Here is a 72,089-nt window from a genome sequence, read left to right on the forward strand (position 1 = left end):
CTAGCCTTGTATGTTGGTTACCAATAGATATATGCAGTTAACATTACATCTAGTATTATAATCTGGTTCAATAACAGAGAGTGAGAGGGAGAGGAAGTATGTTCAGAAGATGAAAAAGTTTAATGTTTTAGCCTTGATTGGGAAGGCTAATAGATCATGCTAATGCTGAAGAAAAGGGAAAGTATACAGGTGCTGAGAGGGAGTGACTTTAACTATTGCAAATCAACCTAGTTAAGTTCTAAAACGGAAATATCAAAATAGATCTTGAATGTTCGACAGTTTGAGATTTGGCAGTTTGGAGTATATGGTTGGTTTATTGCTTGCTTTGATATTTATTGTTTGGTGATGCATTTTATGTTTTCTATCAGGCAACTTTTATCGGTGCGCTTGCAATAGTAGACTTAATCAAAACAACTTTGGGACCAAAGGGAATGGTATTTTTCTCATTTAGAATACAACTTCCGTATTTCGAGCATCCTTGATCTCTTTCATGTTCGAAGTTCTGCTCCGACATTGGTTTGTTTTGCTTTTTCTACTTGTTTTTTGCAGGACAAGATTTTGCAGTCAACTGGACGGGGTCATAATGTTACAGTGACAAATGATGGGGCAACCATCATGAAGTCCCTTCATATCGATAATCCTGCTGCCAAAGTTCTTATTGGTATTGTTGAAATGTTGTTTGTTATATTGTTTAGACATAGCTTTTATTCATTGGGATGTTCTCCCTCTGTTCTCTTTTAATTTACTCAATTCACTTTGGGGGAAAACCAAGTAGGAAGTTCAAAAGTGAGAAAGAGAAACCGAAAAGGTTGAGAGAGAAACTAAATAGGTGGATAGAGAATATTAAAGGGGGGTATTAATCAAAAAGTGGACCATATGGGTCGGAAAAGAGGACAAAGTAGATGAGACATGTTACCGAAGATAGAAAAAGTGTGGAGATTATAAAAAAAATGGACTAAAAAGGAAAGCTTGTAGATTAAATAGGAACAGAGGTAATATCAAATTATTTTGTTGGTTTATAAACATACTGTGAAGATTGTACTTTATTGATGCTAGTTGTCCCTTAATGAAATCAGATATTTCAAAGACACAAGATGATGAAGTTGGTGATGGGACAACGTCAGTTGTTGTTCTAGCTGGAGAGCTATTAAGAGAGGCTGAAAAGCTGGTTGCAATGAAAATTCATCCCATGACCATCATATCAGGTTAATGAAAAAACAGCTATCTTTTTAATGTTTGTTCATGTATGTGCAAGTTCAAATGTTAATCCTGCTTCTTAATTTTTGTAGCTTTACATTTATATTACTCTAGAGTATGCCACTACATATTGGTCTGACTTTATATTCTACGATCTTATGCTAGATTCTTTTTGTTAATTGCGTTGTTTTCCCAGAATGAGATTGACTTAAACCTGTGTTCATGAGAGCTATGTATGTAATAGCCTAGATGTAGGGATAGAAGCATGTAGGAATCCTATCATGAAGGTAACCTCAAGCTTACTTGGACGAATGTTGTGTAAAGGATGCACAAACATTTCTAGTCATGATATTAAGAGGATATGTGGTTATACTGCACACCTGCTAACGTATAGCCACAGAAAAGCTATGATAATGTTCAGAGTGAATGACTCACCATTAATGTAATGTGTATTGGTGCTCATGGGTGGAAAGTTGAGGCATCTTTATCAGTGTTTTCATTTTCCATTTGATGGATTTGCTAATTGCGATTCTCTTTCACGGGCGACTTGACATTATTGGTAATCTGTGGCCAGCTGGTTCTGAACCATCATCTAGACACAACATCATTAGAATTTTAACTTGATATTTGAGTGACTGCTTGGTTTAGCATGATAAATTACCAAATCTATTGCCAATTAACCTGGCAACATTTTATGTGTATGTAACTTCTATTTTTCTAGTTCTCAGGATTTGATTAAGAAAATTCAGTATGACATTCATGACTCGAGAGTATATGGCATTTTTGTTTTGTTCTCTTTCTAGACAGTCAGGCCTACTAAACAAGCTTAATATATATATTCTTATTGTGATTTTTTTTGTGAGATAATGTGTCTCTTCACTTGTCCCTCCCATAAAATTTGACTTCTGGACATTATTGGATCTGCATTTGTTAATGGAAGCATGGTATCCTACTGTCTTTATCTGGGTGAAGTAAAGAGGGAGCTAATCTTGGTGGAGCCCATGCATAGTGGTTATGTTTCTTGCAACAGTTCCTATAATTTGGTTAAGCTGAAAATTCCTTTACTACTACCAATCTACCATGGATGCATAGAAAGCAAACTGTAGAAATGGGGAAACTTGTTCTTTGAGGAAGCATGGGAACTTTTTCTGAGATCATGTCTCACACTCTCAATTTGCTTAACCCCCCTCCCCTTCCTCCTTTTTCGTAGTTATATTTGCCTCTTGGATTGACACAGAGATTAAGAAGTATAGTTAACTGCGAGAGAGAGAAAAGTAAGAAAAATTGGGTAAATAGTGTTTAAGAGAAAGGAGGTAGAGAGATTAATAGGAAAACGGTAAGTTTATTTTGGGTATTCACAATAAGGATAGTGTGAAAATTATTAAAGAATAGAGGGCAGTATTATTTTGTATAGCAGATTAAAAGATGGACATATGACATCTGGTTGAATCATAGCGGCTTACTTTCAATCTTTAATATTCAAGAATGAAACCCTGAATTTGGCTTAGAAGTAGTGAATTGAGGAAGTAAGGTGAATGGGACTTACTTATATGTAGTATAGAACATTCACCTTCATTTATGATCTGTACGGAAGGGGATATCTTTAAGGTGGACATGGGAGCATTGATCGGGAGGCGCGAAGATGTGAAGAGTTCTGCAAGTGCTAGTCCCGCCGCAAACTCTATGTTGTTCTTGCTGGTGATCGTTTTGGATGTTTTGAGATTAATATTTGACGTCCCATGATTCTGTCTCTTTTTTGGTTGGTTATTGAACATCTTTTTGTCATAGCTTCCTGATGAGTCTTTTAGCTAGTCCTTTTAGGTTTGGATCACAAGTGAAGATCTAAGGTCATTTCTTAACTTCTTTTTGGTCTCTTATAAAATTTTTCTTACCGGGAATATTTTTCCTTCCAGAATTTTCTTCTGTCTTAATGAAATTTCTTGTGCCAGAACTCACCCATAGGTGTTGTTCTTTTAATGAAGTCAAGCAAGCTGTTCATTATACTTATACTGATCAGATCATCATTCACTCACTATGGTCTAGCAAGTGTCTGTAATATGCTTTGCAAATCACTCAACCTATTCTCTCATGTTTGTTGTGCTTTAACGTTTTTAGTTGGTTTCATGCTATTTCTAGCAGAAGTTTAGTGTCATTGATTGTCTGAGCCTCTGATATCTTGTGGTTGAGGTTAAAGTGTGGCGTATTATGCTGTTCTAACGACTGTGTTTATGATATCTAATCATTCAGGTTACAGGATGGCCGCTGAATATGCTCATAGTGTATTGTTGAAAAAGGTTTTTGATAATAAACAGGATGCAGGTACTGGCTATTAGTCATCCACTTTTAACATGCATTTAGTGATTGTCTTTCATAATTATTCTTTGATTATGACAACCTGTACGTTACAGATAAATTCAGGGCAGACTTGATGAACATTGCAAGGACTACTCTGAGTTCAAAGATATTATCCCAGGACAAGGAACACTTTGCCAATATGGCAGTAGATGCTGTAATGAGACTGAAGGTGATTTACCCAAAGCCTCCTATGTTTTAAAGTACAGATCAATTTTTATGATGCTTGTGTTTTACTCATTTGCCCTCTCCGTGGGTGTACAATATTTACTAGGTTATGATGGCATTATAATAATCTTTCTAGCTCCTGTTGTTTATGAGATGGTCTTTGAGTTTTGCAGGGCAGCACAAACCTGGAGTCCATTCAGATGATCAAGAAACCCGGAGGTTCCTTGATAGATTCATTTCTAGATGAAGGGTACGTCTATTTTCGGAAAGTGTTGCTTATACATTATTATTGGCCTTTTATTTCCATGACATTCGTGCTTTCATGTTGACTACTCTAGATTTATTTTGGACAAGAAGATTGGAGTTGGCCAGCCAAAGCGTATAGAAAATGCAAATATCTTGGTGGCAAACACAGCGATGGACACAGATAAAGTTAAGATCTATGGGGCACGTGTACGTGTTGATTCAATGGCTAAGGTTGCAGAGATTGAGGGAGCAGAAAAGGACAAGATGAGGGAGAAAGTGAAGAAGATTATATCTCATGGAATTAATTGTTTTGTGAACCGGCAGTTAATCTACAATTTTCCAGAAGAACTATTTGCTGATGCTGGAATCCTTGCTATTGAGCATGCTGATTTTGATGGTATTGAACGCCTTGCTTTGGTGACTGGTGGTGAGATTGCATCAACATTTGATAATCCTGAATCAGTAAAACTTGGACATTGTAAGCTGATTGAGGAGATTATGATTGGAGAAGACAAGTTAATCCATTTTTCTGGTGTTGAGATGGGACAGGCATGCACAATAGTATTGAGAGGAGCAAGGTAATTACATATTACCCATTTTGTTTCTTCTTACTTGCCCTACTTCCTCCATCTATTGACGTTACAATTATTTATAGTGAACCCATAATTTTGCTTTCTAATAATTTCACTTGAGGATAACTTCTTTTTGGCTCTTCCAACAAGAATAAGTTTTGATCCTGGGCTTACCACGGGAATAGAGTATAAGTTGTGTGAAGTTTAAGTTCCTAATACTTTAGTGAAGAAAAGATTACATTTTAGTAATTAGCTGATGAGTTGCAACTAAAGGAAGTGATAGAGAACTACTTAAAGTTTTGAGATGATATCTTTAGTAGGTGTCTATTCATTACTGGTAGTTGTGATGAAAGTGTTCCTTTTTGATGTTTGCCAGTGGAAAGCTTATGCATAAAGTTGTTAATCAATCTCTTCTGACAGCTTTTTCTGTTTTGAACTTCCCTAATGTAGTTTAGGTAATTGAATGGATCTTTTAAGCTCTCTTTCACTTTGACTAGAAACTGATAATTGTTATCATCTGACTCTTAGGTTCATTGGTTGCAATTCCATAGTTCTGAGTTACATACCTGTCCATGTTATGAGCCTCATGAAGACATTAGCATTGTAGTATTGACGTCAGAAACAACAATGTTTAGCATTTTTTCCCTTTGTATGTAATTTTTTTTTCTTGGAGAGTGGTTGGTTAGGAGAACATTTTCCAGCAGGAGCACTTTTCCTATTTTCCTTTGTTTGGTTTGTAAAGGTCAACATTTTTTATTTTTCAAGAATACTAATAGTTCTTGGAAGGATGGAAAATGTCTTCCTTTTTATGGGAAGGAATAACTAATATTTTTACTATTCTTTACTTTTGTCTTTCTATAATTTGTAATCTTCTCTTCGTTTCCATTTTTCCCTTTAACTATTTTGCGATGTTCTGAACAAAGAAAAACATATCTACAATTGTGCTTCTGTGAATTATTGTCCAACAAAAAAGAGCCTTGATGTTGGTTGTTCCAGCAGCAAAGATTTACCTTTTGCTTATTCTGCTGATGATTTGCTAATAATTCCTGGAGCCTACTGGCGCACTTAAAAGTCTTCTTTTGGTAGATTTGTTTGAAAGATTAACAGACAATTCTTCTTCTATAACTAGTGTGTTTGCCTTTTGAACGTATCTTGTCATCTTTTTGCAGTGAGCATGTGCTTGATGAGGCTGAGCGATCTTTACATGATGCCCTGTGCGTGCTGTCTCAGACAGTGAATGATAGCAGGGTTTTGCTTGGGGGTGGTTGGCCTGAGATGGTGATGGCTAAAGAGATAGATGAACTGGCTAGAAGAACTCCTGGAAAGAAGTCCCACGCCATTGAAGCTTTCTCACGGGCACTCCAGGCCATACCTACAATCATTGCTGACAATGCTGGATTAGACAGTGCTGAGTTGATTTCAAAGCTTCGTGCTGAGCACCACAAGGAAGATAGTACTGCAGGAATAGACGTGATCACTGGAGCTGTAAGTGGCTTTTTTATAGTTATCGTAAATCATAATAAAGTAGGCTATAATCGTTGGCTGGTATAAGTTAATGCATTGATGTACTGCTGCTCAAATAGCCAGGTTCTTGGTCTCCTCCTAATGAAATAGCTGTGTCTTCTACCTATCTAATTTAGGATAGACAGTTCCGACAGAGTGCAATTTTTCATTCCATGGATTCAACATCCGCAACAGAATTTAGGATTTGAAATAGATATCTAAGTAATCTAATCTTTGGCATGGTAGTATGCAGACTAGCATTTTGATACTGGAACTCAGATCTTTCCTGCATCAATGTGCATTATGCAATCCTTGTCCCTGAGTGCAACATAGCTAATGTGAGAGCTTCTAGTGAAGATTTCCATAAAGTTTTGGTATAAGACCCAATTTTCTATTAGTTTCACGAGTATTAATAGTTATATGTTGGGTCATTGGTCACACGGGTAACTGTTCTACGTGGTTGACTTTTGAACTATGCTGAGCCTCTTCCCTATGTGCTCATGAAGTCTTGACGACCTGTGTCAGGAACTTTGCCTATGTTTTGGAATTTTTTTTTGTTTTGGGGGGGGGGGGGGTGGTGGTGGTGGTGGTGGTGGTGGTGGTGGTGTTGGGGTTTGAGCCTTGTGCTATTAAAGTTGCTTCTCATGATCATGTTATTGATGTGTAAGGAATTGGATTCTGCAGGTTGGAGATATGGCTGCCCTGGGTATATCAGAGTCATTTAAAGTAAAGCAGGCTATTTTATTATCTGCTACAGAGGCAGCTGAAGGGCTCCTTAGGGTTGATCAGATCATAAGATGTGCACCAAGGAGGAGAGAAGATAGAATGTAGAGCTGAAATTTGCTTTGTATTATTGAACCTTAGGTTTTGTACTAGTGTTTTTCTTTTGTTTCTGATTTAGAAGGCAGTATGGGATTTTGGTTTTATTTCCCTGTGCATATGCTGTTGTTTTGTAGCAGCATATGAATTTGTTACTGTAATGGTCTTGGATGTTGCATACTTGCTTGTCGCTGAGTTCCGCTTATGGAGCCGATATATGTAACATTGCAACCGTAAGTTTTGGTGGAAGAGTGGCAAATTGTGAATTGGTATGATAGTAGGATGATGCTGGAATTCCTGAACTTGGTAAGTTACCACATTTTAAATCAAATCGATTTCTGAATTTATTGATGGCATACACTTATCTTTAACCTGTACCTCGTGGATAGTTGCTGCTTGCCATGCTGAAGAGTACAGAATGGTTGCCTGACACTTCTGGAGTTCTGATCCTTGATTCATTTTGTCAGATGCAAGCCCATTGGTGGTTCTTTGTGCATTGTAATTGAATTCTTGAATTGTCCAAGACATCTTTGCTTCTAACCCTTCGTTTGCAACTGCATATGATAAACCGATTTCCATCTCAACAACCTCTTGTCCTCTTGTTGGTAGTTCCATTCCCAACGCTAGCCCACTGCACTATTAAATAGCCAAGTAAGCAAGTACTTCGTGAAATTTCATTGTGATGCATAAGCGGCTTATGCATCACATTAGCAATTATTAGGATGATTTTAAAATGGTCTTTTTGAACCGAATGAACGTGAGCTATATATTCTTGCTTGTGGGTTTTTTATTTCTTTTCTTTTACCCTTTCTTTTAATTGTAAAAATTAATTAATTTTTTATTTTGTTCATTTACCAAAAATTTATGTAAATAATTTCTGAAAATAGAAGAAATAATTAAATATTTTTTTCACTAGCCAAACAGTGAATTATGCTGGGAAAAAGCTTTTGGAGCTAATTCTTTTTTTACCCGTTTTCTCTCTATTTTTTCTTCATGTTATTGGTTTTTTTTTTTTTTGCAATTCAAAGTTATTATTGAAAACAAAAAAAAAAAAAACCAAGACAAACCACCAACATCTATTGGTGTTTTTTACCAAAAACTCATAAACACTTCCTCTTCCACCATTCTCAATTGAATTTCTCCCAAATTCAACCCATTCTTCCACTTTCTCTTTCAATTTCGACCCCATCTTCCATGTTCTTTCTCCCTTTTGCCTCAATTTTCACACCTCCGTTGTTCAACTTAAAATCCATGTAAATCAACCTAAACTCTTCACTCGTAGATGAAATGGATGTATTTTTACTTGAATATTTCGCATATAGTAACAAATTAATGATTTTCTATCTTTATTTGTACGTTTGAGTAAGATTAAGCTTACACTTTATGAAAATGTTCCCAAACAAACCTAAGGTTTTAGGAAAAATAAAATAAAGGTGTTGGTGATTAAATTGCTCCAAATCAATACAATTCACACTTTTATGCGACAATTTGTGGTTACATTTGCGTAGTTTATACGTTAATTTAGCTACTAGATGCAAAAAAGTTTCAGATTTTCGAGACCTAACCCATTTTAGGACATTAACTAAAATAATAATTATATTGGCAATGGCTTTAAATTATTTGACTATAACATATATGATGAGAGAATTGTATGTTTAATATGTGAGTTATTGATAACCTAATACATGAGGTTTTATCTGGTTTATATTATAAGATTACAACGTAGTAAAGCATTGCGTTTTTTCCTTTTTCTTTTGCTTCAAATGATTATATTGAATGACTTCGGTGATATAAAAGCTTCGCCGATAGAATGTTTATGTGAACAACATATTGGGATGGTCGAACAATCTCTCAAAAGAATTGTAGTGGAATTTCACTGGTTGGGCAAGTTACTGCAAGATTTAGGTAATCACTAAGTTGAGGATGTTCTCCCAATCACAATTCTTAATCATTACTAATCAAAACAATCATACGTGGATCGGACAATCATGTCACTTGATCCATTATGCCCAATACCTCACCAGACCCCATTCAATTGAGTTTTAGGCCCCCTTTGTCCCTTCTTGTACTAAAAAGCCCAAATTAATCCAAAATCATATGCTTTAAGGTAATTACCAAACATCCTTTGTGCATTATCAAACATATCCAATCATAATCCATTCTCATTATTCATCAAAGCAATCATATGGGGATTGAACAATCATGCCATTGGGTCCATTAGGCTAAATACCTCACCAAACCACATTGACTTGAGTTTTGGGGACCATTGTCTCTACTTATATTAAAAACCTAAATTTAACTCCAGATCATATGCTTTTAGGTAATTACCAAACATGCTTTGGACATTACCAAACCTATCCAATCACAATTTATTCCAATTACCCATCAAAACGATCCTATGGTGATTTGACAATCATGTCACTGGATCCATTAGATCCAATACCTCACCAAACCCCATTGAATTGAGTTTTTGGGCTTTCTTTGTCCCTCTTTGTACTAAAAATCCCAAATTAATCCCAAATCATATGTTTTAAAGTAATTACCAAACATGTTATGGGGATTACCAAATCTACTAAGTAAAGGATATTCTCTCAATCACAATCTTTTATCATTACTCATCAAAATAATATTATGTGGGTTGGACAATCATGTTACTGGATCCATTAAACCCAATACCTTACAAAACCCAAATTAACCCAAGATCATATGATTTTCGATAATTACAAAACATGTTTTGGTAATTACCAAATCTATCCAATCACAATTCATTCTTCTTACTCATCAAAGCAATCTTATGGGGATTGCACAATCATGCGACTAGATTCATTAGACCCAATACCTTCTCAAACTCCATTTACTTGAGTTTGGGCCCCTATTGTTCATCCTTGTACTTAAAAGCCTGAATTAACCGTGTATTATCTGCATTTAGGTAATTACCAAACATGTTTTGGTCATTACCAAACCTATTCAATCACAATTCATTCCTTTTACTCATCAAAGCACTTATTTGAGGATTAGACAATCATGCCGCTTGGTCCATTAGACCCAATAGCTCACCAAACCCCCCATTAACTTGAGTTTAGCGCCCCCTTGTCTCTCCTAATACTAAAAAACCCAAATTAACCCTACATCATATCCTTTTAAATAGTTACCAAACATGTTTTGGACATTACCAAACATATCCCATCACAATCCATTATTGAATATATTATCTCCATAATTTGTCCATATACATTTATTTTGTTACACTTGATCGAGTACAAAATCCTTCATTACCACCCCTAATAATATCATTATCTCATTGCAGTGGGCCATAAATGTGTCAGGTTAATTTTGTAGTTGAGTCGATAGTAAATGGGTCATCAATTCCACGACCGAAACATAATCTAATAAACAAATGAGATGGAATATCCTAACCAACCCGACCTATTTATTGACAGAGTCCATATGATCTGTTTACTCATTCAATCATCATATTTAGCTATAATCTAAATTAATCTAATAAAATTGAAAATGACACATGAACAAATTTACTTGGAAATGTTGTATTATTTGTTACATTGATTTTGTTGATGTTTCTTTTGATCAAATTTTACATCAATCAATAGAGTTTTTGAATTTTTGGAATTTTTTATATAATTGAGTTAGATAGGTCAAATTATATTATCTTCGTATTAGGTTTAATCGATAACAGGCCTGTGAATCCCAACCTTAATTCAATAAGTGATGTGTGTATGTCTTTTTAAAAAAAGAAGCGATATTAAGGTTCAAATCATATTTTTAAATCATGCAGTATTCACTATGACTACTAATTACGACATACAAAGCATGGTGATAGTGAAATGAGGTGACTTTTTTTTTTAATAAGAAAATTAAGATAACATTTTTTCTTTTAAAGAAAATTAAGGTGGTTTTTTTTTTTTTAATAAGAAATACCAAGGTGACTTTTCTTTTTACTTTTTTGATAAGAAAATGAAGGTGACTATTTTGAGTTTTTTGACGGGAAATTTTGCCATTGCATAGACTTGTCTGATAGATAAACTTGGTTTAATTTAGAAAAATAAAAAGGTAAACCGAATATCAGTTCCTCAGGTTTCCCAATTTTTGGTTCAATTTTGCTTCTCCATTTCTCAGATTACTTGAGTTAATTTTTTTTTATCAAAACACTTGCAACACCCGAAGATCACAGTATTTCCAAAATTTCACCATAATTGCAATACAATCACGAATTGCTTCGACTCAAAAACCCAATTAGAGCTGAGATTGCTTCCTCAATCAAATCAAATAAGAGATTAAGGGTCTGATCTGCGCAAATGTTGGGTTTTCTAACAATTTCTTGAAAATCCCAGGTGATAATTTTTGCTAATTGTGTTTATCTTTGTTCATTGAATCGGTATAATTTCTTTATTTGGGTCATTTCGATTTGTTTGATAAATTATGTTCTTGTTTTTGTAGATTTAACTATTTAAGTGGTATAATCTTGATGGTATAATCTATTTTCTCGGATTTCAACGAGTGAGCCAGTGTAGTCGGAGCACATGGCATCATCAGGTGTGTATTTATCATTGGTTGATTATTTATATAATTTGAATTGTTGCATTGATAGTGGTATTGGTGATGTTATGTTTTCTAATTTCTGTTTTGTTTTAATTTCTGGAATGAATTGTACTACAATAAGAATGCTGAAGTGCTTTCTTGCTTGAACAATGATAATACCCTACAAACTTGATTCCCTGAGTTTTAATATGTTTATAACGAACGTTTCTTGCTCACGAGTCATGAACCACCTCTCCCGCATAATGCTTAGGTAGTTGGTGTTTGAGCCTTTGCATGCTGAACTCCAGTTTAGAGGGTTGATATATGTAGGTAACAATTTCAAGATCAGATGAGTTCGGTTGGAAATGTATATGCCTTAAGCTATCTTCATAGTTCATGCGAATAAGAAAATGTCTCTACTATTCTGTTTTAGATTTTCGTTTTTTGGACTTCAGAAGGAATCTACCATTTTAGACGTGTAAGGGTAAAGTTCAACTCAACTCGTGACCAGTAGCGAGATTTGTATTGAGTAGTTGTTGAATTAGACCTATGCTGCAAATGCTTCCAATAATGATTCTAACTAACAGATTGCAGTTAGAATTGAATGGTGCAGTTCCTTTGGTATTGTTCTGCTTGCTCTTTATCTTTCCATCCTTTTACACATTCAACTGACCATTTTGTTGCATCTTGCTTTGACCTTATGAATTGTTTTCTGCTTAATTCGTCAATATTCATTACAAATGTGCAAGGAATATTTTCTTCATGTTGACTTGTCATACATATGTGCTAGAAATTTTGATTCATGTTTCTTACTCCCTAACAGCTGATTTAGATTATTGCCGTTTGGCTGTTTTCTTGGAGCTTTAATTATTATATTTTTATTGTTCCTGTTTTTGTTTTGTTATGTTATGTGCATCCTTTTTCTCTTCTTTATCCATGCATTATACTCAATGTGCTTATGAAAGTTATCTCAAGTTGAGGCAGGAGAGCAGCTTATACTCTGGATTTACAGCATATATTCTTTCTCCTTGTTACTGTCAGCTGCACTGTGACACTGGCTCGAGTGCAGAATATTTGAAATTATGTTGGCTTGTTACACGCATATGGGTTTTTCTTTGAGTACTTATATTAGAACTGTTGTTTTTTGTTTGACCTGCCTGATTGGCCATACTTTATATGGCTTTGCGACTGTAGAAAAGTTGCATGTTGGCCTTGTTCGATTTTCTCCTGCACAAACAAGATTATTTTCACCTTGGATATAACATGTGTTGAGGGGAATTTTAGGGTTTTTTGTACCTTATGTATGCCTCTATGAGGGTTATGGGTCTTATATACCGGTCTGTCACTTATACTATGTTTGACATGGCATTTCTCTTATCTTTTTGTGTTGCAGGTGGTTTGAGGAATACATCTGTGGTTGTTCTTGTCTTGGAATCTGGTGAGGTATATATTGTTGTGAGCTTGTACTCGAGGAGTGACACTCAAGTAATATATGTTGATCCCACGACTGGAGGACTTTGTTATTTTGGAAAGCACGGGGTTGACATTTTCAAGTCTGAACGTGAAGCTGTAGATTTTGTCACAAATGGTTCAAAATGGCTGTGCAAAAGTCAAACATATGCCAAGGCAATTTTAGGTTATGCTGCCCTTGGAAATTTTGGTTTGCTGCTTGTTGCGACGAAGTTAGCTGCTAGCATTCCAGATTTACCTGGTGGAGGTTGTGTTTATACAGTGATGGAGAGTCAGTGGATCAAAATCTCGTTGCAACATCCTCAAGCTATTGGGAAAGGAGAAGCTAAGAACATACTGGAACTGACAGAGCTAGATATTGATGGGAAACATTACTTTTGTGAGACAAGGGACATGAGTCGGCCATACCCTAGTCGGTTTCCCTTGGATCAGCCTGATGATGAGTTTGTTTGGAATGGATGGTTGTCCTCCCCTTTCAAGATTGTAGGGCTTCCTCAACACTGTGTCATTCTTTTGCAGGTATGAATAGTTTTGCTGTTAGTCCAATTTTACACTTTACACAGATCACACATTCGCTTTGCTATAATATGGCTAGCGACCAGAAAACATCATGGTCTATGTCGCTTGTTGGGCCCCCTTTTTCTGTTGAGTGTTGCTGGCTGGTCTTTGATGATAGATAGGGACTATAGGATTCTATGCCTGGAGTAGGCTTTCATGGCCCATATTATAATTAGCTGCTCTCTCTCTCTCTCTCTCTGTATTGGGTAATTTTTATCAGTTGCTTAATGCTTTGGGATAGCTTCTTAACCGAATATGCATATTTTCTCCGCTCCAAAATGAACTTCTTTATTCCCCCACCTCCCCATCCCACAAATATATATTCTCCAATATAATGTCTACTTACCAAATTAGAGGCCACTTCCTTATTTTCTTCGACTTTCAACATTCAACTTGATTTTTCCTTAGGAAGTGATTGGTTTTGTGTCATATTTCAGTCAAAGCTATAGAGTTCAAAAGTAAGTGTGGGCACTTTGGCACGTCTTATAAAAGGAGACAAGTCAAAGGGATTTCTCTCGTGAAAAGTCCAAGTGGACAATTTTTACTGAGAACAAGGGAGTGTTATTTTTTGGATAATGTACAAAAAGTTTCTCTTCTATAACCTTTCAAGAATTATTTGTTTGGAATAGTAGATGCTTTTTGTGGGGGAAAGTATCTTAAAAAAAAAAGTTGTATATTAGTCACATTGCTAGTTTGCTACCCTCAGTAAGGGAGGGAAAAGTAAAGAGGTACTTTTATGTGGTACTTTGGGATATATTTCTGTTGTGCTCTTCTATATTCATACATACTTTTCAGGTTGAATGAGCAAGAAACTCTTGTGGATAATATGTGTTTGTGTGTGTGTGTGTGTGGGGGGGGGGGGGTAGTCATTTTTTTTCTTATCCAAAATCGAAAATCATTTTCATATTTTGTAGTCATGTTATTCCATGTTATTCACTTCCTTCATGTTAATCCATAGGGATTTGCAGAATGCCGAAGCTTTGGGAGCTTAGGTCAGCAAGAAGGTATTATCGCTCTCATTGCTCGCCGTAGCAGACTGCATCCTGGTACTCGATACTTGGCAAGGGGATTAAATTCGTGTTCTGGCACAGGTACGATGATGATTGGAAAAAGTTCCAAGTACCTTACATATGTGATCTTATGCATGTCGCGACACGGCATGACCTGGGGTATGAGTCTTGAGTCTGGGCCTCTGGGGAGCACAACCCTGATTCAACAAGAGAAATCAGACCTACTTAAAGTATGTAAACAAAATAAAGAATTATGATCAAAGATTAGTAGTTCTATAAGAAATTTAAAATCAAGACATGCATGTAGATGTTGAGAAACATCAATGATATTAGTGGCACTGGACAAAAAGTGTTGATATACGTGTATATCATGACCTTCAAACTTAAATTATGTAAACATATCTAAGAGGCAGAGAGGGGAGGAGGGAGGATTGTTGAGCAAGACTAAAGAGCATTGAATTTCGGAATGTTGGATGTTTGGGTGAAGGAGTTAATAGTTAGAGAAGTTAGTATTAATAATGATGCTAAAGACTTTGACTGATATGAATAACTAGAGAACTTTATCCTGTGATAGGATAAGAATTTGTGATACATGGCAATATATTAAGAAGCAGTATTAGTTACATTATGTCAAGAAAAGGTAGTAGTGGATTTGTTTATTAAATTCTTTTAGTAGGTTCTACTTATTGCTTATCTTATTTCATGATTAATATTGACTCCGTTTATACTTTTTGTTTCACTTGTTTTTTAAATACAATTTAGGAAGGGTTAAACAATAAAGAGATGTTAAGTGTGTGGGTGAGCGTGGACTATTGTAAATGGTCCTTAGGTAGGAAAAAAGTCGAGGATAGACATACTTATCATTGGATCCGCTGAATATGCTTGAAGGAAAGCTAAAACCGGGATTAAATGAATGGAGTAAGGTCAGGCCCACTACTGAATTCTCCAATCCTGAAAGCAGATTTTTAGACCTTCTTCCTCGATCACTCCACACTTTAATGAGACTTAGCCCAAGGCTGGGTTTCTTTCCTTGAACCCATTTCCTATCCCCTTTACTTGAAATCAATTTCTCCACCCCTCAACTCTTATATTAAACAAACTGACTCTATATTGGAACTACCTTTAAAATCAAACCTTAGTATATTTCCGACCCACTCACCTACAAGTTTGACAATACTATTTTTATTCCCCAATTCCTCCATCTAATTCTGATACAGGAGCTACGCTCATCTGTCCAAGAACAGAATATAAGAAGAAGAGAGTGAGGCATGTTTCAGATTAGAGATGGAGAGAGAATTAGAATCAAGAGAGAGAATGAGAAACAATTTCATTCATTTTATAAATGAATGTACAAGTCTCATTACAATTATTTATAGACACTCTTATAACAGAAAAGAGATTCTGTTAAGAACTAATAACAAAACTCTGAGATTCTGGTTTGGCGCCAAAAATGTAAAGAGGCAACAAGCCTTTACGTTGTTTCCCCGTTAATGAGATCTTGACCCCAAGTTAACAGCAGCAATAAACTCAGGAAACTTCTCTTCAAAGACAGTAGCAACTTCCCAGAGCATGATGAGGAGGGCAATTCTCCCACTGAACCAAATACTGAACAGCCTGATTTTGGAATTTGAAAACTTTCCTATCCAGCATAGCAGCAGGTGTATGGACCACTGTAGACCCTTTCCCCTAAAACCAATGAGAAATATGTGTAGCAACAGGGAGTGTGCCATGGAAATTCTTGAGTTGAGGATACATGCAACACATCATGTATCTTAGCTTCTGTAGGTAGCTCAAATTTTGTAAGCTACTTTGCCAATAGGTGCAGGCGTGCAGCAACCTGAAAAGGTCCATAATACGTGGGAGAGAGTTTTTGATTTCCCCTGGAATGAATTGAATGTTGCGCGTAAGGTTGCAACTTCAGCCAGTCCCAATCCCCCCACTTGAAAGAGTCTATCACATCTACTTTTATCAGCTTGCTGTTTCATTCTTGTCTGAGCTCTCAACAAATGAAACTTCAGCAAGTTGGTCATTTCTTCCCTTCACTGAAGCCTTCACTGAAGATGATAAGGTAGATGGAGAGGAGGAGGCTGTCCATAGACAACTTCATAGGGACTTGTGTGGCAGAGTGAAAGTGGGTATTATACCACCACTCAGCCAAAGGCAATCAAGCATGCCAATCCTTAGGTTGTTCACTGCACATGCATCTCAAATAGGTCTCCAAGCACGTATTCACAACTTCAGTTTGGCCATATGTTTTTGGATGGTATGCTGACGATAACATGAATTCTGTGCCCATGTAAATAACTAAATTGAACAACCCCTTCCAAAATTGGCTAAGAAAAATGGCATCCCTGTCACTCAGAATTCTTCTAGGCCACGCATGAAGTTTAAACACATTGTTCAAGTGAGCCTGAGCTACTTGAAGTCTAGAATGGAAGTGAAAGTATGTGCAAGTGACATGACATGGCTATACTTGCTCAACCTGTCTACAACAACAAATGTCATATCCTCACCAGCATACCTCTAGAAGTCCAGTCATACAATCCATTGAAACATTGATCCATACAGCATTACAGCCTCAAGTATAGGAAGAGGTTGAAACTTGAAACGTCTTCACAAATTGCCTGACCTCCTTAGTTAATCCCTTCCAATAGAACAAGCTTTTGACTCTTTTAATAGTCAATTCACTAACCGAATGAGCCACTTTCAGGTGCAGCATGTAACCAGTTTATCACCGTATTGTTCAGGTTAAGGTCAGAACCCACGGTCAGACTCCACAACCAGCTTCCCTTTTCTCCTTAGCAAGCCATAATGAATAGTGTCGTGGCCTATTGTTGGAGAATGTTGCAATTGATCCAAGATCTGGACAAGACCATCATCTAGAACATAGCTAGCTTTAGTAAGTTCAGTCGAATCCGAATATAAGATAAAAATGGCCATGCTTAAGATCTGAGCTCCTTGAACTCTGGAAAGAGCATCAACAGCTATGTTTTCTTTCCCACACTTGTACTGAATTTTATAGTCAAACCCCATTAGTTTTGGCTGCCAAAACTGCTGAAAGGAAGGTGACACTTTTGGTTGTAATAAATACTTCAAGCTCTTATGATAAGTCTTAATCACAAAGTGGGTACTCATGAGATACTGCTCCCACTTTTGAACAGCAAATACAATGCCCAATATTTCTCATACACAGAAAAATTTTGCCATCTAGGACCCAAAGCTCTGCTCATGTAAGCTAGAGGGTGATTGTCTTGCATCAAAACAACCCCTATTCCCTTCTTGAAAGCATCAATCTCAACTACAAATTCCTAAACATATATGTAGATCAGTTAAAGGTCTACTAATCAAGGAGTAATGCTTGACAAACTTCCTATAATTACTCGAAAGGCCTAGGAAGCTCCTTACCCCCTTCACTGATTTAGGAATAGGCCAACTCTCCATTCCTGTGATCTTATTAGGGTTAGTTATTGACCCAGATACTCAACTCTATCAATGAAAGCATCAATCTCAACTACAAATTCCTAAACATATATGTAGATCAGTTAAAGGTCTACTAATCAAGGAGTAATGCTTGACAAACTTCCTATGATTACTCGAAAGGCCTAGGAAGCTCCTTACCCCCTTCACTGATTTAGGAATAGGCCAACTCTCCATTCCTGTGATCTTATTAGGGTTAGTTATTGACCCAGATACTCAACTCTATCAATGGCAAAGCTACTTTTGCTTTCTTTGCAAACATTATATGTTGCCTTATCAACTCAAAGACTTGTGCTAAATGAGCACAATGTCCTGCTTTGGTTCTGCTATACACCAAAATATCATAAAAAAACACTAAAACAAACTTTCTTAGCAAGGGTTTGAATACACTTTACATCCACCCTTGGAAGAAAGCAGGGGCATTAGTCAACCCAAAGGGCATGACTAAGAATACATAATGCACTGAGTGAGTTTTAAAAGCAGTTTTATAGACATCTTGGTCATGGACTCTCAGTTGATCTCAAGTCTAATTTACTAAAAACAGCATCTCCTGGTAATTCATCAATGAGTTCATCTATAACGAATTAGGAAACTTGTTTTTGATGGTTTTATTGTTCAATTCTCTCTAGTCCACACATACCCTCCATGTTCCATCTTTCTTGCCAACTAAGAAGCAAATGGACTGGAACTGTTTTGAATTATTCCCCTTTTTAACATTTCTTTCACTAACTGCCCTCAATTATATCTCTTTGCTTGGAGGATATCTATATGGCCTGTTATTCTGGCACCAGGCTCCAGAGGGATAGTGTGATCAAACCCTCCCCTGTGAGGTGGATGTGATTCAGGTCTCAGGATCTGCAAATATGTCCTGAAATTTAAGTTTCAATTCTGTTAACTCCACTGGCTGTGATGTAGTAGATGTTTGAGTTTGTATCAACTGCATCTCCATGAAAGAGACATCTCTAACCAAGAGGTACAACTCAACAGCATCTGTAAGCACTTAGCAGAAGGAGCCTCATTCACCATTTTAACTTTCCGAGGATGCACACCCTTCAAGACAAAAGGCATACCAACTTGATCAAACTGCATCATTAGCTCCTTGAAATCCCAACAAATAGGTCCTTTGGTAGCCTACCATTGTATCCCTAACACCATTTAACACCCACCTAAAGCAATTAACATGACATCTGCAACAAAGATTCTGCCCGGCATCTCCCGTTGAAATCCTTTACAAACATGCTGGCAGGCTAGGTGGTTACCATCTGCTAGTGGAGTTATGCTTTCAATTACGCACCCTATTTTTCTTGGCCAACTCTGGATCAAAAAAGTTGTGAGTACTCCCAGAGTCAACCAGGATATGAAACAATTTACTCTTCATCATGTCCTTCACTCATGGTTTGAAAAGTCTGATTTCCAGACGAAGCACTGATTGAAATTAAAGGCTCACTCAGTTCTTCCTCTTCTAAGTCATCATCAACATCACTAAGCTCCACCTTATCATCATGTTTAAAAATCTCCAGTTGCGGTTCTTTAAATTGGCATTTATGGTTTCTATCATAAGGCTAGTCACAATAATAATAGAGTCCCTTAGCAATCTTCTCAGCTCCACATCAGCTGGAATATGCCTAAATTTTCTAGCAGGTCGTGAGTTAAAATTGGTTAAAGACAGCTGGTTTGGTTTGGCCGTAGGAGTAGGTAAAAGAGGTGGTTTATTAGTGTTTGATGGAACAGCTTGGATAGGTTCGTGTGAAAGAAAGAAGGCAGAGTTAGTTGCAACTGCTTCTGCCACTGCAGTAGGCTTAAAAGCCTTAACAAATGGTTTAATACCAGGTTTCAAACCACTAATAAAACTGTTTAGTATGAACTCCTCAGGTAAAGAATGATGATTTGCATTACATCAGACTTAAGATCTTCAAATGCATCCAAGTAAGACTTAATAGACTCAGTTTGCTGTAGTTCAACTATGCTCATTCCCCTTTCATCCTTGAACCTGTCAGCTGAGTCCATTACAAACTCAGGCCAATCCACATTTCTTCAGATAGGTAACTAGTAACCCATCTTTATGCCTTATTAGTCATATTCAATAAAGTTAAGTCTACCTTCTGATCATCACTAATCTTGCACAGATTGAAGTAGTTACAAACACTTCTTTACCCAGATTCTATAGTTTGTACCATCAAACTTAGGAAAAGAAAGTTTAGGTACATACCCTAGAGGTTTGGGTGAATTTTCTTCTTTGCCTCCGGACCTTGATCCTTTAGTAGAAGAGTCATTCATCTTATTCTGTAATTCCATGATAACAACCATTAAATCATCAATCTTCTTAAATTGATCTTGAATTTGAAGAGATTGATCATCATATTTATGTGTTTGATCTTGAGGGTTCCGCTCCAATGTTCTCAATTGTTCTTCCATTGCAATTACTCTACAAGTTTGTGGCACCAGAATGAAATTAATTCAATTAGATTTCATGAGAAATTCTCATATATCTTTTCACCAATTTCTCGGCAAAATAGGGTGTCAAATTAAGAACACAAATCACCTCAGATGTTCACAATTTTTTTGGATTGCTAAATTCGGAATTGAATAGTGATTCTTGCAATCAGAATTTCACAAAAGTTGATCAAGATTGATCAAGAATTTGCTATGATACAAATGATTCAGGAGCTACACTCAATTGTCTAAAGAAGGTAAGAGAAATATTTCAGAATAGAGAGAGAGAGAACTAGAATTTAGAGAGAGAATTAGAATCAAGAGAGAGAATGAAAAATGATATCATTAATTTGTTGAATGAATATACAAGTCTCATTACAATCATTTATAGACATTCTTATAACATAAAAGCCATTCTGTTAAGAACTAATAACAGCATAACAGAATTCTGAATTCTGTTTTGGCACCAAAAATGTAAAGAGGCAACCAGTCCTTAACAAAATTTTCAACCCTTTTTCAATCCTCCATTCTTTAGACCCCCTCTTTCCCCTACTTTTCTGACCCACCAGCTCCCTAACTTCTGGTTCTTTCTTCTAGAGTGTCATTCACTTCGTCACTCAAGAATTCTGAAACCCAGACCACCTAACCCATCTTTCCGTCACCAAATGTGGATCCCATTTTTTTTAATCTTCCCAACCTAGAACTTTTTATTTTGGGTTAACAGCGTAGAACCTTAGAATTCTGTTATTAGAACTTCTAATCTTCCCATCTTTCCATCACGTGTTTAGACCCCATACCACCAACTCAATCCAAACCGTATTTCATCCTTTGATAAATCTTAGATATACTTCCCCATAGCTAAGCCATGGGTGAAAACTCGAAAGCTCACTGATAAGTAGCTGCAAAGCAAGCTGAAGTAGGGTCTCGGTTTCGAGTATAGCGACAACTGGGGAATGACATATTTGCCAACACGGGAAATAAGTGCCAATTACTATGCACGTTGACGACAAGGTGGAAGTTTGGGTGGCTGGTAATGTAGGACTAATGGGGTCGGGTCATGTAGGTATTGCATAATTAGTTGGTTAGGAATAGCTGGAAGAGAAAACAAGTGAGTTAGTTAGAGGAGGGAGAGGGGAAAAGAGAATCCGATTCTGTATAAATCCCAATGTGTGCGATGCTTAAATTCTTGCCGTCAATAAGCAAGGACGCATCTCATATTTCGAGTCTTCAAAATTATGGATTATGGCACCCGGAACATGAAATTAAAACTCGATCAGTCCCTTTACATAACGGCTGTTATGTAACAGATTTTTGACTAGCCATTTCGCTAAATGCCATTACATAATGCCGCGACAAAATCACGTCCTTGCTGCATCGGACTCTGTTAGATATGGCCAAAAAAAGAGGAAAAATACACATTGCAACAAATAAGACATGCATCAAATGGAGAATAATACGACGTGGTTGGGTAATGTTTATGAGTCGTGTCTACTTTATTGTTTATTATAGGGCGGACCATTCATGTTTTACGGTGCGTACATCACGAATTTACTCTCCGTTCCATTGTCCGTCACAAGCTGCTTCTGTGACATCGCGACTGTGCTGTGAATGCCACCAAATCCGTGATTTTCTTCTTCCTTGACCTGGAGTCCTCGATTAAGCCAATAACTCAAACTTCAACTTGTGTCCCTCTCGTTACAAAACCAGTTTCGAGTCAGGTATGCTGTGCTCGAATGGACCCATTGGCCAGCTTCATCTGTAGTGACAGCAAATTTATATCATGCAGACATATAACAAGAGTTGTTTCAAGGTTTCCATATTTTTTTTGAAGGCTGCCAAATTGCTAGAATTTATTTTTCTTGTTTTTGGAATGAACATTATAGACAGCAGTTTGACAGTTTATATATTTGGTTTTAGTCCACTTTTTTTACGTTGTCCAAGGTATCTTTAGTAAATTCATTGATAACTTTTCATAGTTGTAATGTTAAGATATTAAATAGGTTACGAACTTATAATTGTGTTTTTATTTCCTGCGTACTGCCTAAATTTTAGATATAAGATCTACCGAGTGGACCTTAATTAGAGTTAGAGGACTTGCAATTAGAATACGATTGCAAATATCTTTTCATTTGGAGGGAGGGGTGTGGGGGTTAGAAGGATGTGTAAAGAGCTCTTATAATCTGGAAAGTTCAAGAATCGCTGAAGCTTAGGCTATGATAGAACAGCATTTCGCGATTGCATCATGACCATCATCTGTTGTGTTTAGTGTTTAGGAGCGTTAATTTTTATTGAATAATCAGGACTGGTATTGATTGCTTCACGCTCAGAAATTTGGGGGGTATTATTTTCACATTACCAATCAGCTAGTCTAGTGTTTGCTGACTAACTTCTCTTCTTGTATATGTACTTTCTATGTTCTATAAGCATTGATCTTTCTTTTGTGTACTGAGTCATTTAGTTGTGCAGGAAATGAAGTTGAATGTGAACAGCTTGTTTGGGTGCCTAAAAGGGCTGGCCAGAGTGTTCCTTTTAATACATACATTTGGCGGAGGGGCTCTATTCCAATGTGGTGGGGTGCTGAATTAAAGATGACTGCTGCAGAAGCAGAAATATATGTTGCTGAACAGGATCCTTACAAGGGAAGTGCAGAATACTATGAAAGATTGAGTAAGCGATATGACGCTCGAAACTTCAATCTGGCCTCTGGTGGGAGCCAGAAGAAAAATCCTATGGTCCCAATTGTGTGCATTAATCTACTTAGGAATGCAGAGGGGAAGTCCGAATCTATCTTGGTCCAGCATTTTGAGGAATCTTTGAATTTTATTAGATCATCAGGGAAGCTTCCCTCCACGAGAATTATTTTAATCAATTATGACTGGCATGCAAGTACTAAGTTGAAGGGTGAGCAGCAAACTATTGAAGGGCTCTGGAGACTCCTCAAAGGACCTACAATAACCATAGGTATAAGTGAAGGGGATTACCTTCCTTCACGTCAGCGTATAGGCAACTGCAGAGGTGAAGTGATCTGCACTGATGAGTTTGAGGGTGCATTTTGCTTAAGATCTCGCCAAAATGGAGTGTTACGTTTTAATTGCGCTGATTCTTTGGATAGGACAAATGCTGCTAGTTATTTTGGAGCGTTGCAAGTGTTTGTAGAACAATGCAGAAGACTGGGTATATCGCTTGACAGTGATATGGCTTTTGGTTTCCAGTCAGTGGATAACTACAGTGGGTATACTGCGCCTCTTCCACCTGGCTGGGAAAAGCGCTCTGATGCAGTGACAGGGAAGTCGTATTATATTGATCATAACACTAGGACGACCACATGGAACCATCCATGCCCAGATAAACCTTGGAAGAGATTTGATATGACATTTGAGGAGTTTAAGAGGTCAACTATATTATCACCAGTATCTCAACTTGCGGATTTATTTTTGATTGCTGGGGATATACATGCTACACTTTACACTGGTTCTAAAGCTATGCACAGCCAGATACTCAACATATTTAATGAGGAAGGTGGCAAGTTTAAACAATTAGCTGCAGCACAAAACATGAAGATCACTTTGCAGAGAAGATACAAAAATGCTGTCGTAGATAGTTCTCGCCAAAAGCAGTTGGAGATATTTCTTGGAAGGAGGCTGTTTAAGCATCTTCCGTCAATTACACTTTTTCCTTTGCATGTATGTCATCATGAAGAATTAGCTGCAGCTTTTACATCATGCTACCTACAATTTCACGTGGTCGAACTTGATTATTGTGTTGATACAATTATTTGCATGGCTGCACATGAACAAACGGAAGTCATCTGCTCTATGTTAAAGCCTTTGCAACTAGCATATAGTTCAACTTCTCATTGTTGCATTTTCCTTTAGCCTGATTTCTGAATCATGGAAAAAGCGTTTTATTTCAATGCTAAGTCTTCTCGCTAGATCTACAGATACAATTAGATTTTCTAATTTGTTTTCTCTTTCTCTTATGAAAAGATGAGTGCGAGTCAGATCTCTAGATACTATGGAAAGTAGAAAAGATAATCTTTGTTGTGTCTTGAAAATGGTAGACTTTGTTTTTGAGTCACGTAAAAGGAGTACATCTGATACTTGAATTTTTTTGTCTCATCTCAAGTATTTGTGTTGGATAAATCACTCGTTTTGGACAAGATTTACAATTTTCGTAAAATGGCTGACTCTAATACCTGACATTTATCTGTGCTCATCAGTAGGTGTGTGATGTCATGACCTTTATCTATTGGCAACAGTATCTTTGAGTGAAGATTAAGTTCATGTGCTCAAGCATTTATTTCCAATGTAGATATTGACTGCTTACTGGGTCAAGTTCTTAATTTTCACTTGTCTGGCCACCCATCCTTAGAGATCTGGGGTCCTATCTTGTCAATGACTATTCAGTGGAGACCAATAATTTCTTGTACAGTTGTATGCAAAATATACCCCACATATTGTGTCTGTTATAGATTTGGTATGCAGCTTGGCCTATTTAGGCAATGGGGTGGATGGAGTTTTGTATCATGTTGATCAGCGAAATAGATCCTTTTCTAGCAGGCATGGCCTTTTTTTTGTTTGCATGGCGATTTCATCTAAAATGGTGGATGAATTCATTTGTTCTTTGAATGTGGTTTTTGATGCACAAAGCTGCTTGTGTCAGGTATTGTCTCGACCACCCGCTTGCTTTCTTAAGCCTGTTCCAAGCATTTTTCCGAATTCTAGTGATGGTGCAGGTCTTCTGAGTTTCAAGAGAAAAGATCTGGTCTGGGTATGTGACCTCTCTGCAGATAGGGACATATTTTTTGAGTTTCAATTACTAGCTATTTGTCCATGAATATTATTTCTGAAGAAATTTTTTATGGGTAATTAGCCTTGCAGACTTTATAGCTTTTAGTTGATTTCAACATTTATGTTACAGGTGTGCCCCCAGGCTGCAGACGTAGTTGAACTTTTCATTTATCTTAGTGAGCCATGCCATGTTTGTCAGCTTCTTCTCACTGTCTCACATGGTGCAGATGATATGACATTTCCTTCCACAGTTGATGTTAGAACAGGCCGAGACCTCGATGGACTTAAACTTGTCTTAGAGGTTAGTTTTATCTCATATATTAAGTTAGCTGAGTTTCGTTGTATGATTGCTTGTCTGTCTTGTATCACGATCCATAATGCAATACTGCTCTGATAGATTTGTATTTGTCACCTTTCAGTGATTGATATATCAGTTGCTATTGTTTCTTGTTGTTTTACAGTTCTTTCTGTTTTTGGTTTTTTTTTTTTGGGGGGTGGGGGTATGTGGGTGGGTGGGTTGAAGCTTTTCTCATTTTCTTGACAGTAGAAGTAGATATTAATGTTTGATAGGTGATGAAATATAGTCATGAGTAAACAAGCAAAAAGGGAAAGACAATAAGTTGACTGTCACTAATGCTGTGAAAATCTGTTATTTATTTGAAAGGAAAGGAGTTATAGGTTCATTAAACATTCTTGAGGTAGACCAAACACCAAATTGAATTGATTTTGCTGGATACAACAAGTGCTGTGTATTAATCGTTTGTACTCTTCTTAGAAGGAATCAGTTAACTGGTGAACCTCCCATTGCCAGGGGTAAGCTGCAAACTGCGTACATCTTATCCTTCTCTGACTGGTTTGGGTTTGGCGAGATCATCACCCATTTTTTTGGGTACCTGATGGATTATCCAACCATTTAAAGATATCTGGCTTTCTAAAAACAGATAGTGAAGGCGCAAGACTCCGCATTGGTTATATTGTTCATTTGACATATATGTCCCTTATGAGTTATGATGTCTTGTAATGTTAACAGTTGGATTAACTTTTTAAATGTAACCTCTTTTGTCCATATGAGTAGTATTGGTTATGTGAAGTATATATCATGAGACATTAGTGCAAAACTTCGATCATGTCTCGGCTTAGGTCAATAGCCAAACAGCTAAAAACCTTGACACTCTTATTATAATTCAAAGTTACACATTCTATTCCTGAATGCAAGTATACATTAAGTTGTAAATATGTTAAACTGTTACTTCTCCTAATGTTTTGAACTCTTTTCAGGGTGCTTCAGTACCTCAGTGTGGAAACGGAACAAATCTATTAATATCCTTACCTGGATCTGTTAGTTCAGAAGATTTGGCTGTGACTGGTGCTGGTGCACGTCTTAATGGTGCAGATGCTTCAATCTTGTCATTGTTGTATGATTTTGAAGAATTGGAAGGAGAATTGGACTTTCTTACTCGTGTTGTTGCTCTCACTTTCTATCCTGCTGCTTCTGGAAGAACGCCATTAACTCTGGGTGAGGTACAGAGCTGTTCTGCCGGGAATTCTGTTTTTTATTCTGCTTCAAGTAATGAATTTTGAACTGTGAAGATACAGATATTGATTAGTCAAATGGAACCTACAGACTTGGTTATGTGCAAATGCTTTTTGTGTGACTTGTGAGCTCTCTATTTAAGTAAGTTACTCAAAGAGACTTCATTGGTTATGTGCAAAATGCTTGTTGTGTGACTTGCATCTCTGATTGAGATTATCAGCATGAGACACTTCATTGTAGAAGGGTGGTCTCTTTTTATAATTTGGCTAAGGAAAGAGTCATGATATATAGCTATTACTTCTGTATTGTGCTGCTAGTTGGACAATGCTCCACTTGGATCTCTAACGAGATTATTTTGGCAATATGCAGCACTCCTTTTCCTGATTTTTGATTTGACCTGATCAAGGGCTGGGCCAAGCCATAAGTTTGGCCCTTGTGATTAGTCTGAAGTCTGGACACAATCTGAAGCCGGAAACTTCTGCGTAACCCAAAGAACTCAGTCTTTCCAATTTCCAAACAGGCCTAAGACCAATGTTGTCTGAAGTCTTAATTTGGGCTGCATGGCCAGTTGAATTATGCTGGTCCGGGCCACAGTTTGAGCCTGAAAATGGCAGCCCACAGTCCCAGACTGACCGATGCTTCATGGACTTATATGGTAAACATGTTCCATTTGAAATTTGGTGCCTTTAACCAAAGCTCTATAACTGATCAAGCTTCAATAGGCTCTTCAGGTTTACTGATTAAAGAAAACTTATAGAAACTACGGTCTAGGGAGAAATAAGTCATCTTTCTATTTGCAAATGTCAAAGAACTGTGCGATTTCATTTTTGTATGACTATCAAGGACTTATGGTCGTGTATGCCAATTATTCTGTCTAATTCTTTTTTGTATAGCTTGAAAGATAACTTTTGCAGCTATTTGGCTCTGAATTAGAATAAGTCAAATCAAATGCCTCTAGTTTCTTTGTTCTTAGTTATTGTGAAGTTTTGGACTGGATTACTTAAATGTACTTTTAATCAAGGAACTGAAACAGCCACCCCCCAATTTCTGGGGTCAGACTGCATAATTAATTTCATTACTCGTGCATCAGAGTCTCACTGAAGGACTTTGAGATAAATGGTAAACAATTCCATCAATCTGGTCACGTATCACTTATATTGCCGCTTTTGGAGAGGGCACAATGACAAAATTTTATTTGAACTGCCATCAGTTGTGATAGGAAATTGTCTTATGTTCTTGTTTTGTCCTATATTGACCAGTGTAGAATCTGTTAATGTCTGCAACTCAAAGAGGATCTTATCTTAAAAGGTTTTCCAATGCTGTTGGTCGACTTGTCTAGATTTGGCTCTGGGTTGTGAGATATTATGTTGTCTTGTGGTTCAAGAATTGCAAGGGTTTATGTGGTCGTACTATTAGTGAGACATGATGCAGGGAATATAGATTTCCTTACAATTTTATGGTAGCATTGAAAAGCTTTTGCTTCACAGTTTACTGTTCCTTTTGATCTCTTAGTATTTTAAAGATGATACACTTTATTATTTTCTTTGACCCATTATCGGCTCCTGATCCTAGCAAGCTTTGTGGATTTGCCAATCTTCTGCTTCCTGTGATATGTGCATATGAAGTTCTAATTTTCGGAGACGGAGCAATCTAAAGATTATGTCAGTATAAAATTAATTACACTTTTTTGATTGGTAACCTGATCATTAGCTACGGACAGGTTATTGTGTTCTGAATTTTCTTTCCTGGAATTAGCTATGTTCTCTTCAGTAATGTAGGTTACATGTTATATAATTTGGAAAATTCTTACTACTTGTTGTGCTACGATAATATCTTGTAGGTAGAGGTGCTTGGAGTGTCACTTCCTTGGAAAGGCATTTTCACTAGTAAAGGCCACGGTGCAGGATTGCGTGAGAGGGCAAAAAATTTCCAGAAGCAAACAAACACCATTTTGTCTGGTCCTAATGCCAGTGATCTTGGTGGTGCCTCTTTATCCAGTGAAAATGTGCAGCCAAAGGCTCTTCCTAATTCTTCTTCCAATGATTGGTTAGATCTTTTGACCGGAGATGGAACTGATTTGAATCCATTTGCTAACCCTGTAAAGGAGCATTATGATGATCAGGCTGTTTCTGAATCCTGTCCATCTCTAGGTGTGGACCCATCTGATAATGGCACCAAGCAGTACATCAACTGCTTAAAGTCCCTTACTGGTCCACAAATGGTATGACAATTTTATCAATCATTATATAATTGTTGGCTTGTTGCAATTACTTAGAACCTTCTTAGTAATACTCTAGATATGATATCATATGAATGTGTGATGTGGCTGATGCTTGAACTGCCTCTGCTTTCTATCTATGAGGGGCTCTGATTTGAATTGTGACAAATTGTAGAAGGGGATAAGTAGCGCAAACTGCAACCTTGTGGGTGTCAAAGCAAACCACTAATAACTATATATCTGAATTCATATTTCATAGTATAAGCGAGTTAATTTGTGTTTGTTCATTATATGGTCTGGGGGAGATAAACAGTTTAGACTTTGAGACTGATTTTTAGAATTATTTTTATTTTGGGTATAAATCAAAGCCGCATCAAGCTTAAGTGCAATATAAATCAGAGCTGTCCGTTCTTTTGCACCACTGCAGATTAGGGGATTGTCATGGTCCAACGTACATGAATTGCAGCAAGTCGTTATTATTTATCATGGTCCTGAACCCCTGATCTTAGCTAGTTACTGGTAGTCTTCACGGCATTAATTTAGAGCGATAAATTATTGTCTCACACATTTGTCTGTATCTTCTGAAGAAATTATAATGACTGGCTTAAGTTGCTGTTTTGGTTTTGAAAATATCAAACTGTTTGTTGGGCTGAAGCGTTTTACTATATGCAGACACAGAAATTAAATTTCATGGATGCCATGAAGCTAGAGATTGAACGTCTCCGATTAAATCTTTCTGCTGCTGAGCGAGATAGGGCTCTATTGGCAGTTGGCACAGATCCAGCTTCTATAAATCCTAATTTATTGCTTGATGATCTCTACATGGTAAAATTGTGCAGAGTTGCAAGTAGTCTTGCAATGGCTGGACAAGCAGCTCTTGAAGACAAAATTACCACATCTATTGGTCTTGAGACAAGCGATGATAATGCCATTGATTTCTGGAATGTCCCTGGTCTTGGGGAGAGCTGTGCTGGCGGTGTGTGTGAGGTACATGCTGAAAATGGGGAACCGATAGAAATATCTAAAGTAAAATTACAAGTGGATTCCTCAATGTCGTTTTTGTGTTCTCATTGTGGGAGAAAAGTTTGTAAAATTTGCTGTGCTGGAAGGGGAGCATTTCTGCTTGCTACTTACAGCACAAGGGGTTCTTTAAGCTCTAATGGTGTGCAAGGCCGTAGTGGCTCAAGCCATGGCAGCCAAGTTGATGTCTATACTAATAACAACCATGTCACCTCCGATGGGGCCATCTGTAAACAGTGCTGCAGTGATGTTGTGCTGAATGCGTTAGTACTGGACTATGTCAGGGCCTTGTTGAGCTCTCGGAGAACCGCACGTGTCGGTGCTGCTGCTTTTACAACTTTAGACCAAGTTCTTGGATCTTCCTTGAATGATGGAACTGTTGAAAAGTGTAAACCTGCCAAAGCTCCGGTATCTGATAAAGTTCTTGACAACTTATTCAATGGAGAGGAATCTCTTGCTGAATTCCCATTTGCAAGCTTTCTGTATTCGGTAAATTCTTTTCCAATATTGATCCTAACTCCTGTTTTATTTAAGAGAATCTCCATCCGAACTGCATGGGTTGACATGCTTTCTGCGATATCTGAAGGATTAATATTTTCCCCTCAAGATACTCTCCGTTTCAATTTTACGTTGCATGTTAATCATCTGCTTGCTATCTTGGTCGTGCCTGAGTACGTAAGAATTCTGCAATATACCTTTCAGTTGGCACATGCAACACTGTGATTGTCCTTATTTTGGTGGTTTTAGAATGTGATACTGACAAGTTATACTGGAGCATTAGTCTGCACTGCTATCCAGTATATTCATCTTAATTCCATTTGAAGAACATTCTGTTCTTGTGTCTGCATGTGAATCGTCGGAATCCTTTTATTCCATTATACAGCATAGTCTGATCTTCTGTTCTTCACATTTGTTATGCATCTAAATTCCCTTGAATACTATAATTTCTGGTTAAGTATCATCAACTACCAAGTACTTACCATAGACCATCTTGTTTCAGTGCTTGTGGACTCATTCTTTAGAAACTCTTTTTACTATATTTTGCTATAAGTTGATGATAAATCTGTTCTTACTTATTCAAATTTCTTGGTAAGTTTGTAAGTTATGCCCCAAATCTCAGTACAGTCATAGATGAATTAATAATAGATTGATAATCTGAAAAGACAGCATGTATAGATCATTTTCTTCCCAGGTCCATGGACCTGAGTGTTTCCGAGGAATAGTTGCCTTTCTAGAGATGATTCTTATTAGTGTGTCATTAATGATGAGTCCTGGACTATTCCCTTTTAGGCTTTTTGTATTGGTGGTATAAATATATTGTTTGGAAAGCAGCAAAACCAGTGGGCTAAACTCTTCAATGCCCGCTGAAACTGAAATTATGAGGTGCTGTATTGCTAGAATTTTGCAAGTATTTCTACACACGCTTCATTATTTTGTTCTCATGCATCATTTGGTGCTTTTCATTTTGACAGGACATGAACTGCTATCATAAGATTATCTTAGATTTTCTTCTTTATTTTTATGTTATGGAAGGTTGAGACAGGTACTGGAGCAGCTCCCCCTTTGTCATTACTTGCTCCTTTGGATTCAGGGCCACATCATTCCTATTGGAGAGCTCCTTCAAGCTGCAGTTCCGTTGAATTTGCCATTGTTCTTGGTACCCTTTCAGATGTTAGTGGAGTAACACTACTGGTTAGTCCATGTGGGTACTCAGAAGCAGATTCCCCTACTGTAAGTGTTCCTGTTTAACTTGCACTAGTGTTTGGCCAGTGAAGTGCAAAGATTGAGTTACACAATTCATGAAGAAAATGTTTTTTGTTAGTTGAAATCATGTGGAGGGAAAATAGACCATTTCTAAACTAGTTAACGACCAATTAATTAGTAGAATCACTAATAAGTAGACCTTACTAGAGGGAAACAGGTTCCAGGCATAAGATAATGAAAATCTTAGTAGAGACACAGAATACAGTTGCTCAGAATAAACTCCCTTCATCTGATATTAATTGTCACATGTAGTATCTCAGGATGTCTGAAAATAGCTGTCACTGTTCTTAAATTTTTTGTAATGGTCTATGATTGTCTTTTTTAATATGATAATTTTAAGTGATGGGGAGAGGTGGCACAACTATAACAAGGATTCTTTTTGAAAAATAATGTCATACCCTTGATATGAGAGGTTTGGACATCGTGATAACTATTCTGGATGGAGTGACTGCTGATGACTGCTCTTTTATCGCTTAGGTCTCTTCACATTCCAACTGAGAAGCTTCATTAGACACCTTTGCCCTTATCTCTCATAATTTCACATTTCATACGATATCCCTTCACTTCCTCTCACCCTTCTGCTTTAATCTGGATTAACTTGAGTGGACTTTCTCATTTCCTCTTCTCTCTCAAGTTGGAGTTGTAAGCTCTAAATGTATACAGCTAAAGGCCCTTAGTCTAATTATATCTTGTGAGTCTCAATTGTTTCAAAATCTCTTATGTATGTAGTATATTGACTATATTCAGCCATAGCTTTAGTATTTTGTTTACAGGAACAGAGGGGAGGAAACAGCCAGACTTTTCTTCTCATAAACTACCCTTGTTATAACATCACACGGGGTAGAAGTAACTGGGCCAATACATATAAACCAGTTGTAAGCTATCTCATGCAAAAGTTAGGGTTCCAGCAATGCCTATGCTGCAGATGTTGAGAAGCTGTCAACAGTTTTGGCACCTGTAAATTGGTGTTTCCAGCCATGGAGCATTAGGCAGCTTGTTCTGGTCGCTTGTGATCACAAAAAGATCTGTCTGCCAGGCTGCTGTTTGTATGCTCCTATGAATCTGCTGATAATGCAGTTCAGCTGGACAAAATTTCATCCGATTGATGACTGAAGGGTCACTTGCCACTTGGGTCAGTTAGAGCAACCTAAAACTTCAGTAAGCAGAAACCGAGCCCTATTTTTTGCATATGGCCCAATAATACTGTTGCTCCTCCTCCCAGACTATTGGAATCAGATTTCAAGAATGTCTTTCATCAATGTTGGGTACAGTGACTCGCAGCTCAAGTCTATGAAAGACACAAGATCTGCCTTATCAAAACCTATAGCAATTGTCCAGAAATTAGCCAATATCTTAAATCATCATTTTAAAAATAAAATGCCCCAAAGCTTAGTGACATTATCTTGCAAGCCTCTGAGCTTTGTACAACAGTTTGATCATATGATCTCCAGTCCTAAGCAGACCTCGAATTAAACTACGGCAGATTCTTTATGTTGAGACTTCATTGCTAAGCAGAGGAGAGTAGGAAACACTACAACTTTCTCCAATTTTCATGGGAAGTGCCATCACCCATTAGCCTTCGCACCCTCTCTAAATAGCTGTGTCCTGGTCGATCTCCTGGAAAAACTATGTTGATCAAATCCACTATATGGCTTGAGAAATATGACAGCGAATCCACTATTCCCATGTGTTTTTGTAGTATCTGAACTCAAAGATCTGGTTTCACCTGAAGCTCTTTGAATTCTCAATGGTCAAAAGAAATAAATAAAAGAAAGAATTTGCTAATTTGAGCTTAATGATGGAATCATGGAAGGTTCTGCACAAGTCAGGATCAAGACAGATGGAGCTTGGATCAAAGAAGCTTTCTTGCTGGGACGCAGTCAGTGGCTAAGGCTTATGGTACATCTGCCGTTGTCGTTGGAGAATGAAAGTCTTGTTGGTTTAGCCTGCAAGTGGAGGCTATGGCGCCTCAAAGGTCTGGCGTGGGCATATAATCTGGGTTTTAGATTATTGCTATCATCATGGACTCAGTATTCCTCCTCCATAACTTGATGCAACCCCTTTTGAGGGATTGCTATCTTTCCTGGACTATCCTTGACATTATCTGCCTTCCTGATTTCTTTAACTGATGTTTTGTTTGTAAACTTCCTACAAGCTTTGTTAGTTCTGCCCACTATCTGGCTGTTTCTTGTAGAAAAAGGCCGTTGGAGGAGCTTGTTTATTAGTAAATCGAGGAAATCTACCCTACCCCTCATTCCTAACATGTTTCTCCACATCAGGGATCATTTTATGTAATGCTATATTGCACTACAGCAAGTTGTAACTCGTAAGTCCTTGGGTAATATGATCCACCTGTGTTTGATCCTATGGTATGTTACCCAATATGTCTGTTTGATGTACCATATAGCTTAAAATTTTGATACTAAGACATCATTCCAAAAGATGGACACAGGTGAGGGGGCATGGCATGTGACAAATTTCATGTGCACATATTTTTGGTTAACTTGTTTGCTAATATCCTTGTAGCCTATTTGGGGGCATGGGCATATCTTATGTGACTTCCTGCCCTCCCACTCCCAGTTTTATCATTTCTTGTTACCTGCTTGCTTTTTAAAATACTATTTGTCCAACTAAATTTTTTTGCCTTGGTACAGATTTTATACCATAACCATAGTTTTCCACCTCAAAAATTATGCTTTTGTACTGATTTATACCCACATCAGAGTGTTGAGTGTCCATCATGGATACTTAAGGTAGAATGAAAAGAAAGAAATATATAGGTTCCAAACAGGGTAAAGAAAATACATTGATGTAAGTGAACTCCGAATTGGGATATGGTGATCCAAAATGTGGATTGCCACTTAAATTTGTAGTGAGCGAATTTATAAGTTTATGTACCACAGTACCACACTCATAATTTCATAGGAGCGAGACAATTAACAAGTTCATAATAGTTGATGAATAATGCTCGTAACATATTGCCAATTATCTATTACAGCTTCTTTTGTGCTTAGTGTTGTTCGAACTCTCATTAATATATATACTACAGATCCAAATATGGGCCAGCAATAAAATAAACAAGGAAGAAAGGTCATGCATGGGAAAGTGGGAAGTGCAAGCTTTCTTGCAGTCTTCACCAGAGTATTACGGACCAGAAAAGTCTGATGTCGTTGGAGCTGCTCCCCGGCACATCAAGTTTTCCTTCAGGAATCCTGTTCGGTGCCGCATCATCTGGATAACGCTTCGCCTTCAACGAGCTGGTTCAGCTTCTGTGAATTTTGGAAATGATTTCAATCTTTTGTCACTGGATGAGAACCCTTTTGTTCAACCAACTAGACGTGCGTCTTTTGGGAGCCTAGATGAAAGAGAGCCATGTCTCCATGCCAAAAGAATTCTTGTAGTTGGAACTCGATTGAGAAAAGATTTGGAGCTCACAGCACCAGAAGGTTCTGAACAGTTAAAATTGCAAGGTTGGCTACAGAAGGCACCTCAGCTTAATAGATTTAAGGTGCAGTTGATCCTCCAACATTACCTTATCTTCAAAGACCTCCGTGTCCGTCTGTCATTTCGAACTGTCAAATCTTATATCATCTGAAAATTAAGTTTACCTTTGTATTGCAGGTTCCAATTGAAACTGAAAGATTAATCGAGAATGAACTTGTCTTAGAGCAGTATCTATCACCTGCTTCACCTTTGTTAGCTGGTTTCCGTCTTGATGCTTTTAGTGCTATCAGACCCCGAGTTACTCATGCTCCCACTTCTGATGTGCTTGCCTGGGATCCCTCAGCTGTACTACTCATAGAAGACAGACATATCACACCTGCCGTGTTATACATTCAAGTATCAGTACTCAAGGTAAATATAGTCGACAATTGTGAATATTAGTGTAGTTTTTGTCTGGTATCCTTGTTGAGTTTATTTCTCTATTAAATGTTGGCATTATTGTATACAATATGTTTCATATTGTAGTTGCAAACTTAAGACCTGGATATAATGATACTCCATCTTCCATTTCTGCAGTCCACATATTTGATGGATTTAGTGGTGTTGCATTTGACTATTTTGAGACACTTGAAAGTCCCTTTCAATGAGAGGAAGATGCTCCAAAGAGTAGTAATATCCATGTCAGTATACTATAGGAATATAACTTTTTTTATCAACCCAAAATTTATTCTTTTGATGATCACAGATGCGAATTATATAAGGCTATATATATATATATATATATATATATATATATATATATATGTGTGTGTGTGTGTGTGTGTGTGTGTGTGTGTTAATATGTATGTATGTATGTAGATAGATAGATATATATATATATATATACATATATATATATATATATATACATATATATATATATATATACATATATATATATATATATAAATGTTCCAGAGAACTAAATTTTTTGAATTGGCAAAATGTTGGAGAGCAGGCAAAACTTCATAGCAAAGACAAACTTTTATAAGAAAAAACATGAATGTTATGAACAAAGGTGGTAGGGAAGGTGAAGGAATGGAGGGAATAAAAAAGGTGGGGCCCTCCTGGCAGATTAATTGATAGAATCTGTTAAGTGGTAGTGATATATAAACACAAGTTAGTTCAAAGGTAGTTAAATAAGTAAAAAGTTATAAAGGGTAGTTATTTGAATAACTCTACTTCTAAAAGGTGGTTTTTGACAAGTTAGTTCAAATACATGGATGGAAGGAGTCCATTTGTAATTGGCTTGATAGAGCTTTTCTTGGTTTTATATACTTGAATGGTATGATTTTATGGTATCCAAGTTTGGAGCTGACACAATAATATTGTATTTTTTATATATTGATTTTGCAGGACACACATAACATGGTCACCATTGCAGAATATCGATTGCCAGAAACCAAGTCTGGAACTCCAATGTATTTTGATTTCCCAAGACAATTGCAGACTCGTAGAATCACATTTAGACTCATCGGAGATGTTGCTGCATTTATTGATGACCCGACTGAGCAGGATGATGCCGAGTACAGAAGTTCACCCTTGGCTGCAGGGCTGTCCCTGGCAAATAGAGTTAAGTTGTATTACTATGCAGATCCTTATGAGCTTGGGAAATGGGCTAGCCTTTCGGCTGTCTAAATGCAACTCACATACAACAAACCACTTGTGTTCTAACCTTTATTTTTCTGTTTTGAGCAATGATGTGTATAGGATGTTGATAAAGTGGCTTTGCAGCAATTTTTTTTTCTGCTGCCATTCTTGTTGTATTAATGTAGTGTTTGTACCATTCATGATTCATTGATTATATATTAGGTTTTGGGCAATAAAGTTATGGTGCTCCCGTAAGGCGTTTATGCTCACCTTTTCTAGCTGGTGAGAGTCATAGTTCAGTGAAAATTCTATTGTGCTCCCAAGAGTCCGGTGGACACTATACACCCAGTAAATTTGTTTCATTTTCGATGAATAATTTTTTTTTTTTTGATTTGGTAATTACTGGTCCAAGCAGGCTCAACCCTCATGAGCTAGGGATAAGAAGGGGATTCCAACCCATAAAGAAACTTTCAGAGACTGAAAACTGGAGATTTATACCCAGATGCATAAATCCACACAAACACCATAATTATGGGGTTGATGAGAATTGAACTCCCGACCATGAGGTTGGGTGGTGGGAGCTCCAACCATAGGGCTTCCACATGATTGTCATTTTCGATGAATAAATGTTCATTTCAATAAATGTTCATTTTAAGCATATTTTTCAATAAAAAAATATGTTTTAATTTTCGTAAAAATTGTTCTATTTTGAATAAGCAAATGTTCTATTTCAACAAATGTTCGTTTTAAGTTTATTTTTCAGTAAAATTATGTTTTATTTTTTGTGAACATTGTTTAATTTTTGATATGTAAATGTTCTATTTCAAAAAATGTTCTTTTAAAATTTATTTTTTACCAAAAAATATGTTCTATTTTTCTTGAAAATATGTTCTATTTTCTTTGAAAATATGTTCTATTTTTCCTAAATATATGTTATATATTTGATAAACATATGTTCTATAAGTTATTGAATTCTAGTAATGTTCCACTTCAACAATAAAATGTTCATTTTTGTAATTGGATTCTGGTAATGTTCCACTTCAACAATATAATAATCTTTTTCGTAAATGAATTCTAATAATGTTCCAATTCAACAGTAAAATGTCCGTTTTCGTAAGTAAATTTTTGCTATGTTCTATTTCAACAGTAAAAAATTCGTTTTTGTATTCTTAAATGTTCTATTTTGTATTGTAAGAGCTCAATTCTCATTGTGATAAGAGCTGTCAAATTTTAAATGTGATGAATTGGTTGAACTTTTGAACTATAGCTTTTCAGGAACCTTCAGTATCCAGGAAATATAATTTCCAAGAAATGATTGGTTGAATTGAAAAGTAGATCCTTTTGAAGGAAGTTTGACTTACCTAGGGGTTATGGATAATAGACTTTCTACATTTTGTTAGTTCGGTGCATTGCATTTTGCATTAAAATTTTTGTGATTTTACCAAAATTGCCTTAAGTTTTAAATTGTGATATATCATATCCCGTCTTTTGTTTGTTCTATTTAAAAAAGTTGAGCTGAGTGAAAATCTAACCGAAGTTAGTAGCAAATTGTGGTTAAATAGATAAGACGGATGCACAGAACTTAACAATAAATAGACGGATGCTAATAGTAATATGAATAATCACATAATAGACAATAATACAAGTGTAATACTATACATTGTGGTACTTAAATAAAAAATTCTAATAATAACATAATCAGCTAATAGTATTATGAATAATAAAATAATAGACAATAGTACAAATATTTAATAAAATAATATACATACAAGTATAATACTATATAATCATTGTGGTACTTTAATTAAAATTCTAATAATGACATAATAAGTTAATAGTGATATTAAATTATGAATAATAGAATAATGGACAATAATACAAATGTTTGTTGAACATTGATTATTTGGACCTTATTAGAATTTATTGGACCTTATTAGACCTTATTGGAACTTATTGCACCTGATTGGAACTTATTGAACCTTATTAGACCTGATTGGAACTTATTGCCTTGATTGGACCTTATTGCAACTTATCTGAACTTATTGGACCTGAAACTTAATTTTTTAAGTTGAGGAGATCGCACCCTAAATCGTGTTTCTCACATTAAAACTTTCATCCTTTATTCTAAAAAAAGCTATTCTTGAGCATAAAGATTATACTAAATTTACATTAGTATAAGTGTTATCAACCAACTTTTAAATTTTTTTCTTCTCGGTTTTGAAAATTTGGATTTAGTATCTTCTCCTCGATCCAACAAATTTATTATATCCTTATGTCATCATATAGCTAAATGGCATTAATTGTGAGGGTTATGTTCTTCTCATCTTATTTTTGTAAAATTTGATCAAATTTAAAAAAATTAAAGTCAGTAATGATATTTTTAACCCGTTCAGTAACTAGTTTAACCCATTTAGTGATTAGTTTAATCCGTTTCGTAAGACTACCGAGTTATTTTTTGAAATTATCAGTTGTAGTCCGAGTCTCCGAGAATCAAGAAAACAAATAAAGGAGAAGAGAAGGGATACCTAGAATAGTGTTAGGTTAGAGTGAAATAGAATGAGCTTGTTAGAAAAATTCAGTATTAGATTCGTCTAATTTTATGTTAAAATTAGACCACTTATTCTAATAATTTGCAATTATTTAAATTTTGAGGGGGAGAATATGTTAGCTTTTTCATTGCTTGATTCCCTTCTGTTATTCCTCAAGCCCTTCTACCTAAAAAAAACACATAAGCAAATTACATTTATAGTATAAAAAAACTAAAAAAAGAGAACATGTTCAAAGTAAGATATAAAAGCTCAAAGGGTCCACACAATATGAAAACCTTATCTGAAACCAACCAATAGACATCCCATCTAATATTCACAACATATCTATTTTCATTTAACTTGTGCTTTTAGTTTTCTGTGAACAATATACTAGGCAGCATCGCAAAGAAAAAATAAAAAAAATGTCATCATCCACTTGATTTAGAGCTAAAAATTTGAAAGCATACAATTACCAATATTTTTGAAACTAAAATGAGTCAAGCATTGACCACAATAACGTCCACTCCAATTTCCAGATTAACAACAAGATCATCAACAACGTTACCCATCAAGCCTAACAGAATTTCTTCACCATGTTCGGATGTGCCTCAGCAAAATACCTCACTTGATGCACCAATTACCCTCTCCCCTATCTCAAGGAGGTAATTTTTCTACTTTAATATCCCATATTCTTGTCAATTTAGTCGTCGTAGTTTGTAAATATTGACATGAGACTTTCCTTACGAAATCATATGTAAATTTATATTATCTTAATCTATAAACCGAGCCGGTTTATTATTTGTGTATATAGCGTAGTTGGAGAGCATAATAGATTTATTCATTCCACAATTGCAAAAAAATTGCAATACGTTTTGAGTGTGACCATTGTGGACTTTTGGTGGAATGTGGATGATATAATGTAATTACTAACACATCCGGAGAAATGCTAGATCCTCCTAGAGAGGAATGAATAGTGTTCCTCCATAGTATTTTTGTAAATAAATGATGACATTTCTGTAAATTAAATAATAAATTAAGTTACTATTAAAAACATGGGCGGATTATTGTTGGGGTGGGTGGGGGCTTGGCCCCTCATAACTGTATAAGATAAATTAAGTAGATTGTAATTTATGTTATAAAACAAATTGTGGCATAATGGCCTTGAAGAAAAGTGTAAAAGGAAGTTCGAGCCCTAGAGGTTGCAAGTTCAAACCTTGCATTACATTTGGACTTTTTTTTTTACTGAAGTGACTTAAGAAAGCAATTTGATATAACAGTACCTTTTAATTTTTCTTCATTTTAAATGCTAATTCTCTTTTTTTTTTCCTTTTTTCTTTTTTTCTTTTGCCTAATTTAGAAAATTCTTTTCCATTGATTGTACGATCTTTTATTATTCTTCTCTGAAAAACTTTCTTTTTATTTAACTGTAATAGTACTTCTTCTTTCCTCAAACTCATTCCCAACAATCATAAAATATAAGTTTCTCTTTTTTTTTTGTGACTTAAGAAAGCAATTTGGTAATTTATTTAGTTTTTTTTACTGGAGTAATTTATTTAGTTGCTAATGAACTATACCTTCAATTTCTTAAAAAAATTACTCAATTCCTTGAACACTTCTTAATGGTCAAACAAATAAATTGAAACACTTTCTTAAAAATTGCACCTTTGAGATTTTGATTTATTACATTAGCTACAAGCTCTTTATAGCCATTAATAATAGTATATTAATATTTTGGTGTGTATTAGTGTTTTTATTTATCATTTAAAATTTTACACTAAAACTTTAATTTTATTAACTCGGCTCATGTTAAATAGTTAGTTAAGATCCGCCACTGATTAAAAAGGAAGTGGTAGATGAATTGGGATAACGAGAATGATAAGTTATGCTTGGATTTCTCACAATACTTATATTTAGATTGAGTTATGGTAAGAATGTGGGAAAGAAAAGGTACAACTATGGACTATCTATCATACATGATTTTATATAGCACGAAGACATTTGGCCGTGAATTTCAAAACTTTCTCTATTCCCCGTAGTTTCTTCTGAAATAACAGTTAGCAATACGTTACTCCTCCATTTGATCAATCATACTTCCTCCATTTCATATTACTCGTTACACTTCTTAATTCACGCAGTTTTTGGAGAAGAGAGAGGTAGAGAGTAAAAAGAATAGGGGCCATGTGAGAGGAGAGAGATAAAGAGAGTTTATTGCCCAAAAAGGAAGTGTAACAAGTACTAATGTGAAATATCTGACAATTAAAAGTGTAGCGAGTATTATGAAACGAAAGAAGTATATTTAAAAATCTTCCATTATACTTTATCGTTCTATATAATTTAACCACTATATACTGTGGGTGCAGGAATATATTTGGGTTGGGAATAGCTGGTGCAGTTTTGGGCTTAGAATTTGGGGAGAAGAATGCATGGGCAGCAGCAAGAAGACCACCTCCACCTCCAGCAGGGGAGAAAAAGGATCCAAATGTAAGTGCAGTTCAAGCCAAAATAATGGCCAGTAAAAAGAGAAAGGAAGCTATGAAACAAGCAATGGCCAAGCAGAAAGAGAAAGGAAAGAAAATTCAGGAATCATCAGATAATTTACCCCCACCCTCCCAACCCAAAATTGAGGATTCATCAGATTTACCACCTCCCTCCCAACCTTCTTAAGATTTTTATCTATGGAGGGTAATTTTGTAAACATATTAAGTAACCAATTAGCAATATTATACTCTATATATTCTTCATTCATTGATTTTTACAAGTTCTTAAATATGTTGGCACATAATCTACTTGTACTTTATTATGCAAGAATCCAACTCTTTTAACAACGGTGGAAAGAAATTCCATCCAATTAGGAACCTTAAGTCTTACTTTTTTCTATCATTATGTGTTACTGTTATTATAAACATTTTTGTTTCGGCCCTTAAAAAGGACCTATAGAAGTCATTAACTTGGCCCAATTAGTCATATTCAATGAAGACCAACAAGATCAACGATTAAGTCAGCGAGTTTTTGGCGTTAGAATACGAAGCAAAATGTGGTTATTCAAGAGTTATTTTTCGGTTTGATCAATCGAGTTAAAATCTGATCCAGGGAAGGTGATCAATTAAGATATGAGAAATCTATAGAAGCATTGAGCATGGAAAAGTAGGTCAATAACTTCTATGAAGGTCTAAATACAGGTTTGATCATCATCAAAAAGCAACACCTAGAAGCATAACAAATGCTCTTGTTTTCTAAGTTCCTTGTAACCTTAACCATAATATTAATTGTTTCAGGTTTGAAACAGTGGACGTCAAGTGTTGACAGCCGTCAAGTGTTGATCACTATATATCATCTGTTCTGACACCAATTTCACATCAACATTAAAACAAGAGGGTAGCCACACCAACCATATTCAACCTCCGGGATGAGAAGAGTAGTTAGTGACAATGGACCAATTAGTACAACTCTAGGGAAGCCCTTTGCAAAGTTACCAGTCTTCACCCTAGTTTCAAGGAAGCCAAATTAAATAGCCCAACATTTTGATTTTGGAGGAAATTCCTAAGATCAAAGTGTTTCCATGGACTATTCAACCCCCTAGCATTCCAAAATCCAATATTATCCATTGAGAATGATATCATTCACCCTAGACTGAGGTGCCCCACCATTCCCACACACCCACTGCATATTATTTTCATTATGCAACTTAGCCAATTCAGCATCTACATTAACTTGACCAACTGGTCCTTCATGAGACACAATAAGAGGGTGATCAATCACACTACATGTTAATTCCCCTTCCTGCATCCCTATCTTAGAAGTCTGATCTGTTTTAGTAGTCATAATCTTGCTTGGACCAGCAGCTTTCACCACCCGTACCTGCTTTTTCTTTTGTTTTTGTTTCTGTTTCTCCATCTCAGGGTGTGTTCTCTTCAACTTATTGGCCCTAAACTTATCTGAACTGAACTTATTGAACCTGAACTGAGCTTATTAAACCTGATTGGACTTGATTCAACTTATTGGACCTGATTAGAACTTATTGACTTGATTGAAACTTATTAGACCTTATTGGCCCTGATCGAAACTTATTAGACCTTATTGGACATGATTGAAACTTATTTGACCTTATTAGACAAAAAAAAATTGACCATTAATAACATAAATATTACCCTTAACTTAAATACTACCCCTCAAAATTTATTATGAAGTAATATTATTAAAATTCGTCCTCTAAAAAAATAATTATTATTAATTATCTCTTATGATAATTAATTTAACAAAAAAAAATTACTATTTATATATTTTCTTATACATAACTTTCACCACTAATATATCTAATAGTCTTGTTTTGATTTTATAAAACACTAGTAGAAAATCAAAAGTTGATTACCATTTATTGCTAACAAGTTAAAATTGGCACATATGAAAAATTCTCACTCCACTTTCATTTACGTGAAGCTAATAGTAATATGAATAATCAAATAATAGACAATAATACAAGTATAATACTATACATTGTGGTACTTTAATAAAAAATTCTAATAATAACATAATCAGCTAATAGTAATATGAATAATGAAATAATAGACAATAATACAAATATTTAATAAAATAATAGACACTAATACAAGTATAATACTATATAATCATTGTGGTACTTTAATTAAAATTCTAATAATAACATAATCAGCTAATAGTGATATGAAATTATGAATAACAAAATAATGAACAATAATACAAATGTTAATTGAACATTGACTATTTGGACCTTATTGGACCTTATTAGACCTGATTGAAACTTATTGCACCTGATTGAAACTTATTGCACCTGATTGGAACTTATTGGACCTTATTAGACCTGATTGAAACTTATTGCCCTGATTGGACCGTATTACAACTTATCTAAACTTATCTGAACTTATTGGACCTGAAACTTAATTTTTTAAGTTGAGGAGAACGCACCCTGAATCTCAGCTTTCTTCTTTCTACATGCCTCACCACCATGGCCAATGCCACCAAATTCATCACATTTAACAGGCCTCCATTCATACACAATTGATTGTGTAGTTAGTACACCATTTTCATTCTCAAATTCAATCCTATCGGGTAATTCAGCACCAAATTTCACCTCAACCATAATTCTAGCAGCATCAAACCTCTCTTTCCGAGCAGTTTTTTTATCAGTTTTAATAGGCTTCCCTATTCTACTGGTCAACTTCATCAATGTGTTTGCACCCCAATATTTGATGTTTAAACCAGGTAGTTGCACCCAAATCGGCACCAAGTCAGTGTTCACGCAATCTAAGTTGAGATCAACAGTCCACTCCTTAACTACCACATGTCTTTTATCAAACATCACATTTTCTAGCTCAAGTGCTTTCAATCTATCAACAATATATTTAAATCTTATTAAGAAAATGCCATTTGGCCTTACAGCAATTCGATCAATATTGTATCTCCCCCATATCCTCCTAGCAAAAGTACATATTACATGATATGGAGGTCTAGCACCCACAATATAACAAGCAATAGCCGAATTCCAGAACTTAACCTCCACAGATACATCTTCATTAGTAATTTTAATCACATCATTAGTATTATTTGACCTCATACCTTCCAGATTTAGGCCTTCATCTCTTAAACCATGAAACAATGATTTACTCCATCGCTCATCCTTCTCAAGCATTTTTGATCCCTTCTATGGCCTTCTTCGTGAATTAATCCAATCATTTAGTGTTTCATCAGCTGCCTTCCTAGCTTCCACAGATTGTTGATGAATTCTTTCATGAATCGAACAATCAGATCCAAAATCCTCAGACCACACCAATGGAGGAATGATCGATTTCCCCTAATCAACCTAGATTTCCTTTTATTGCAAACAATTGCCTTCCCCTGTCATTATTTGAATGTTGGCCATTTCCCTTTGAGCTACCACCAATTGTCATAGCTTCAGCACAAGCTGAATGGTGCAAAACTTCGCGGAAAATTTTGAAATTTTAGGGAGAAGAGAGAGTTTCTTTCTCTAATTTCATTTTTTACTCTATATGATATTGATACATCTATTGTCAAGTAGAAATGTTACATTTTCAAAATTTTTGGCTCAAATAATTCGATTAAGAGCTTGATTTCCATATCGTATAATAAAGAGAATAAGATTAGACAATGGTGGGGAATTCACATCCCAAACTTTTAATGACTATTGTATGTCTATTGGGATTGAGAATTTTTGGGTGCGCTGTACATGTACCTATTGCTCCGCCGAACGTACTAAAATGGCTCCACAAAGAAGGATGGGAATATATGTTGGATTTGATTCTCAATCAATTATCAAATATTTAGAGCCAACAATTGGAGATTTATTTACGGCTCGATTTGCCGACTGTCATTTTAATGAGTTGGTATTCCCATCCTTAGGGGGAGAGAAAGTGGAATCACAAAACATAAAAACAGAATCTACGTGAAACACATTGAAAATATCGTTTCTGGACCCAAGAACAAATTCGTGTAAACAAGAAGTCAAGAAAATTGTTCATATGCAAAGTATTGTAAACCAATTGCCAGATGGATTCACAGATACTCAGAAAGTGATAAAGTTACATGTATCTGCTGAGAATACCCTGGCACGGATTGAAATTCCTAGTGACAATAAGTGTAATCCCCCGTAAATGTATGAATTTTATAAATATATTTTAATGTATATTTATATATATTTTAGTATACTTTATTATTTATATAATTTATTTCTTAAAAGGTTGACTATTTGAAAGTCAAAAGAATTATTTAATGATTTTAAGTAATCAAAAATTTTATTTAGTCATGCTTTGAAAAATTACTTTATAACTAAACTAGTGGAGTTGAAGTAAAAGAATTTTAATATTGGGTTAAAGGAACCCAAACCTTATGGCTTTTCCTATGAACATCTTCATTGAACTAACCCATCGAAGCCCAATTCATCATTGGACCCCTAATGGGGGAACCTATAAATATCCTTTATTACACAATTCCCCACACATTAAACACATTTTATTTTCTCTCTCTTTGTCCCTCTATTTTTTCGGCCCTCTCATCTTCTTTTCTTCTCTTTTTTTCTCTTCCTTTTTCTCGGTTTTCTTCCTCCTCCCATCGACGGCAGCAGCCCCAACCGCCACCGTCGGTGAGCCGTCAACACCCCTGCGTCGCCCTTTTGCCGCCGAGCCTCCCTCCTCTCCTTCTTTGGTTAATTTTCTTCCTCCTCAAGTTATATTTAATGCAAAGTTTATATTCTTTCTTAAGAATTATTTTAATATGTTTATGTTTAAAGTTATAGTTTGATGATTTAAATATAAAACTAAAATTATGTAGTTTATGTAATAAAGTAATTAAATTTTAGATTAATTTATTATGTTTAAATTAAGATTTTAAGTATCAAAGCGTGGATTTTCAAAGCTTTATAAGTTGGAAAATTATAGTAGTATATTATAGTTTATGAAATTGAGTATTCTTATGATTTTGATTATGTTTAAGTATGTTTAAAAAGGGTTTTATTATATTATAAGTTGCTGTAAATTTTGTAAGGATGCTTATGACGGAGAATTATCTTTAGGCGACTTTTAAGCTTGTGAAAGTGGTCTCTCGTTTTGTCTACATATGTGTGTACATAACTATGTATTGGTTGGATTAGTATCATGCCTAAGGATGGGAATCATGTAGTATCATGTATAGGGAACTATGTTTAGTTCATATGTAATTTATATTCAATTCGATTTGCATGTTTTATGTTGTTGTGTGAAGCATGTTGATTACGATGATGATATTATGTTTGTATGGAAGATCGATGCAAGCATATGAGATTTGGGAACTTTATTTTATCAATTCACATGGGGGATTAATATTTATGTTGGTATTGAATCATGTTGTTCTCTTTGAATTATTTAATTACTTTATGAGGAGCGGGGGCCTTATTTGGTAAGTTAAGTTGGTTATTCACCACCTATGAAAGGTTGGTTTGTTGTTGACTTAGTTCAACAAGTAAAAGAAGGTTATGAATTTAATATCGGAATTAATCTTGTGTTGCTAAGTTGATGATCCCCTTATCTAATTCTAAGATAAATATGGAAGTTTATTATTCTTGGTGATTATATTATTTGTCCTACTTGTGAGTCATAACAAGTGAATAAATTATTAATCATGTAAAGTGGAACGCGAATAGCAATAGCTTTAGATTTGTGCACGTCTGAAAGGTTGGACAAGTATGAGTTTGAGTATATGGTGGTAGCCCATGGCTTTTCTTAGGACCGGGTTGATCACCGTGTCCTATTTTTATTTTATGGGTTCCTCGATATCGTAGGTCAGGGGAGTACGGAGTCGCACCCGTACTTCGTCTTCTAAATTGCTGATGATTGGTTTTGGTTTAGATAACTCGTTCCATTGACTATTCCATCTAAATTAATTAATTTATTAATTAGTTGTGGAGTTTAGTTCAGTAAAAGCAGTCTACAATATTTTTATATTATTATTTATCCCTTCTTAATGTTTATTAGTATCATGTTAGGTTTTATATTTTTTTACTATGTAGTACTGAGCTTTGCTGATTACATGTTTTGCGTGTGTGTGTATTGATCAAGGCTATCCCTTATTGATCCTATGATGACCCAATTGGTGAGTAGTCTCTCGGGATCAATAGAATATCGTCGTTTACAGGTTTGAAGATGATGCATCATGGGTTCTGGAAAGTGGAGAGCTTGTCAGTATCTTATAGTTGACTTTGTCTATTGTGGTTGACTTTGCATTTGAGATTAACTTTTGGTTATATGTTGGTTTGACTTGTGGGGTTGACTAAGTTTTAGTTTCAAAGTTTATTGATTATTATTTTCACTGCAAAATTCTGAATAAGTTGATACGTTATCACACGAGAGATAATATTTTGATAATTCTCTAATTAAGTTTAATATTAAAAAGGTATTTGTCGGGGTATTACAATAAGGCCACTAAAAATGAGCCAATAGCACGCCGAAAATGCGGTAGACCACCTGATTCTAAAGACTCAAAACCGAAAAAAATGAAAAGGAAAGGCAAAACAATAATCGAAATTAATATAAATCCTCCAACGGAGCATGATGAAAACAAAGATAAAGATAAGCATGTTCCAGAATAAAAAGAACATGAAAGCATAGACAACAATGAAACTTCAATTAATTATGTTTATACAAAGAAACAAGGGAATCGAAAAGATGTTGTCTTGAATGAAATCTTTGCTTACTCCATAGCGGTTGAAATGACATATGATGAAAATAATATAGAACCAAATACAGTAGATGAATGTCGCCGCAGAAAAAGTTGGCTATGATTGAAAGAAGCAATTCAATCAGAATTGAAATCACTTGAAAAACATGAGGTATTCGGAAAATAGCCCAAGTACCAAAAGGTGTAAAACCAGTTGGGTACAAATGAATATTTGTGAGAAAACGAAATGAAAAAAATGAGGTTACTAGATATTAGGCAAGGCTAGTAGCCCAAGGTTTCTGGCAAATGCCAAGGATTGATTATGATAAGACATATTCTCTAGTAGTTGATACAACTACAATAAGAGTTCTGGTAAGTTTATGAGTTTCGAAAGGATTGCAAATGAGGTTGATGATTGTAGTGAGTGCATATTTGTATGGCTCACTTGAAACAGATATTTATATGAAAGTTCTTGATGGACTAAAATTACCAGAAAATCACATGTCCAAGGAGATGTTTTCAATAAAATTGAAAAGGTCACTCTATAAGTTAAAACAATCTAAAAGAATGTGGTATAATCGTCTAAGTGAATGCTATTGAAAGAAGGATTCAAAAATAATCAAACCAGTTCTTGTGTATTCATTCAGTGATCTAAATCAGGATTCGCCATCATTGATGTCTATGTCGATGATTTGAATCTTATTGGAACTCCTAGATAACTTGAAGTGACTGCAAAGTACTTGATGAAAGAGTTTGAGATGAAAGATCTCGGGAGGAAATTTTTTTGCCTTGGCTTGCAAATGGAGCATTTGAGAAATGAGATTTTTGTCTATCAATCAAACTATACAGAAAAAATTCTGAAGCATTTTTTCATGGACAAAGCTCATGCAATAAGCTCTTCAATGATAGTGTGGACCAGGCCTAGACACGTGCCCCCTACAAACTAGTCACTCCCGCTTTCCAAAATTCGCGCGATTTTCTCTCTCTTCAATAAGATTCTCTCGCCCTAAAATTTTAACAAAAACAGTTGTTCAGAACAAACATACACTATATCATTTTAAAATACACTATATCATGTCAAAATACACTATCATGTCAAACACGATAACGATCGATTATGATAATTTTGTGTAATATACAAATAAACTACACTATAACATTTCAAAATACACTATATTATGTCAAAACACACTATATCATGCAACACCATCATGTCAAAAAGCATAACAAAACACTATCATGTCAAAATACACTATATCATTTCAAAATACACTGTATCATGTCAATATACTCTATAAATGCAACACTATCATGCCAAAAAACTCAGCAAAACACTATGATTTTAAAATATACTATATCATTTTAAAATGCACTATATTATTTCAAAATACACTATATTATTTTAAAATTACACTATCAGAAGAGTGAAGTTATCAGAGGAGAGAGAAGTTATCAGCAGAGAGAAAAGAGCGGAAGACTGAACGCGGCAAAATCGGATTGTTGTAATCATTAAAACTGACGTGAGATAGATAAGGTGTAAACTAAGTTAGTATGCACCAGATTCATATTACTTCCTTGCTATCTTTCAAATTCTCAATCTATAATATTTTGTTCCCTTTGTTTCTCAACAATTTTTTTTTTTTTTGGGAAGAACAATAAGAACCAAAATATCGTTATGTTCCTAAAGTACTCCCCAACTCCACCAAATTTGTCCCTCTGTGGTCTCGAATCTCAGAAGATGGTGCCTAACTGTAGCAGTAGCGTTTCAGTGAATGATACTCAGCTCTTCCAATTCTCTTCTGGCATTCAACAGCTTGCTGAAACTCGTCGTTTTAAAGTATCCCCTCTTCATTCTTTCATCATTTAGTTTCTTCATTATGCAATCAAATTATTTTGTTTATTTCTACTTTAATTGTCTAAGTACTAATCTCATCTCACACCTTTTGTTTGACTGACTATTTCCCTATAATTAAATTCATGATATTAGTTTAGTTGTGCAATGAATTGGGTTCTTTTTTATGAATTTTTTTCTGGGTAAATTACATTCTCTCTCTGCTAGTTAGAGCGGGAATAACAGCCTGATTTCGAGTGATCTGCATGTTATATTATGAATTTTGATCAATCTTGAAGTATATATTTATGGGTAGTTTACATCTTTCTCTGTACTAATCAGACGTGAAGAGCAGTTTAAATGTGAGTATTATGACAAAATTGCGGAAATTTGAGTATTATGTGTTCTTTGATTGCTAGAAGTTCGAAGTGGGATGAGTTTGTAAGAGTAATGAGCTGGTTAATTAAGATTCAGGAGTCGGCAATATGATGGTAACTGACAGATATAAAGAAATTGGTTTTGATATCTATTGTTTGTTGGTTTGCTGGCAGGCTTGGTTTCTAGATCAGTTTGGAGTTCTTCATGATGGGAAAAAGCCGTACCCAGGTGCTATTTCAACATGTATGTTATGATTGGTTACTTCTTAAGCATTTGGTAAGCAAGTTTGTTGATCCATGTGCTCATTCGAGTTTATTCGGTAGTGGCTTTGATGGTCAAATTTAATTATATTTTTGTAACAGTGGAAAAGCTGGCAAAAACTGGGGCTAAGATGGTGGTTATAAGTAACTCATCAAGACGAGCATCTGTCACGACTGAGAAGTTGAAGAATCTGGGATTTAATCCTTCTCTCTTTCTAGGTTCCATAACCAGTGGAGAATTAACACATCAATACCTGGAAAGGTTTGAGTATCTTAAAGTTTGTGATATAGATTTGATATAACTGTCATATAGGGACTATCACATACAGTATTAGAACAGGCAAGAGGTAAATGTCCTGTGAGAATTTGCGAGTAGAAGATGAGGAGCTCATCATGTGACTATGCCAATCATTAAACTTTTTCATCCATAAGCATCAAGGAGTGTTGCTGCATCATAGATATAAATCATGCATCATACGGCATGCAGTTCTGTCTAAAGCATATATTGCCTAATGGTCTAGGTGTCTAAAAATACTCACATTTGCTTCTCTTAAGAGCAACTAATAATATCATGCAATATCCAACCTTGTACACACACTTTCATTTGGTTTTTCTGAACCACCTAATGCATAGGATCATGAAAAAATAGGTCATAATATAGAGAACCATTGCATAAGTAATGTTTATCAAGCATTACGGTCCATAGTTCATATGCTGATGCATATGTAGTGGACTAGTGGTTAACAAGTAGCATCTACATAAGTAGTGCCAGCGTACAACAAAGTGTGTACAAGTTAATGTCAATTTTTTGGTCTTTCTTTGTATCTAAATTTGTAGATATCTTCTTCATGAGACAACAATATGTTGCATCTTCTACATGTCTGGATGAAATCTAGAGGGCCAGGCATACTTAACAAGATATTTGCTACTTAAAAGTTAAAATAGCAGATATCTATAATCACGGATGCCATCAAAACGATTTCTTGAAAATTCGTCACTTTTTCAGCATAAAGTCATCCATGTTGACATACTCCAGCATTTTATGTCTAGTGGACATGTAACTGGTTTTAGCCTATCAGATGGTAGATCTGGAGCTTTCCTATTCTGAATTTCTCTGCGTAGTTTAAGTTTGATGTCCTACTTACAAGCTCATGTCAGTGGTAAACTCTAGCAAACTGCTGTAAATTCTATTAAGTCCATGTTTTGATCTACATCTCTTGATGACTCCTTAGTTGTACGATATTGCAAAAGGAATTTGTACATGGGTAGCTAGGAATATCTGGAAGCATACTGGGTTTAGTAGTGTCAATTGCTTAGATGAGGGCATAAGGCTGCATACATTTGAACCTTACCAACGCACTGGCCACCAATATCATGAGCCACACGAGGTTGTTGTTTTGCTGTTGCTTATACCAAAATGGAGTAATCTAAAAGGTAACAATTATGTCTAGAGAACTGGATCTGTTAGATACTTACTTTAAGGCTTTAAGCTACCCAAATGCTGTGGAATAGTTCTGCAAAAGGAAGAGAAATTCATGTACAGTAGTATAATTATCTGTAGTCTATACCTCCTTGCCATTATCAGTACTTCAGTAGCATTTTCTTACTACCGAAGTTCCTAGTTCAGATATCGTCATTGGAGATATCTGTTGTGACAACACACACACACACAAAAATAAGAACTCTAATATGCCGTTTGGCATTAAAGAGTAGCTTTTCAGCTATTCTTTTTAAAGCCTCTTTGCCATGACGATTATTTATTCACTTCAAATGTGTCTCGAGTAGTCCATCTTTTTTGATTACTTACAAACATTACCGGATAGATGCATGCTTCTTCTGTGGAGATATTTGTAAAGACATGTCCTCATCTAACTTTTTCAACTAATTTTGATATGGCAAAAGACTTAGATGGAGGTATGTAGTTACAAGAATATGCCTGGGGACTTTTTATAATTTTTTTAAAGTATTTATGATTACACATATATGGCTTGTAGATGTGCATATATATCAATATGATGGTAGAGACATAAAAATTACTTCTGCTCCTTTGTCATTCACACCAAAACCATGTTGCGTGAAACCAAACACGAGGTGTTTCTTTATATGGTAGAACAATTGTAATGTGTTAAGAAAGCTCCTGAACACCTGATTTTGTGCTTTTGGGTTCTGGTTTCACATCTTCTATAAGCAGCTGCACTAAGATGCACATGCCATTAATGTATGCTCCCCTACTATTCTTGGCTTAGACATCTTTTAACCATGCTTTCTTTTTGTATCTTTCTAATGGTGGTTCATGTTTACAATTGATTTCTTGATGGCAGTATTGCATTGATAGTCTTGGCTTAGACCTTCTAATATTGTGACTGTCATCTGAAGTATAAACTCTTGCTTGGGTTTCCCTTCTTTCTCATTATGGACAGGCGAGATGATGCTTGGTTTGCAGCTCTCGGAAGGTCATGCATCCACTTAACCTGGAGTGACCGGGGTGCTATATCTCTTGATGTATGTTACACGTTTGATTCATTGTTCCTTTAACGCCCCTCCCCCACCCGCTGGACCTTAGAACTTCGAAACAAAATTTTGGCCAGCTTGTACACCTTCAATTACAAAACATGCTCACAGAAATCATAATTTCTTTTATTGTCCCTTCTCTTAAGATGTTTTCTATAGGTGAATGGATTTCAAATACACCGGAGGAAGAAAAATCATAGTGCCATGTTTTTCCTTTTATGTCACCCTTTTGTCTTATGACCTCAGCGTCCAACTTGTTATTCTCTATCATCTACCAAATGGTTTATGTATACTTGTAGGTTTATGCTCTTTGATGCACTTCTGGAAACATCTCAATGAGCATATAATAGATGGTTATCGATAATACTAATCAGTTTGCTCTTTGCCGCTTATTCAGGGTTTAGACCTGAAGGTTGTGGACAATGTTGAAGAAGCTGAATTCATTTTGGCCCATGGAACTGAAGCACTTGGACTTTCTTCTGGATCTGTTGTTCCTAAGCAACTGGAGGAACTCGAAAAGATATTGGAACAATGTGCTCTTAAAAACATCCCTATGGTTGTGGCCAATCCAGACTATGTAACTGTTGAGGCTAGAGCTTTAAGAGTTATGCCTGGTAAGGTTTTCTTGATGTATTAAGCTTTGCCTTCTTCAAATATGGTAGCACTCACTGACTTGTTAGTTTCGTAACCATTCCTACTAAAATCTTCTTCTCATCTGTAAATGATTCTCTATAGGAAACACTTGCAGCGAAATATGAACAACTTGGCGGTGAAGTCAAGTGGATGGGAAAGCCTGGAAAGGTAAAATCATATCTTAATAGTGTCTATAAATATCATGGTAGATTGAATAATGTCTCTCCATGTTTATGGGTGCATTTTATTCACCTGAATTCTCTTGAACTTATCTGAACTTATTGAAACTTATTGAGTTCATTTTTTAAGATGTCAAAACTTATCTGAATGCACTTGAACTTATTTGAGCTTATCAAACCTGAAACTTGCCTTTTTAAGGCGAAGAGAACGCACCCATAGCCGTTGATAGAGATGAATAAAGACTCTCATTCCAACTCCCTAGTTTACCCATTCAAATTCTCTGACAGTACACTGTACACATGTATCTTTCCCTTCAATAATACACTAATACTTTATTCTAATATAAATGCAATACTTTCCTCTCCAAGAAGTTGCAAAATACCCCATATGGAATACTTCTGTCTTTGGTTAAATGGTTCTCTTTTATTTGTCTCGTCACCACACGAGTCTCTCTTTTTAACTCTTTCCTCATCACATGCGCTCCTTAAATTTGTACATCCCGTGTATTGCACTCATGGAAAAAAAACGTGGTCACGGTAGCATTGTCACGGGAACGGCTTGTAACGCGGAATAGAACGTTTCGCGGTTGATGCGGCGTGAATTTTTTAAAAGATTTAACATTAATACGTTCTAACCTTATTTGCATTGTTTTAGTTTATGAAGCATTATTACAACATAATATAATCAAATCTATCACAATATCATGTTTCATCAGCTATATAATAAAATCATAAAATATTTTTGGCCAATGTTTGAAAAGAACGGATGTAACGGGATAAAAGCGTTCTAACGCGGGGAGTTTGCTATGTGATTTTTATTATGGCGTTCCGTAACAGGATTTCGCGGAATGGCAAATCCAAAATCCGTTACAGGATGGTCGTTTTGTAACGGAACGGGAGAGTTTTAATTCCATGGTTGCACTTGCTATAAAATAGAGCAAGTATAACAATACCTCTCCCCATCTAATGGCATAATGCTAAATAGAACTTACTTTTCCTTATGTCAACATCTTTATTATTAGCTGGACCCTTGTGTATCCCTAATATTCTCCTAATGAGGTAGGCAATTCTGTCCTCAATTATCATCTAGTTGATGTCCAAAGAGGTTTGTAGGCCAATGTTATAATGCTGAAGTTGAATGATGTGAGGGTTAGGATCATATTTCCCAATATGTACAATTCTCCTCATTTTTTTTTTTTTTTTTTGGTTAAAGAGGCATGCATTGAAAATAAAAGTTCAAGTTAGGGTTTTAAAAATCCCATTACATAGTTCTCCACTGTTAAGATGCTCATTTCTCGTAACTGAAGGAAATATTAATTATTTAGAGATGCTCATTTTTAATTGATGATCCTTGTTCACTGCCTTCATGACTAATGGGCGAGTGGTGGAACATGATTGGACAGATTATCTATGAATCAGCCATGGCCATGGCAGATGTGGATGCATCGGAATGCGTTGCTGTAGGGGACTCACTTCACCATGATATTATGGGTGCAAATTTAGCTGGAATGCAGTCCGTATTCATCACAGGAGGTGTCCATGCGAATGAACTTGGACTTGAGCAGTTTGGTAAAGTAGCAGAAGCATCAAAAGTACAAGATCTTGCTTCTATATGTGGTGCTTATCCCACATATGTCGTACCTGCTTTCACTTGGTAAGAGCACAAGTGGTAGACTTATACATGGCTTATCGGATTTCTGAAGAAGCTGATATTTGATCATGAAAAGTGATACGGAACCTATACGATTTATCTCTTGGCTTGTTTGAAGAGGCATTGTTCATTGTAACAGTGAGGTTCTATAATCATTGCATCATTTCAGTTGGTGTGAAAGTGTGTCTGATTTTTACCAAATTTCTCTTACAACAGTTACAGTTAAATTCACAAAAGTAAGCTTGAATGTTTTCATGTTTGGGGTACTTTATGCACTTGTAAATCTGAAGCAAAGACAAAAAAATAATAATATTGAGATAGCTTGCAGAAGTACGTTCTATCTTTGATTTTCAGCTCAAAAATTAAGGCAAATGGTTTGCCGATGTTGTAAAACTTTTAGCATAGCTGGGTAGAAATTAAAGAAAGAGAAGAAGATTATAATCTGATAAAGTGGATAATTTACAGCAATTGGAGGATTATTGCAAGCATTTGAAATGCTTGTTCTCTCCCAAATCTAAAAGAGAGACTATCACAATGAGAAAGCTTTTCCTCTCTATAATCTTCTCTATTTTTAATATATATCTTCTCACTCTGCATTTTTGCAAATGCTAACATTCAACATAGTTAATCTAATTACTAGAGTGTCCTTGTCGAATACAGATGGTGTGTGAGTGGAGTTGGTGGTGTTGGGATTGAGATGGTAATTGTGGAGGTTGGGGGATGGAAAATAAGGATTTGGTGTACAAAGATGGGTAGTGAGAACAAATGTTGTGTCGAGTGAAGCAGTGGGGTTGGAAAAGAAATGAGGGGGCGTTTGTAAATGAAGGGGAAAGGGAAAGGGTTTAAGAAAGAGAATCAAGGAGAATGGAAAGCCAAACCCTTTGATTAAGAGGGTTGTTTGGTTATAATACATTTTTTTTTACTCTCATAATTGCTCCACCATAAATAGTCTCCCTCCCTCACCTAATAACCTCCACCACCACCTTGTTGCCGCCTCTCACAGTTGTTGCCACCCCTCAACGTTGCGCCACCTCCAACCTTGTCGCCGCCCCTCCAATTGTTGCTGTCACGGCCCTTGCACCTCCTCTCTTCTCTCTTTTCCTTCTCCACCACCACAGAAGCTCATATTTGGTGTTTTAAATGTGAAATTCGACCATAAAAACTTCAGATCTGAAGTTTTCATGGCCGAATTTGACCATTTAAAACTATAATCAAGGATAAGTAAAGGTAATTCCGTTGTTATTATTGCTTTTCTTTCATTTTTGAGGTGGGTTTTTCCGGTATAGGGCGGTGTTTTGGTGGCTAAGTTGGGAGTTTGGTTGTTCGTGTGGTTGTTTCGTGTCTACGTGGTGGTTTTGTGGACTGGGGTGGTTTCGTCGTGGTGGGGGTGGCAGTTTTCGTGTTATTGTGATGGTTTTTTTGGCTTGTGGTTGTGGTGGGGTGAGGTTTCGTGGTGCTTTGGTGGTTGCATGATTGTGGTGGGTGGGGTCGATGATAATTTCGTGGTGGTGGCCGGTGGGGGTAAGGTTCGCTGCTGTTGTGGTGGACTGTGGTGGGGTGCTTGTTCGCTGGTAGTCGTGGTGGGTTAGCTGGGTGGTAATTTTGTGAAATACTGTGGTGGTTGTGGTGACATGATTGGTTGTTGTGGTGGTTTGATTGGTGGTCAATAATGGGTCAACATGACCATGGAGTTAGAGGAGAGAAAGGGTAAGTGAAACCCTTGGGGGGGATGGGGAATCAATGTAGAGGACTTTGGGGGGATAACCAAGGGGTAAAGGAAATGATTAAATGGACAAAACAAACAACAAGTAAGGGAATTAGCTTACTTGATTCCCTTTCCCTTTCTTGTAACCCCCCAACCAAACGCCCCTTGAATAAAATGGGCTTCAATGACTACAGTACAATTTTTATGCCTGTCCGTACTTCTCTCGATAATGGTGGGACATTAAGGTTTAGGTCCTGTTCTTTTAGCCTTATTTTCAATTCAACATATCGAAGTTCAGTTAAGTTAAGTTCAAACACTCACTCATGTTTAGCTTTTTCGCAATTCAGTTTAGTTTCTCACAATTCAGTTTAGTTTCTCCCAATCCAAAACAATGAGACCTTATACTTAGTTCAATTTTTATTATATATATGAGTGCACCGTTTTTATGGTACTTCTAAGGCTAATTTCTTTTGCTCATTAATTATCAGCAAAACTCCAAAATGAGCAAATTAAAGAATATGAGGAGCTCTAATTGAGCAAATGAGTCATAAAATAATCTTGGATATACCATGCACATGGCACCCATTTAATGCACTTAGGGGTGTTAATGAGCCAGGGTGGCTCGCAAAACTATTCGAGCTTGGATCGGTCAAAGATCAGCCCGAAACTAGAGATGGCAATATCTAGTGGATCACCCGACCATCCGCTCCATCCGGTTTATTAAGTGGGTGAAAAACCTGATTTAAACGGATGATAGTGTAATAGTCCTAATTTCAATATCGTTTATTTAGAAGCTAATTATAATTATTAAGTTAATTATGTTCCGAAAATTTTTATTACATTTGAGTTGGAGTATGGATATTTATTTTTGTTGTATTTGTAATATACTTATTTGTTTAATTTTATGAAGTTATTTATATTATGTGTTTGTAATTTAGTTGTTTAAAATTATTTGAGTAATATTTGTCGAAAGTTCCCAACTACAGTCGATTCCCATTTTCATAGTTATCCGTCGGTTTATTTGACACACACTCCTTGTCGGTTTAATGAAAAACAAAGCCCACCTCTTAGTTTTTTCTTTCTCTCGTGAAAACAGACTCCAAACCCCAACATTCTTCTCCTGCCTCAATCTTTCTCTCACCTCTGAATCTCTCCACCGCCCCTCCCTCGCCGGAGCTTCGTCTCGTCTTGCCGCCGCAAGCAAGCGACGCCCCTGTTCTTATTCCCTCTCTCTCCTATGTTCGTCTGATTTCTCGCCAGAGTTGCGTGTCTCCCTGCTCGCGTCTCTCTCCTCTGTTCGTGTTGCTACCGCGAGCGAAGTCTCGTTGTTGTCCCCGCTGTTGTGTTGCTGCTGTCCTTTGTCGCGAGCCGCTGATGGTGGTTTCTCTACTTGCCGCCATTACTCTGCCGCGTGGTAGTGTTGTTGTTATGCGGTGATGTTTGCTGGTTGTGCGATGTACCAAAAGGTACTACACCTCTCTTTGCTCCTTTCTTGATCCTGATTAGGTTCTTTTGGAATTTAAATGTTGATTATAAGCTGATTTATGATCTATTGGTGGTGAAATGTGATTCCTAGTGGTTTGTTGTTGATGATACTGAATTAATGTGGATTATGTATTAATATATTGAAATTGACTTGCGTTTATATAAGTTGATTCTATAAAGAGGGCAATATTGAATTGTTGTGTATTGTTGTGAAGTGTTGTGAATTGTTGGTGGTAAATTGAGATGAAAGAAGCCTCTCTATTTAGGTGGGAATTAAATTGGTGTAGTGTTGTTCTTGGAAAAGATTTGTGATTATAAATTCTCAAATTAGTTTAGTATATTATGTTAGTTTAGTTTGACTAAAGGAAGTCTTATCAGCCATGTTCAATAGCAAGAACCTAATTAAATGATTACCTTTGGATTAGTTATTAGTTAAAGAATGAGAATATTATGAGTTAACAAGAGACGATCTATATTTCATGACTCGAATGTTAATAGGGACTTGTTAAACCTTAAATAATATTGCTGTTAACAATTAGAATAGTTGTTTGAGTTCATTGTTAATTATGTTATAGAAATCCTGATTTTTGGCTTAAATTATCTTTATTAGTGTTTAAAGGTGATTTGAGTAACATATTAATATAGTAATGAAATTATGTTATTGATTTTGCTTATGCGATACATGAAAGTTGTTTCTACGTTGTTGATGGAAGTTCACTGAATTGTGGAAGGTGGCATACCTAATGTATATTTAGAATTCTAATTGTACGTTATCATTTTGTTAAGGTATATACTATATTAATAAGTTGATTGATGTGGTAAGTGTGTGATAGTGTTCTACTTATAGCTAAATGTTCTAGAATTGGTTGGGTGTAATTCTATAAATAAAAGATTAGTTATATGAAAATCTGACTAGAGTTATCAATGATACTATGGGGAAGAATAGTTTGAGTAGACTGTTTAAATGGGTCAACCTCATTAATAACCTCACATGAAGTCAAAGAAAAGATTAACTAATTACTATAATAATATGAAGAGTATGAAAGTTAGATTACTTAATTATGGAGTAGAACGGTGAAGATGTGTATGATAAAGTATTTAATTGGATAGCTATAAATAGAATAATATAATAAAGTGATGTTGATTGATTAGAATTCGGAAGACTAACTTGGTTTATGAGATTACTTAAGTAAGTGCAAGTTTGTACATTACTTTAAAGTAGTTTGAATTACACAATGAATGACTTCTAATTAGAAGAGAGGTTGACTCGCTATATTAAGTAAGATTATGATCCACTAATGGTTGTTATTGGAATCGAACTTACGATATAACATGGCCCATAATGGATTAGGTCTAATTAACCTTTGTTTCATGAATCTTGAGTTGTGGCGCTAACTCTCCTTAGTTAGTTCTAAGAGAGAGACTTATTGTAATTGTTGATGGTGTTTGATAACGGTTATTATCATTATTGAGATGAGTCTACATAGATATCGGTAAAGTGAAAAAGAATATGAACTATCTATATGCAAAAGTATGTGATGTGTGGAATCGGGTTAGTAACTCTCGCTAGTTAATTCTAGCTGAGAGACCTATTGTCACTATGGTTGGGTATTTTACAGAATATGATTGGTTACTTGTGTGGTAAGTATGTTTTGTAATTGTAATTGAGTTGAATCGAAATGCATAACTATATTGGCCTCGAAATACTTAAGTGATTATAACTCTCTAAGAAGAAGCCTTGCTTGTTGTTCAATGATTGTCAAGGATTACTATAACTATGAAATAGTTCTAAGAATGGTCTGATTGAGTTATGAACGATATGAAAGGAATCTAAAGGGGAAAGTAGCCTCGTCTGAGTCGACGGATGAGGTGACATGAACAGTGCCCCATGGACTGTGAACCTTGGGGGCCCACAGGGAAACCTGCCCATTGCTCTGTGGGGCGATAATCGGGCGTTATATCAGGTAATGTGAAACCTGTGGATGGCTGATGAAATCAGCGGAAAAATGTACTCCGGACTAGTCGCGGTTATTGGCCAAAAGTAAAGCGAATGGTTGGGTGACGACCCCCACTGTCGGAGTGTAAGCTTTGTCTCCTCCGCCGCGTTCTCTTTCCCCCTGGTTAAAAGGAATGTTATCTCAGAGTATGAAAGTTATATCGATAATGGATTCCCGATAAGGAATCGTATCGTGGTAAGTTGTTTCGATATTGGATTCCCGATAAGGAATCATATCAGGTAAGTAGTGAATGTTTATTCAGTATATGAATATGAATATCGATATTGGTTTCCTGATAAGGAGGCATATCATGGTAAGTGATACTAACGTTAGATTCCTGATAAGGAATCATATCTTGTTATGTGGATTCCTGATAAGGAATCGTATCTCGTTATTGAATTCCCGATAAGGAATCGTTATGATAGGGAAAGTTATTATGTTATTTGTTGCCTGATAAAGGTTTGTGTAGGACAGTTTAAAGGATTGATTAATAGAGTATGAAAGCATAAGTTTGGATTCTGATAAGAAATCAATTAAAGGAAGTAAAGTATATTGCTTATATCAAAGTTGGTAACCCAGATTCCTCATAAGGGATCGTGATATGTTGAAAGGTTAACTAATCAGTTTCTATATAAGATATATCAGTTACAAGATTGTTTGAAGTTACGTTGTTGGGTTTACTTTTATGTGAATGACGATGTCATAGAAAAGGAACAATCAGATAAAGATGTATAAGTATGTTGTCAACATGAGTTGATGTGATGCATGTTATGACAATGTGATTATGTTGACTGCTGAGTCGTTTTCAAGTAAAAGCCACCAAAGCATGTGTTACTCTTGTTTATGGGTTAGTACTCAGCTTTGCTGATGTGTGTACGTTGTTTTGTCATTTCTGTGGCCTGTCACTTGGTGGGTGGCAGTATCTTATATGTTTCAGGTTGAAGCCGTGAGTTATTCTTTTGCAAATGAAGCGGATACGAGATGGTACAGTACTATATTTGTTATTGAAGTGAGGACGCTCCACTTGTAATAGTTAAATCGTTTATTTTCTATAATGTATTTCTTCATTTAAGAACGTTAGCTAGTGCTCCTGATTCTCTGTTGGTTGTTGCTCCGCGAAAGCGTTGAGGTTGTTGAGCTTTGGGATTTGAAATATTTATAAATTGAATTTGAACAGGTTAATATTTTTCGCTTTAGCGTTGTCCTATTTTCAAAGGAAACTCTATCGAATTTTTTGTAGATATTTATGGGATTAGAGTCTGAGAATCAGAGCCTAGTTGCAATAGTTAATTAATTTGAATAGAGTTGGGAATTGAGTTCCACACTCTCCGATGTAGTTCGGTGAGTGTGATGGTAATAGTTCGGGTTATCTCGACCAGAGTCTCTTTCGCTGTGCTTAATCCTCTGTAAGCTGGTCGGGAGAATCTGGGCTGTTACAGATAGCCGGGTGACATATAATCGGGTGATGGATGTGGGTCGGGTCAGGGTGATATTTTTTCATCCATCACCCGACCCATCATCCGTTTACCACCCGACCCGTCACCAGTTTAAAGTAAAAAATATATATATTTTTTTAATTTTTGGCTTTTTCAATTTTCTCTCTCCTCTTTTTTTCCCATTTCAAATGCTAATTTCAATTTGTTTATTTTTATGTATTTTGATGAGTGAAATTTATTGTGATATTGTTATTTCATACTGTGTTAGATTTAGGTTTTTTTAAAAATATTTTTATGTTAATAATGTGGATTAGGGTTAGTTTGGAGACAATTTTACATAGTAAGTATAATTATATAAATGGATTAGTGTGTGGTTCTTGGAGTAATTTTTCTTTCTTCTCCTAATACTATTTGATTTCACCCGTTAATCACCCGATCCATCCGTTCAACCCGGTTACAAATGGATGGATGGATTCGGGTGGAGATGGATGCGGATGATGGATGGATCGGGTGGATGCGGGTGACGCTCCACCCGTCCCGAACCCGATCCATTTACATCTCTACTCGAAACCTAACGAGCCGAGCCAGAGCCTAATGGAGTGTGGCTCGAAAGCTCACAAACATGTTCGACAAATTATATATTACTATTTATATATTGATTTTTTAATCCACCTTAAAACTTGATTGGACTCCATTTTAAAAAACAAAAGGGTTAGCCCTTTAACATATGAGAGCTTAAAATAGAAAGTAAGGTTTTGGACTCTACTTAGAGCATGTTTGGCAAAACTAGCGGTTCTAGTAGCTGTTAGCTGTTGCAGTAGCTGTAGCTGTTGGGATAGTTGTTAGTTGTCTGCTAGTGGTTGTTAGAGTTTAGCATCTAAAGTAATTGTTAATTAGGAGTGTTTGGCAAAAGTAGCTGTTGAGATTGTAAGATACAATAAATGACATTCATTATATAATGTTTATTCGCTAATCGCTACCTATAAATCTCAAACGTTACTTGTATTAACGTTCTACAACCGCTACCCATAATCTACTCCAACCGTTACCCGTTAATACAACCACTAACTCACCAAACACTCATAATTTTCTTAACTTCCGTTTTGACCTTGTCCAACCGTTACCCGCTACCTAAAACGCTATTGTTAAACAGGGCCTTAGAGTGCTGGAGCAGGAAGATTATGCTTATACGCTACTGCATTATTTAATGCAAGTTCAAAAACAAAAGATTGACATCGCACACCACACCAAACCACTCATAGACACACCATACACCACCTGAGAATTTGTGCTGCATCAAATGGCCGGCGAGAGGTTGAGTTCGTGGCGGCGAGAAGAGGGCTTGTGGCGAACAACATAGAATGACATGTGAGCGTCCCTTTTTGAGTTAGCAGTTCAAGAATCCGGCGAGCGACCTTTTCTTTTTACTTCTTTTTCTTGAATTCCTCCTTAGATGTTTGATGAATGATGAATGATCATGATAATATATGGAAATCAGGTTCACTGTAGTACAAAAACAGATAAAACTAATCTCAATCCCCTTTCGAGCCGAAAAGTTTGTTGAACTCTTCTCGAGCCGAGCCTCGAACTGAGGCGAAGCTCACTTGTTTCCAGTTTGAGCCGAGCCTAGAATTTGGAGCTCGACGAGCTTCGAGCTCGAGACGAGCTCGGACTTTCTTCCTTTCGAGCCTAGCCGAGCCTGTCTAGGTTTGGTCTCGATTCGGCTCGTTAACACCCTTAGGACTATGCACTCATGTGAGAAGGTTCCATAAAAGTGGGTAAGTTGAAAATGGTTCTGATCAAGCTCATACTAGTTGAGCCTACTATCTCCATTTCTTTTAGGTAGCATTTGCTTCATATGATTCTAGTATGAGATATGAGTTTAGAATGAACAAAACTCATACATAATATTTGTTTAATAATTTGATAGATTTAAAATCATACTTCAAACCCATAAGGTATGGGGTTTAGAAACCCAAGGGGGAAGGTGGGTTCGGCTCATTTCAATACCTCTAAGCATTGTTGTTAAAATTCCGATCCAGATCTTACGATTCTACGATTTTACGATCCTGGAGGACCTTTCCGATCCCGATCCTACGTAGGATCTTAATTTTGTAGGATCTTTCGATCCTGCCCAACCAAAAAAAATTACATGGTAGGATCTTAACACGATTCTACGATCCTACGACTCTACGATCCGATCCTACCGTATAAAAATCATAAAGTAATTTCACATATTATATTTCTCCTATTAGATTTTGGTCGCATGTTACTTCAATCTTATACTATTGAAAAACTATCATCATTTGCTAATTAAAAAGTTCATTATTACTATGTGTAAATTTTTAACATGATGTTCTCACCATATTTTAGTATAATTATCTCTATTTCACCGAATCGTAGGATCTTACGATCCTACGATTCGATCCCACCGATTCGATTCTACCAACCCCTACGATCCAAAGTAGGATCCCGATCCTGATAACATTGCCTCTAAGTATTAAAATAGAACAAAAAAAATTCATTCCCAAATAAAACCAAACACATGGTATTAAATATCAAGTTTCAAACCTATACCACCTTGATTTCATTCCCGATTCCAAACTCATACCACTATATGAACCAAACGCCTCTTTAATGTTCCCATTTCCTTTTTTGGCCGTCTTTAATTATTTAATTGTTATACTTTAACTTTTCTCTTATATAACCTATCACATCTTTTACACTTTTCTACCTCATATATCAAGCACCCATTTTAATAATCCAACCAAAACCTTCCCACCTACCTAATTTTTCTCTCTACTATAATATTTTAATGCTTCTTTTACATTTCCAGAAAAAAAAAACATACATTCTTTGGTTATACTTCTTTCTTGCTTTTAGCAAAAGTTCCTTGGTTCGTTCTCCCCAAAGTGAAGTGTAACAATTAAAAAAACGAAGCGATTAGTAATTAAGAATTAAGTCTCTTGCAAGTTTGCCTGATCCATTAAGTGATCGGTCATATAGGGGGGTTTCTTTTGGTGTGTCGGGAAAGGGAAGAGTTTTCAAACTCATGTTTCCCTTACTTATTGTTCGACTGATGAATTTATATTTTCCGTTTACCTTTTTTTCAACTCAAGATTACCTAATTTCCTTCTAAATTGATTCCCTTCCCCCTCCCCCTTCCCCCTTCCCCCGCCCCCTTCCCAAGATTTTGAATTCCCTCTATTATTTGTGATTTGAAATCTTGTGAAAATGGCATAAGGCTGATTTTTAATGCACATATCACTCAATCTATGAATGGTTTTGATGTTATGACTGTTTTAAGAATAACTATCGAGAGCATATCGCGACTCGCGGCAGCCACCACCCCTCACGGCGAGAGCATTCCGCCAGTTTTTGGCGACTTTCACTTTCAACCCGATTCACCGCCTACGTGCCCTTTACGCCCAGTCATTCCGAAGAACACTTGCCCCCCCCGTCTTACCGCGGCTGCTGGCACGGAGTTAGCCGGGGCTTCTTCCTCGAGTCCTGTCATGATCGCGCACTCAACGAAAGAGCTTTACAAGTGGCATTACCATTAGCGCGATGCGATTTCGAATTGGTTTTATGCTAGGGTTCTTTTACGCGGCATCTATTCTTAGGTTTTGTTAGGATTACTTATGTTATAATAGGAGCTCCTTGGTGTTCATCGTTTGATACAACAATACACACACTTTTAGCCTCTAGTATTTTAGGAATACTTGTATTATTCTCTTTGTTTTTCTCCATCATAACGAATAAGCTCGAATCCCTCACTTGTGAACGTAGGTCTATTTGACCGGATCTCGTAAATACTTGTGTTCTCTTTTGTTTATTTTCTTTACTTCTTTTCTCATACTTATTATTTGATTGATTTGTTCCGCATTAATCAGACACTTCAACACTCGTTTCCTAACACCCTCATAACTAGCCTTAACACCATAACCAGTTAACCACAATTGACCATTCTTGACCCCCACCCCACCACCAGTAGGTTGACCCTACCACCACAAGCCACTGGAATGACCTCATAGACCAACATCAACTATCCTTCCAACCTCGCAGACCACCATTGAACCCTGCAACTAACCTAGTGAAACAACCGAAAATTGTGCAGATCACCACCAAACTCGAAGAGAAAACCAAAAATCGTGCGTAGCCAACAAAAAAAAAACCAATCCGACACACCACCCCATCGACGAGAGAGAAAGTCATACACCAACAAGTTAAGAGAGAAAGACTGGGATCTAAAAGGACAAGTTTAAAGAGAGAAACACATAGGGGAATTGGAGGGTTTAGAGTTCCTTGTCTCATTTAACCCTTTCTTGATTCCTTTTCATTCCTGCTTTTCTAGCAAAACTGTAACGCCCTGTAATTTATACAATTATAATAAAAGAACAGTAAACGCCAGTACCAAGATCGAACCAAATATTACATCTTTTGTTTATTATAGGGTAATAAAGAGTTTACAAGACATTACTGCCGTATTCCTAATAATAGAAATACAAGGCGAAAACAACCTAAAACATGATACTAATATTATAAAACACAAGTTAAGAACCTATAGTATATTAATCCTAAATTTTTTTATACTCCTCACTTTTGCCCATTTCCAATACTGATACCTGAGAACAAAATATTTTATAGCAGTCAACCCAAAAGGATCCAGTACATTCTCAATACCATGTAAAAACACCTTACAGATAATTCTATAAAATAATCAGTTATGGTTGTATAAAATCATTGGGTTTAGTTTCTCCGACAAATCTCGTGTGCACACCCCTACAATGACGTACATCACTTTGTATATAATTCATTTCTCCAACACAAACCACGAACCTCTATTTTATTTTAACATCTTTCCTCCACCACGAACCTCCATTTTATAATATCTTTTTCCTCCACCACGAACCTCCATTTCATTTTATCATAGTAACATCTTTATATAACCTCATTATTACCACATATGATAATCTTTTTAGAACCACCTTTGTATATAAATCATAATGTGACAAATATCATTTGCATTATAACCACATTATTTGCAAATCCCAATGTACCTTTATTATTATGCAAAAACCATTTTTCTACTAATAGTTTATCTAAAAAGCTTAATATAACAACACATTGTAGCAAAACAACATTAAGAAGGGATATTCAAGAATGTACCTCATAATATTGATGGTACCCAATTTTTAACTTACTATTTATTCTCACACTCTCTTTCTCTTTCTTTTCTTTTTGGTTCTTACAGTACTCAGCTCATATTATTTTGAAAAATTACTGAATAGCTTCATGCTTTTTATAGTTTATGAATTGCGGCTTACGTAAAAAAATTTTACTAGTGTCTCACTTTTGGTTAGTTGACTATGCTGTGGCAATGCATGCTGCTTTTTTTCCCTTTCCTCTCTATGTTACATTTCATCACTCTAGTAACCTAGGCTAGGTAGATGTTCAGTTTTAGTAGCCAAAATCAATGCAATCACGTAAGTATGGTGATTAAATCGCCATAAAGAAAGATAAGTATTCACTTGACAATGGCCAAGTGTCATCGGGTATTCAATTTGAAACCTACAATTATTGTATTTTACGTATTGTCTGAAAATGGGTAGCGATTGTCAATTCTTAAATAAAATTATTAGTGACGATTCTAAAGACTAAATAACGTTAGTCATTAGGTTAACCATTTATAAGTTTGGAGCATTCTAGGTTTATGTGGTACTTACTAAAAATCCTACTAGATATATTTATAAGCTCATAAACTAGTAATTGATAATTTTATTAATCTTTGACCTTTAAAGTACTTTATAAGCTATAATGTTAATTTAAATGATATATGTATGCACATATAACTTTCCCTGAGCAAATGTACAAAGCCAAGAACACATAACTTCACCTAAAATAATCATATAACTGACAAAATAACGTATATAAGATCTTAAGGACTAGTTTATCTTATAATAATACTTTAACCTTTAATCCCTTACTAATATTTTTAATAAATATTTTTTCCCGATCATTACAAAAACATCCATTAGTCTAGGGCTAACAATTGGTCGAAGATAGGATGGGCGGACCTCAACCCACCCTATCACCCGCGACCCAAATCCCCATCCACACCATCCATCACCCGCCAAAAGTTCCATCCATATTTACCCCGTCCATCAACTTCGAGTGTGGCAGGTGGAAAATGGATTATACTAAAAAAAAAAAAGCTATTTGTGGACTTAACAATTATTAAACAACAATAACTAAATGAATATTTATCCATCGCTTAATAGCAAAACCGACTAAATATCAATTGACAATTCATAATACATGCTGAGAAAATTAATACTAATAATAATAATAATAATAATAATAATAATAATATATATATAATATATATATATATATATATATATATATATATATATATATATATATTATATATATATATATATATATATATATATAGAATTGAGTTCATATGAGAATGCATACTTACATGAGAAATGAGAATGAATTTTACACGCTATAACTCTAATGAACAAGTGATGTAACTCTAATGAAAAAGTGATGTAACTCCAAAAAAACAAAAATTAGAAAAAAAATTTCGAAAATTTTTTTTTTTGTATTTTGGGCTTGAATTTTTTTCAGGGGTATAACTCTAATGAACAAGTGTTGTAACTCTAATCCAATCTTGTGGTTGAGATTCATTCTCATTTCTCATGTAAGGAGCATTCTCATGTGATCCTGCCCCTATATATATATATATATATATATATACTCCCTCCGTGTTCTTTTATTGTTCTTGTATTCCCCATTGGAAAATTTCAATGTGATTCCTATTTTGAATATTTTCAATAGTGTAATTTATAAAATAAATTTATCATTAGTTTTCAAGTTGCAATAAATGTGTTCACACTAGGGCTGCTCAAAAATTTCAGATTATCAATCCCCTTTTAAGATTTCGGATCGGATATCCGAAAAAATTCGAATTTTCGGATCGGATACGGATTGAAATTTTTCAAAAATGGCAACGCCCCGATTATAAAATTTGTTGATCCGATCTGACAACTCGAATATCCGAAAATTTCGGATCGGATTCGGATCGCAATTCCTCCGATCTGATATCTGACATTAAACAACTCTAGTTCACACTATTGAGTAGTCATTATTTTTTTTACTTTTTTACCCCTCAAACTTTTGTCTCATTGGTTGCCTAATCTCAAATAACTCAAAACACAATAAATGTGCTCACACTAGTTTATAGTCATTTTTTATCTTTTTGTATCATTAACTAGTTATTAGGCTCGGGCTATGCCCCGGGTAAGAAAAATTTTCATTTATAAATATTGTACTTTGATATGATAACAGTAAATAAAACTTGGTCTAGTGGTTAAAACTTTAGTACATGGGATCAAAACCTATACTATGCAATTTCTAATTTTTTTATTGTACATGGATTACATGAACTAAAACTCCATAGGGAGAGCGTCATGTGGCACCGTTCCTCGTTTACGCACGCCTTTTAATATATTAGTATAGATTTTCTTAACATAAAACAACTCAAAAGGCTAAAATGTTTATTTTTAGTTAATTTCATTTTATTTTAAATATTGGAATCCTACCCATGTCATATTTTGAGTTGCACTAGTTTCTTCCTCGATTTCAAATAGAACAGCAAAAGAAAATGGATGGAGCGCACACGCACACATACTCAAACACACCCCTAAGAACTTTAAATTATAATCAAAGAGGTATAAATATGGCTTCCCTCAATTGTTCCTAGAAATGGACTACTCTCTCATAATAATAAAGAACACAATCATAATTAAACTAAAGGACCTCATGAGATTAAACTAAATAAGAAATAATACCGAATAATCGAAAAACAACTAAATCGAAATCAACGATCTTTTTATGATCTCCAAAGTGGAAAGTGCGTATTTAACATAATAAACGAATAATAAAAAAAGATCCCTAATCAAAATTACTAAAAACCTATATGTAATATTTGGAAAAACTATGAAAAAAACACTTAAAATAAGCATCCCAAAAATCCGCTTTGGGCCAAATGGATCGACGGGCTAGTGATATTTTTACAAACTTAACTCGAAATCCACCCGGTCAATCGGGAAAGGCCGCTCGGTCGGGCACATATCATATTTTGTAGTGTCTCTTGCCCAATCAACCAGGAAAATGCACTTGGTCAGGATAACCTCACCCGATATGGCCAAATCGTCCGATCAACGGAGGAGCACTTTGCCTCAGTTTTCGGCTTCAATTCTCCTTCGAGGTCACTTGTCTTACTTCCAGAATCTGCTATATATAGCTCACAGGTGAGCATTGGACTTGTCTTCTGTGGCTATATTCAAGCGTAAAATGCATAATCTGCAGAATAAAATACAAAGGAACAAAACCGAGCACAATCATATGAAATCATACTAATACAAGCTTAAAGAGCTCAAGAGAGTACTCAATTGCTAAGAGAAGGGGATAAAAAATTTATATAAAATACACACGTCAACGTCATAATATATCCTAAAAACTTGGCTCACAAATTTCTTGAAAAACACTCATTGCCCATGTGAGCCCCAACTTCGAACCGTATTTATGCCACTACAACAGGTTTACGTTTGATAAATTTGTCAAATGCCACCTTATGAAAACATTTTTTTGTCACAAACCACCCCTCCTTAAAAAATTGGGCACGCAACCACCTTCTTGGTTTTATTATTTGTGGGAAGCCACCACTTGCCGGAATTCGGTTGTTGATTTCAATTCTCCGAGGTTGACCATCACTTGACCCTTATTTTTCCAGATTTCCCCCCATTTCTTCCTCCATCTTTATTCTGCGAAAATTACCATTGAAAAATGCAAGAATTCTTCAAAAAGTTCCAACGTATACAAAACAAGAGGATAGAGAAGGCACGAGCAAGATAGAGGGGTAGAAGAAGACCGTGACAACGACGATGGTGACCGCACCACCACCCAGCAGTGGCAATGACTCACAAGAGAGACGGGGAAAGAGAGATTCTAGGGAGAAAGATGCTAATAGAAGAAGGGAGAAGCAGTGAAAGGGGAAGAAATGACGAAAATCTGGAAAAAATATGGGTTTTGTGATGGTCAATCCCCAAAAAGCTGGGTCAACCACCATATTCCGACAAGTGGTGGATTCCCACAAAATATAAAACCAAAAAGGTGGTTGCATGCCCAAGTATTTTTTAAAAGGTGGTTTGTGACAAAAAAGTGTTTTTAAAAGGTGGTTTCTAACAAATTTTCTTACAAGTTTTCGTATTTATCTATCCCATGAAGTTTTTAGTCCACTAGCGCTAACTTGTATAATGGGGGAATAGATTTTAACCCTCTATTATTGATGCAGAACCCTTCAAAAGAAAGGAGTTGCTGGAGGTTGGTTGTCATTTCCTTTATAGCATTTTAAACTTATGCAGAACACGGTTGTTGAATATCTCATACCATTAAGTAGATTATACATTTATACTTCCTCTATTTCATGAAGTTCTCCCACTTTCCATCTAAGGATGTTTTATAAAGTTTTTCGTACTTCTACTTTATTTCATTTTTGGCAA

General features: G+C 35.9%; 5 protein-coding genes and 1 long non-coding RNA gene across 7 annotated transcripts in view; 4 read left to right on the plus strand and 2 right to left on the minus strand.

The window, feature by feature from the left end:
- Window positions 1–7,106, plus strand: part of LOC104889019 (T-complex protein 1 subunit beta) — an 8,414-nt gene extending 1,308 nt beyond the window's left edge. Inside the window, exons 4-12 of the mRNA XM_010674149.4 lie at window positions 369–434; window positions 550–661; window positions 1,077–1,205; window positions 3,445–3,516; window positions 3,606–3,721; window positions 3,891–3,967; window positions 4,056–4,541; window positions 5,705–6,020; window positions 6,723–7,106. Of these exons, the coding sequence (XP_010672451.1) occupies window positions 369–434; window positions 550–661; window positions 1,077–1,205; window positions 3,445–3,516; window positions 3,606–3,721; window positions 3,891–3,967; window positions 4,056–4,541; window positions 5,705–6,020; window positions 6,723–6,869 (1,521 nt within the window). The 3' untranslated portion in view covers window positions 6,870–7,106. The remainder of the gene's footprint in view (window positions 1–368; window positions 435–549; window positions 662–1,076; window positions 1,206–3,444; window positions 3,517–3,605; window positions 3,722–3,890; window positions 3,968–4,055; window positions 4,542–5,704; window positions 6,021–6,722) is intronic.
- A 3,650-nt stretch (window positions 7,107–10,756) lies between these two features.
- On the plus strand, window positions 10,757–36,936 carry LOC104889020 (probable phosphoinositide phosphatase SAC9). 2 transcript variants are annotated; one of them, XM_010674150.4, is made up of 14 exons: window positions 10,757–11,206; window positions 11,313–11,408; window positions 12,787–13,382; window positions 14,380–14,512; window positions 22,808–24,024; window positions 25,004–25,111; window positions 25,262–25,432; window positions 26,410–26,652; window positions 28,506–28,886; window positions 29,556–30,392; window positions 31,437–31,634; window positions 34,717–35,175; window positions 35,289–35,522; window positions 36,507–36,936. In XM_010674150.4, the coding sequence occupies exons 2-14, from the start codon at window positions 11,396–11,398 to the stop codon at window positions 36,786–36,788; spliced, it is 4,872 nt and encodes a 1,623-aa protein (XP_010672452.1). In that variant the 5' UTR covers window positions 10,757–11,206; window positions 11,313–11,395; the 3' UTR covers window positions 36,789–36,936. The 2 variants fall into 2 exon arrangements, with proteins under 2 accessions (XP_010672452.1, XP_048497162.1); XM_048641205.2 differs by lacking the exons at window positions 10,757–11,206; window positions 11,313–11,408; window positions 12,787–13,382; window positions 14,380–14,512 and adding an exon at window positions 14,549–14,661.
- Window positions 36,937–39,633: 2,697 nt separating this feature from the next.
- On the plus strand, window positions 39,634–42,013 carry LOC104889021 (hypothetical protein). The gene is made up of 2 exons (XM_010674151.3): window positions 39,634–39,930; window positions 41,629–42,013. Exons 1-2 carry the CDS (start codon window positions 39,761–39,763, stop codon window positions 41,930–41,932), a joined length of 474 nt encoding a protein of 157 aa, XP_010672453.2. The 5' UTR covers window positions 39,634–39,760; the 3' UTR covers window positions 41,933–42,013.
- A 2,176-nt stretch (window positions 42,014–44,189) lies between these two features.
- Window positions 44,190–44,933, minus strand: LOC104889110 (uncharacterized). Its single transcript, XM_010674253.2, has one exon. The coding sequence runs from the start codon at window positions 44,931–44,933 to the stop codon at window positions 44,190–44,192; it is 744 nt and encodes a 247-aa protein (XP_010672555.2).
- A 5,097-nt stretch (window positions 44,934–50,030) lies between these two features.
- Window positions 50,031–56,433, plus strand: LOC104889022 (hypothetical protein). The gene is made up of 7 exons (XM_057393635.1): window positions 50,031–50,285; window positions 50,831–50,900; window positions 51,020–51,179; window positions 53,338–53,419; window positions 53,826–54,043; window positions 54,166–54,229; window positions 55,644–56,433. Exons 1-7 carry the CDS (start codon window positions 50,124–50,126, stop codon window positions 55,896–55,898), a joined length of 1,011 nt encoding a protein of 336 aa, XP_057249618.1. The 5' UTR covers window positions 50,031–50,123; the 3' UTR covers window positions 55,899–56,433.
- Window positions 56,434–66,932: 10,499 nt separating this feature from the next.
- Window positions 66,933–67,768, minus strand: LOC125495837 (uncharacterized). Its single transcript, XR_007272243.2, has 2 exons — window positions 67,684–67,768; window positions 66,933–67,139 (listed from the first exon to the last, which is right to left on the minus strand). It is a non-coding gene; the product is annotated as an uncharacterized LOC125495837 (long non-coding RNA).
- Window positions 67,769–72,089: the final 4,321 nt, after the last annotated feature.

The sequence above is a fragment of the Beta vulgaris genome, chromosome 3 (assembly GCF_026745355.1).
Source record: "Beta vulgaris subsp. vulgaris cultivar EL10 chromosome 3, EL10.2, whole genome shotgun sequence".
Lineage (NCBI taxonomy): Eukaryota > Viridiplantae > Streptophyta > Magnoliopsida > Caryophyllales > Amaranthaceae > Beta > Beta vulgaris.

What these genes read in the sequence shown, in the direction of transcription:
- LOC104889021 (XM_010674151.3), top strand. Translation starts at nt 39,761, where the DNA reads ATGAGTCAAGCATTGACCACAATAACGTCCACTCCAATTTCCAGATTA. An exon ending in CTCTCCCCTATCTCAAGGAG is followed by an intron (nt 39,931 to 41,628) that starts GTAATTTTTCTA and finishes CTGTGGGTGCAG; the next exon opens with GAATATATTTGGGTTGGGAA.
- LOC104889110 (XM_010674253.2), bottom strand. Translation starts at nt 44,933, where the DNA reads ATGCTTGAGAAGGATGAGCGATGGAGTAAATCATTGTTTCATGGTTTA.
- LOC104889022 (XM_057393635.1), top strand. Translation starts at nt 50,124, where the DNA reads ATGTTCCTAAAGTACTCCCCAACTCCACCAAATTTGTCCCTCTGTGGT. An exon ending in ACACATCAATACCTGGAAAG is followed by an intron (nt 51,180 to 53,337) that starts GTTTGAGTATCT and finishes CATTATGGACAG; the next exon opens with GCGAGATGATGCTTGGTTTG. An exon ending in GGGGTGCTATATCTCTTGAT is followed by an intron (nt 53,420 to 53,825) that starts GTATGTTACACG and finishes CCGCTTATTCAG; the next exon opens with GGTTTAGACCTGAAGGTTGT.
- LOC104889020 (XM_010674150.4), top strand. An exon ending in AAATTCGTGTTCTGGCACAG is followed by an intron (nt 14,513 to 22,807) that starts GTACGATGATGA and finishes TTAGTTGTGCAG; the next exon opens with GAAATGAAGTTGAATGTGAA. An exon ending in CCCTTACTGGTCCACAAATG is followed by an intron (nt 28,887 to 29,555) that starts GTATGACAATTT and finishes TACTATATGCAG; the next exon opens with ACACAGAAATTAAATTTCAT.